The sequence below is a fragment of the Chrysemys picta genome, chromosome 16, assembly GCF_011386835.1.
Source record: "Chrysemys picta bellii isolate R12L10 chromosome 16, ASM1138683v2, whole genome shotgun sequence".
Classification (NCBI taxonomy): domain Eukaryota; kingdom Metazoa; phylum Chordata; order Testudines; family Emydidae; genus Chrysemys; species Chrysemys picta.
Window position 1 is genome coordinate 20,197,668 of NC_088806.1, and position 71,309 is coordinate 20,268,976.

Sequence of the window (71,309 nt, forward strand, 5' to 3'; positions counted from 1 at the left end):
ACTAAGATCTCCTCTCAAAGCAGCCACAAACAAACACAACAATAAAGAAGGACAACAGACCCAAGGAAGGCAGGACTTTAATCAAAAACAACCCCCCTCCCCAAACAAATAAAAAAAAAACCCCAAAGCTGCCAAAACAACCCCAAAGTGGAACAAAGTGCAAACCAGCTGCAGGGGAGCAAAGGCCAAGAATAACACCAGCAACTCTAGCAGTTTGGTAACAAGCGGCTCTGCCTCTTTAAAAACTTGCAGCCCTGTGCAGTGATAATAGTATTTGGAGAGCTACAAGTGGCTGAGGGCAGGTCCAATAAGCGCCCTCAGCACCTCCCTCCCCCCCCCCCAAGAACTCTGGTTACAAATCCTCGCTCTTTTGCCCATGACAGAAATGTATATAAACCCCCAGAAAAGCAGATGCACTTGAAAAGACAGGTACGGGGGGCAGGGGCTGGGTAGCCCCTCCATGGGCGCTGGAGTTGGCGAGGCTGGTGCTGACAAGAGCGCGCTCCTGGGGTCCCTGGCAGCTGGATTACCGGTGCGAGCGGGCTTAGGTGCAGGCTTTGATTGTTTCTTTCCCCCTCGCATGCCTGGATCAAGCGGCTGCTGATCTGAAACTGCCCCCTCGCCTCGCCATCCCCTTGGGCAGCGCCTGGGATCATGCTGCTGCTGCTGGGCATCTCTGGGCTGTGCCTAGCGGTCCTGCCCTCGCTCTGCTCCCCCCTGGAGAGCGAGATCGTGACCCCGCTCCGCTTAGACCCGGACATCAATGGCCGGCAATATTTCAAAAGGGGCCCGGAGGAGCCCAGCCCCCAGGGGGTGATTTTCCAGATCACCGCTTTCCAGGAGGATTTCTACTTGAACCTGACTCCAGACGCGCAGTTCATTGCGCCCGCCTTCGCCGTCCACTACCTGGGCGCATCCCCCAGCGCGGCCAGGGAGCGCCCCGACCTCAGGCGCTGCTTCTACTCCGGAGATGTCAACTCCGACCGGGAATCCTTCGCAGCCCTCAGCCTCTGCGGGGGGCTCCGGGGGGCTTTCGGGTACCGAGGGGCTGAATATCTCATCAGCCCGCTCCGGAATGACACCGGGAACGGGGCGCTGCGGAACAGCCAGGGGGAGCACCTCTTGCAGCGCAGGAGCGCGCCTATCCAAGCCGGAGACCCCACCTCCAGGTGCGGCGTGGGCTCCAGCTTGAACCCGGCCATCCTGCAAGCTCTGGAGAAATACAAAGGCTCCCAGCAGCAGCGGAAGAAGCAGCTGAACGAGACCAGGCTGCCCAGGAAGAGCGGCCGCTCCAAGCGCTTCGTCTCCATCCCCAGGTACGTGGAGACGCTGGTGGTGGCGGACGAGTCCATGGTGAAGTTCCACGGGGCTGACTTGAAGCACTATCTGCTCACCCTCATGGCCACGGCGGCCAGGCTCTACAAGCACCCCAGCATCCTCAACCCCATCAACATCGCGGTGGTCAAGTTCCTGGTCATCGGCCAGGATGACAAGGGGCCCAAGGTCACCGGGAACGCGGCGCTCACCTTGCGGAACTTCTGCGCCTGGCAGAAGAAGTGGAACAAAGTGAGCGACAAGCACCCCGAGTACTGGGACACCGCCATCCTCTTCACCAAGCAGGTGGGTCGGGGGTCCGCGCGCAGGGAGGGGAGGGGTCGCAGGAGTGGGGGGCAGCGGGTCAGGCTTTCCTTCCCTGGCACTGGCTGGGACACGGCCCTTGGCCAAACGCAGCACTGCGCCCTTTCTGCAAAGCTGCCCCTTGTCCCCTCCTGCCAAAGCTCAATTCGCTCCGGCGCGGATGGCGCAAAGCAAGCCCCGTTCCGCTGTCAACCCTGCTGCTGCTCAGGTGAGAGCTACACTGTCCTAGCAAAGGCAGGCCGGGTTGAGGCATGCGCAAAAGCGCAGGCTGGATTTTGCAATGTCACTTAACTTACAGTATGTCTATTCTGGTTGCTGTTGCCAATACGGTCCGGTCTCCCCCCAGCTCCAACCTCCCAGAAAGCGCTGAGTGATAGGAAGCACTAGCGTGGATTTAGCATTGAATCGGCGGGTGCGCCCCAGGGCCAGTAGGAGGCGCTCTAATGATGAAATGTAAGGCAGCTGAAGCTATTCCAGCAGAGCTGTGCGTGTGCATCTGGGTCATGAGCTTGATTCACACTTCCAAAGGCAGGGGGGACGCTGAATAACAACCCTCCTCCCACACAGCCAGTTACAGATTTCTTCAAGGGCCCGAACTCGGGCTGGGAGGGCAAAGATGATGGTGAGGGCGGAGGGTCGAATTAGAACGAGAGGGCAGCCCAGGGCGTCTGCTGGATGCCTGGCATGTGTGGAATGCCTTCTGAACAACAGCCCAGAAAAATCACTGTCACAGGCTGAGTGCCGCCAGCAAACCGTTCATGGTCACTAATTTCTCCGTGGTGCATTTTCACCAGCCACCAGTTTGCAGGTATTTTATATCTGACAGGAAGGAGACCCCCCACGCCCAGCACTAGTATCTATCACAGCTCCTGAGTCTCTCATACAAAACAGCAGAGTTGGGGTCACACTGGGGCTCCCGACAGGGCACAGGAACTTGCTTCTCTTTGCAACCCGCTCGAGTCCATCTGAGGACAGCCTCAGAAGCAGAGCACGCATCCGGCCCTGGTTTCCGAGCCTTCCTCCTCAGCTGGGAGTAGCTGGAAAGCTCAGGCCTGGAGCCGGTGCCGTGCATTGCACCTGCCAAAGAGAGAGCCTCTCCCAGCTTCACACTTCCTCTGACTCATTCGCTTGAAGAGCCCCATGAGAACCTGGAACTCGCTCTCCTCCATTGGTCCTGAGTGAATTTAGTGCTGGTGAAAGGTGTCAGATCCCTGCAGGCTGGAGTCCTCTCTCTGTCCACAGAACAAGTATGGCACAGGCAGCAGTGGAGATGGCTTCCCCACAGCCCCTGCTCCTGTGGTCTGGAGGGAGACCCTCTGAGGCTCTGCTGAGAGATGGAAGCATTAGACTTGATGTGTTTCTTTCTCTTTGCCTCATTCAGTCCTTGGACTCAGCTGATGCCGCCAGCAATGGTGCCAATGTCAATGCTGTTTGGGATGATTATTTTGCCGCATGGTTAACTGTGCAATGGGAACAAGACGGAGAGCGGCAGCTCACTTGGCATGGGCCCCTAAACAGCCAGCAGATGGGAACGAGTGACTTTCAGTCACCGCCCGCTCGGACTGGATGCAAACAGATGACATGCTTGAAACTTCCTTGGAGAAACTCTGCCACACTCAGACAGTCTCTGGGCTCCTGACTGCCTTCAATCCCTGGGAGGAATCCCACTTCTCCCCATGGGAAATGCTTGCACACATCAAGTTTGATATTTGCCCCTTAAAATACTCAGAATACTTCACCCCAACTCGTTAAAGCACTCTGGGCTTTGCACTCCCTTTCCCATGGCTGCTGTTTGCTGAATCACATCACATTGCTGCTCGGATGCTTATGTGTATATTGAAGCTTTCTCCTTTCTGCTACAGTGATGAGTGCTATTGACAGACTTAACTAATCACCTCCAATTACCTACCTGGGCCTTCAGACGGACATAGGCTAGATTGTACTCTCAGCTACCCCTCTGCAGTTCCTACACAGTGTGTAAACCAGGACAGAATCTGGCTCAGTGGACCAAATCCTCATCCTGTTTGTTGAAAGCAATGGGAACTTTGCCACTGGCTTCAGTGGGACCCGGATTTAGGTCAGTGACCGTGATACCGTGTGGCTATAGACATTAAAGGGGTGAGATGTTACTTGCTGAATTTGGAAATCACCGATGGAAGATGTCAGGCAGGAGAAAGAGGCTAGTCAGAAAGAGAGGAAGTGTCTACGAATACACGATATCATGGCAATCAGCTAGGGTGGGTTGGACAATAGGGAAAAAGCGCATAGAATAGTGACAGTGATTCTTCAATTCTCTTTTCTCTACCTCCCTGCCAACCTGCTCTCTTTATTCTGGGGAATTAGATTCCGGAGCGGAAGCTGTGGGGGCATTTCCGTAACTTGCGTCCTAGTAAGGCACTCATGGAAGGAAAGGCTATCGATCACCACAAGACTTAATGATCAACATGATATGAGCACCACAGACCGGTGACAACAACTAGCGACCTCTGATCTACCCTGGAATGGTAGCAACACAACCAGTGACAATTTCAGCGATGGAAATTCATCTCCTCAGCCCACGTCCTTTAGCTGGGCATGAATCTCTTTAAATGGGAACAAAGGCAGACGGCCTGATACAAAGCCTGCTGAAGTCAACCGCTTCAACTGGGCTTTGCTTCAGGCCCTGCCTGGTTTACGATTGTTGCAAGAACAGGCAGCATGTTGACACTGTCCCCTAATGGGCCAGATTCACCCCGGCATAAACCTGTTGAGGTCACTGGAGTTACACCAGGGATGAGTTTGGCCTTAAACATGCACGTGCTGCCACATTGGCTGCATTTTTTACGCATGACAAAACCGTCCATTCCTGAAACCCCAATGCAAGGGCACATGATCAACACAGACATCTGCCTTCCTTGAACTCATCCATCTGTGGTCTCCTGGTACCCAAGAGTTTATCTCCCTGCCAAAAGGCTGTTACATAAACCCGTAACTTTTATTTCGTTTAAAGGCCAATTGATAGGCAGTTTCCAGTTGTAGTCAGCAAGTCGCTGATAGATGGAGTTGTCCTTTCTCAATCTGGCATCAGGCGCTCCCGCTCAGCCTTGTTTTCTATGATGTCAGTTGCTCTGGATTGCGGATATGTCCTTGGTGGACTCATTCTGTGCATCTGGCCAATTCAGGTCTGCCAAGCAAGTGTGAGCAAGAGATCTCGATCTTCCCACTTTAGCTGGTGCTTGAATAAGGGGCCATTGGAGCATACGGCGTTAAGATGCACAGCTGTCCCTTGTGACTGCACCTACGGAATGGAGAATGGATCTGCAAGCGACGTCCAGTAACTTGGCTGCATTTCCAACCATCTGGAAACGGATGCTCTGCACCTTTGTCCGGCTTTACATCTGCCAACGATGACCATGGAAGTTCTTAAAATATCTACTGTCGTTAAATGGCTGGCTTTGCCAAACAGCTGTTCCCTTTACTGCTGTGCACCAGAGGCAGGAGAGGGTATAGAATTCCATTACCCATGGACTCAAGGGTGGGGAGCTCAGAAAACATGCAGCGGAGGAGGGAGGAAGTTCCATCCTCTGAGTGTTTGACACAACTGCTGCAAGGTTCCCTGCAGCCAACCGGCAAAGCATCTGGAAAGACACGGATTATGAATCACTGGGGAGGCAGCCAAGCCTGGAAGGAGAAATCCAATGGGGCAGCAGTGAGTGGTTGCATAATCCTGAGTTGCTTTAGTGGGGATAAGGAGAAAACTGAGTATCATATGGGATTATGGACCCCACGGGAGATGGGACCAGAGTCTCCATGCTTGGCTGGTGAGAGGCAACTGCTCGGGCCCTACGTGGAGATGGTGGCATCTCTGTCGAGCCTGCCAAGTTGCGGCAATGACAGTTTGTGTAGGCTGTTCTCCAACACCTACACAATGGAGGGGGCTAGGAAAGTCTAGGAAGGGACGGAGAAGAAATACCCCTCCTTAGAAAGTGAACGCCCTTATGCACAGAGCTATGTACCTTAGAAAGGAGGAGGAGAGGGGGAATTCTTATTCTATACTCCATTAGCTCAGGAGCTATTGGATTCAGATGGCGGAACACCTCTGCTGCCCAGTTCATCATCTCACGGTGGTGGGCAAATCAAAAAGAAGCATGTAGGCGACCCTCCGTGATGTTTGAGAAAGGAGTGTGGGCAGCACACTGGCTGTGTCTGTTTCATCTCCCATGAGCGCAGCTTGGTGGGGCAGAGAACGGTCTAGCTGGGGAGGATAGGTTCTCTTGCCTTGTTCTGCCATTGACTCTGTGTCACCCTGGACGAGTTACTTCATCTCTCTGTGCGCCAGTTTCCCTATTTGTGAAGCAGCTGGAAATACAGGGTTATGGTGAGGCTCGGGGCCTCGGAATGAGAGGGCTGTTGGAGCAAAGTATTATCACCTTGTAAAGGACCAGTGGGCAGAGCCAGACCAGGAGAGCTGTGTCTGGATCAGGCAGGGCGCTGGCGTGACAGGCAAGGCCTTAGTTTACTGTAAAATCCCATTCTTGGACCGGTACTAGTATCATTTTCAGCATAGCCAAGACAAAGTGAAATAATGACCATGACTTATCTGTGAACATTCTGCAAATCCCATTGGACGTAGCAGCTGTAACTGGGCTGTTTCCACCTTCCACCCTTTCCCATCATAGCCAGAGCTGAGGGGATTTTAAATGGGTGACACTTGCGTATGCGGTTAGCATTTTCCTGGCTTCCAGTGGGATGGGAAAGCTCTCCCTAATCCAGGCTCGGATGCTTTCAGCCCCCTCTCGAGTTCTGGTGGAATCATGTTACATTGCTTGATGCTGGAATCTCTGGGGAAATTCTCTGGCATGTGCTATGCAGAAGATCAGATTAGATGAGCCTAAAGAATCCATTAGCCTCAAGATCTCTGAGGATTCAGGTAGGAAAGGAGACTGTTTTAGGGAAGGAATAGTTTGTTTTGGATTTGTTTGAATCTTCTTGCTTTGGATTCTTCCTGCTACCTCTTTCCAACATGTAGTCTGCCTATCTAGGCGTCTATAAATTGCCATCCCTGTAGTACATAGCTCCTGCCTCTTCCCCGTAGTCCCAATAACAATCTGCCCTTGTGCTGCTACTGCAAAATCTTCCTGCATTTAAGAATATGCTTTGCCCAGCTGCACATTTTGGGCTTGGTCCTCTCCTGTCTTGCACCTGAGCAAGGTGGGTGCAAAACGCTGCGAGACCAGGAGTCTCCACCCACTTGCACCAGTGGTGCAATTTCACACCCACTCATTGCACAAGTGCCAATGCTGACACGAGGCCGTGGAGGGTCAGGCTCTTTGCATTGCAAACTCACACTCTCTTTTCTTTTTTGTTCTTCCCATTTACTCCCCCTATTTCCTTCCCTTCCCCACGACCTGTAACCCCGTCTCCTCCTAATTGCCCCTCTCTCTTTTCTCCCTCTCTCCTCTGTTCTTTGTCCCCATCTGCTCTCTGTAGAGTCTCTCCCCGTACAGAGGAGATGCTATCCCATTGTTACTCTGGGAGCCCCCAGACACATCCCCAATCCCATGTTTTGGAATCTGTTACTCTGCCGACTCCTCTTTGAAACTCCCCTCACTCTGTGACCCTTCGCTGATCTTTCCGAGCCAGGTTTGGGAGCTGGCTGGACCTCCAGCGTGGCTGGAGGAGGGATTCTCGGTGGGGGTGAGGGGCACGGCAGGTGGGTGTGGCGCTGCCATCTGGCATTTCAAAGGGGAATGGCACCGGGAGGCTGAGGTTCAGATTTGAACCCAGGCCCAGAGGTTAAAGGAGGGCCGGGTAAGAGCTGCTTGTTAATCTATCCCTGCAGTCAGCGGACAAGGTTCGCAGCAGTAAGTGGGTCAGTGTGTCAGTGCAGGTGTTCGGCAGGGAGCCAAGAGCGCTCTCAGCCAGCAAGGAAACAGGAACTCTTAAAAGAGCAATGAGACTCCGAAGGCCGGGTTCTTCCCAGTGTGTCCCCACGGCGCCCTCGCCCCTTTTAACCAAGGCCACTTGCCTTCAGTGGCTCTGCCTGTGGCAGATATTCAAGCAGACTTACCTAAACTGCAGACAAGGGCTGCTTTGCTACTCGGTTCCAGGAGGGAGCAGATGAGCCTAGAACCGGGAATAAATGGTTGCTCTGTAAACACGAGGCCATCTTCAGCTCAGCACTGGCTCCTTCACAGAAGGGGCCCAGCATTTGGCTTTGTCTGGCCAGTTTGAGGCATCAGCCCTTACTTGTACTGCTACTACTACAACTCTGCCCTGCCTAGTAGTTTCCTGGCGTACAGCTCCAGGCACTTTACAAAGGGAAGGTCAGTATACGTACCCCTTTGTACAGATGAGGAGGTTAAGCCGCGGAGAGGGGAAGTGAACTGAAAAGGGTCCCATGGTACGTCTGTGTCTCCTGACTCCCCATCTAGTGCCTCATACATTGGATGCTGCTGCTGCAGCCTTCGCAAACATGCATATTTCCCCTATATTTATCTAAGGCATTTATCTGGCCCCTGCTAGCATGGTACCTGAGCGCCTCATACCCTCTAACGAATTTATCCTCGGAACACTCCTATGCGGTAGGGAAGTGCTTTTATTCCCGTTTTTACAGATGGGGAAACCGAGTCACAGAACAGTTAAGTGACTCACAAGACGTCGGAGGCAGAGCAGGGACTTGAACCTAGGTCTCCGGCTAGCATCCTAACCACTGGACCATCCTTCCAGGGGTGCCGTTCAGAAGCAATGCAATAATGAACAGACTCCTACCGGTACCTCCTTCAGGCTGTGAACACCCAGACCTGCAGCCCTCAATGCTCCCTGGAAATGGCGATGGGGCTTTCCCTCCCTCTCCCAACAGAATCCAGGCCCTGACACTTCGGATTTCAGAGGGTCTGGTTCTGGTCTCGCTTACCTTAGTTCTAGACAGGTGTGGCTCTGTTGATTTCAGCGGGGTTACTCCTGGTTTGCACCAGCATGAGTGAAAGCAGTCAGGCTCCATGGTCCTCATGCTGCTGACTGTTTCCCTTGGACAAGATTTAACAAAAAATGCAAAAACAGAAAGAGTGAGATGGAAAGTTAAAGGGCATAAAATAGGAGCGAGATCACAGAGATCCGACTTGCTTGGCAACAGACAATCCTACTTTATCGAAACCAGATTACATGAGACTAAGCTAAGTACCCTCTGTCCCTCGTGGGAAAGCCAGGTCAGCAGCAGTGCTGTCTAGAAGTTAGTAGATCAGACCAGGGCTCCCCCTCTGCTGGAGATGAACCACTCACCTCTCAAGGTGGGGGGCAGGCTAGGACTTGCAGGGGGCAGGCTAGGACTCCTGGCTTCTATTTCTAGCTGTGCCACTGACTAAAGTGGGTCACTTACCCTATCTGGGCTCCAGTGTAAAGTGAGGCTCATAATACCAGGGGGTATGAAGATTAGTTCCCTGGTGGTTTGTTAAAGTGCTTTGAGAGCATCAGCCGTGAACGTCCAAAGCACTGAATGATGGGAAGTGCCCGGGTGTTCCTACGCATTGCCATGACGCCCACTTGGCACATAGGCAAGTCATGCTGCTGATCTTCTGGAGCCATGGACAGGCGCAAGGGCAGTGTAGGGCCAGTCTGTCTGAGGAGTTGAGATCGATGTCCATCCCTAGCGGGCAGGATACAGGGGCCTGGCCATCCTGGCAGAGGCATGGGCACGACTGCCTCTGAAGTCAGTGGTCAGGAGTTCATGCAATGGTGGTGCTGCCCACACATGACGGAGAGACTGTTGGCCTTAGGCCTGTGGAATCCAACAGGGCCCCGTCGCCAAGAACTGACTCACCACAGCACTACAGGCCACTGCAACAGGTGGGGAGGAAACTGGGTAGTTTCCTCGTGTCTCGCTGCACATAGGCCCCCACAACCTAGGGCTGCCCCTTGGAGAACAACAGAGACAGAGCGGTTAAGCCAGCTCTCTTGAATTCCTCAGCAGCCATCAGGGCTATCTCGGTGATGGATTTGCTGAGTGCCCTCTTGTAACCTGCCTGTCAGAGAAAGAGAGATTTCCCTCAAGACATATGAGCTACAGCCCTCAGCAGTCAAGGGAAGAAAGCTATAGGAGCCTCCTGCCTGGGCCAGGCCCTGGAGATAAGCCGCCAGTTTGCTCCCTGCCCAATTGTGGCTTTAAGCTTCAAAGATCAAATAAACCAGATCAGGCTTCCACTCCCCCAGCTCTGTCCATGCACCTCCTTTCTGGGATTCCCACTCAGCTCTGCCAATGCCCCTCAACCCTAATCTGCAGCAACCCCTCTTAATCCTTCCATGGGCTCCCAGGGCAGCTCTGCCAGCTTATCTCTGATATCCGAATTGTAGTCCTCTCCTTGTCACCAGTTGTGTCAAAGTGCGTGATGGCTTTGTGATGCCGATATGTTCTCACGAGGGACCAGGGTGAGCCCATCGCGTTCATTTCACACGCAGACAAGTGCCGGTTTGTCCATCCAGTTCTTCAGTCGTGAGAGGCTTGCTTCTTTACTATGCAAAGGCCAGCCCTTTCCCCACAGGTTATTACCCTGATGTTTTCAAAGTGTTTCATGAATTCTCAGCCATGTGCTTGCTACTAAAGCCAGCGGGGCAGGGCCAGAACTCTCTGAAGTTGCTGACGTTGGTATTTATCGATGGACGAACCTTGAATAAGCCCCCAACGGTTTGGATTCTTATAGGAACTTCAGTTTGGAGACCACCTCAGCCTCTCTTGTGCAATTACACAGCATAAGAATGGCCATGCTGCGTCAGACCAATGGTCCAGCTAGCCCAGTATCCTGTCTTCCGACAGAGGCCAATGCCAGGTGCCCCAGAGGGAATGAACAGAACAGGGCAATTATTAAGTGATCCCTCCCCTGTTGTTCAGTCCCAGCATCTGGCAGTCAGCACTGGGCTGTGTCCCTGACCATCTTGGCTAATAGCCATTGATGGACCTGTCCTCCATGAACTTATTAAATATTTTTTTGCTATGGGCCTGGACAGGAACGCATCATGAATCACTCTCATTTATCCTGTGGTAGCACCCCAAAGGCCCACCTATTGTAGCTTGATCCCATCCACATTTAAGGTGGGAGAGATTCCCTGCCCCTTCCCGCAGCCTGTCCTGCGAGCACATCCTCTCCTGGATTCCTGCCTCTCCCACCTTGATCTCAGAAGATGATAAAGGGGTGAAAAATGATGCTCGGCTCTTCACAAACAAATGAAATGTCAGCGTGTAAATTCCAGGCAGTTACTTCTCTTGCCAGACTCTCCCCTGTGGGGGCACTTCAAAGGAGAGTCCAGGGCTGCCTAGAAGGGAAAAACTTTGTGGAGCTGTCAAGTGGAATCCGATACGAGAGTCCTGGAGTGAGGCCGGCATTGGGGATCGGTCACCTTCAGTAGGTCTCCTTAACTCCCTCTCTCCCTTGAGCTCTGGAGAAAGAGAAGAGTGTGAGGAAAAGGAGGAAGGACATTTTGTGCTTACGCAGCACTAATACTGTGTATTTGAACAGTGACTTATCTGACCATATGATTTGTATTACAGTAGCACTTATTGGCCTCAAGAGAGATCTAGGCTCTGTTGTTGCTGGGCCCTCTTTAGACATAAAGCGAGGTACAATCCCCTGACCTTCCTTCAAAGAGCTCATCATTGAAATAGACAGAACAGACAAAGGCTGGGAGAAAGGAAATGTGGTCATCCCAATTTAACAGATGAGAAACTGAGCTAGAAAGACGCTAAGTGACTTGCCCAAAGTTACCCAGAGAGTCTGCGGCAGAGTCAAGAATTGACCCTAGATCTTTCACTCAAGGAATGTGATGGTCCAAGCACCATACAGGGATTCTGGCCCCAATCCTGCCCCCTTTGCAGACAATAGCAAAACTCCCACAGATTTTAATAATGCAGGAGCTGACCCTAATGAATGCATTCTCATCACTCGCTCCATACCAGGTGTGTAAGGGTCACCACCTGCCTTTTACAGATGGGGAAATTGAGGCACTGAGAGGTTAAAGACCCAAACCGTCAAACTGCCGTACCAAAATCCATATTTTGACATCCAGATAATTGGTCTGGTTTCACCAGAGGCGCTGAGCCCCGGCAGTTCCCATTGACCTCAGCAGGAGTTGTGGGTGCTCAGCACTTCTGAAAGAGGGGTTACACCTCTTGTAATCTGGCTCCTTCCACACCCACCCCTCCTCTGGAATTTAGATTGGATGCTCCTTGGGGCAGGGCCCGTGCTTATCATGTCTCCTGTGAAATGTCGAGCATGCTTGGGGGTGCTCTAAGATAATCAATACTGTGTCTGACTTTAGGCACCTGAGGGTGAAGATTCTGGTTTAAGTGATTCGTCAGTGGCAGAGGTGTGAGAAGAACCCAGGAGTCCTGACTCCAAGTGCCCTGCTTGGATTGCAGTTCTTTCAGAGGGGAAATTTCCCTTCCCCCCGTGGCTGTGCATCCCCAACGTCTCTGTTATCTCTGTTATGTAGTAGACTATTAACATGACTGCATGTGTTCTGGTTTAAGGGAATTCCAGGCCCTGATGTAGTGAGCCAATCTGGTTCTCTTCGCCTGTGAACTACAAAATAAGGAAGCAATTTATATCTGGCAATGGCACTACCCAGCTGAAGTCTATATACCAGCCTCTGTCTCCATAAGCAACATCTGGTAGACATGGTCAGTCCTGGCTCCGAACAACTCCAGCAGAGCGAATGGCATGACCCCTGCTTGGGGCTTCTGCTTTCAGTGGCTGTCACTATTGTCTTCTTCAGCATTGTCTGTGTGGTCACATGGGAACTAGGGGGAAAAGTAGGGTCAGACCTAATCCTCCCAGCCTGGGAAAGAAGGGGAATGGGTTACAAGGAGAGCAACTAGTTGCCTTCAGGGTTTCCAGCTGGGAGATAAAACTTACCTCTCTCTGGTGTTAACTGGGAGGCTGCAGATTTCCCCAGCTGCAAAGACCCTTTCGGCAGCACCTCATCAGAGCGGGAGAAGCTTCCTCTATGAAAGGCTGTTTGGGTTTGACAGAGAAACCCTCTTGTTCCTCTCTTTGGGGCTGGGGGTAATCTCCCCACCTACCTGCTTCCGTAAGTCTATCTGCCTCAGGTGTTTAGAAAGCCCCCATCTCATAGGGGTGTGTCAGAAATAGGAATCAAACCCCACTCTCCTGAGCCCCAGATTAGCATTTTAACCACTGGACCACCCTTCCTAGTAGGTACAGTCTCACAACTGCATCCTTCATCTCCAGCACGGCTCCCCCATCCGTTTCTCTTCCTCCGCCACTTCCATGCTCATTCCTTCTGAAAGGTTCCCCTTTGGTGTGGCACAGAGACAGCACCAGCTGGGGGCGAGAGCATGGGTATAGGTCTTCTATTTCCGGCGCTGTTACTTCCCTACTCTATGCCTCAGTCCCCACATCTGTAAAATGGGGAGAGTGAGACTTACCCTCTTGGAAATGCGCTCTGAGATCTTAGGATGAGTGGTGCAAAGTATGATTATCATTATCAGGGTTCAATCCATTGGTTAAAAAGGCAGCCCATTCCCTGCAAGCTTCACAGAGTGCCATCTCCTCCTCCGGAGAATGAATCATGCCATTCACTGGCTTGTGTGGGCCATCTGTGTCTGGGGCGCACAGATAAACTGCAATGACCTGTGAGGGCTGAGAGCTGCAAATAGCTTGTTTAGGGTAGGGGAGTTTAAGCAAATGTTAGGGGAAACTGGTGCACTGTTTGCATATTTGAAGGAGGAGGGCTGGTCTGGTGGTTAAGGTGCTAGCCAGGGAGACAGAAGGCCTAACTTCAACTCCTGGGCTGTAGGACAGGCTTCCTGTAGGACCTGGGGCAAGTCACTTCATCTGTCCAGTCAAGATTTACTTACGACTTTGGATATCTCAGTTCTTGTGGACCCAATCTGAGACACCTGAAAGGGACCTGATATTCAGAGAGCAGATGCTCAGCGCTTTCTGAAAAAATCACATCTTGTTTAAGGTGTCTTGAGTTGGGCACTCAAAATCGCCAGTCACTTTTGAAAATCTTGGTGTTTGTGTCAATTTCCCCAGCTGTCCCAAGCTCCCCATCCTTCGGCAGTCTGGAGCATTTCGACTCTAAACTCTTTGAGGCAGAAGCTATGTCTGCCTCTATGTTTGTACAGTGCCTAGCACTCTGGGGTCTTGATCTCAGCTGGGGCCTCTAGGCGCTTTAGTAATACACATCATCAATAACCAAAATGAATATGCCTGTGTATGCACTGTGCCTATAACAATAAGCATGTGTGCAGAATATTTTGATGATATTTCCCTATGCTTAAAAAATATCCCCATTGTGCAGAAGCCCATTGTGAGAGCGGACAGACACTCTACGACAGAGGGCATCCTCAGGCTGTCCTCTGGCAGGGACTAGTCCTGCTTTGGTTTCATTCAGACAGACTAGCGCTGGACAAATCTCAGGCAGTTCACAGCTTTGGTTCAGATAATCCCTCTGCAGCCTGGCTCCTCTGAACCTCTGGGATTCGCAGAATCAGGCTGGGAATCTGGCGATCAGGTGCTTCTTTGTGCCATTTCTGCTATGCCCTGGAAATACTCTCCTACGAGTTCACAGTTCTCCAGTGCTTCTGGACCCATCCAGAACTCAGACAGTCTGCAGCCACTATGAAACTGAAAGGGGAGAGGGGAAGGAATGGAATAATCTTCTGGCCCTTAAAAGGTCAATTTCCGTTTGAATTGCGGGCGAAGGTGGGGCCAGTTCTTGTTTAACTCAGACTGCCTGCCTGCTCCCAGTGCAGCGCTGGCATGGGGCCTGAGCCAAAGCCCACGGAAGTCAATGGGAGCCTTTCCAATGAATTCAACAGACTTTGGAACTGACCCATCAACCTCTCACAGCCAAGCAGAGGTGAGAAACTGACCTGTCTCCTTCCTTTGGGTCTGATCCAAAGCCAGGAGCCCTCCCATTGACTTCAGGGGGCTTTGGGTCAGGCCCTTTGTCCTTCTGAAACAAAAAGAAGTCAGGCTGCCTCCCCTGGTGTTTAGGCTGGGCCCCTTCCCTGTCTATAGGGGCCTTAGAAGTCAGGAATCTGTGTCACTGAAGACTCAGGAAGATGTTATATATATGGTATCGCTGATGCCAGGGTTAATTCCAAACGTGTCATTTCATCGCACTGGACAGCCCAAGGTTGTGTGTATTTTAGGTCAGTGAGCCACAAAGGTTTCCTGGCTCCTACTCACTGTAAACAGGGATGTATGGTTCCTATCCTGTTGTCTCCTATCATTCTTGTTTTCTAGGGGTTAGTTAGTGCAATAATAAAGGACACGTGCTGGCATCTCAGAGGGGTCCTCTGGTGCTGGCGTCTCAGGGTCTGTAGCATCCGTGCAATCCTTGCCCGCCGCTAACTGGTCCAATTTGTCCTCTCCCCATGTTCTCTGCAGGATCTGTGTGGTGCCACCACCTGCGACACCCTGGGGATGGCCGACGTTGGCACCATGTGTGACCCCAAGCGCAGCTGCTCGGTCATCGAGGACGACGGGCTGCCATCCGCCTTCACCACGGCTCATGAGCTGGGTAAGGGGCTGAAGTTCAGGGCAGCGCCTGCCCGTCCCCTTTCGGGGCTGCTCCCTCGTTTGTTTGCGGCGAGGCTTTTGTGGGAACAGAATTTGGCTTTCTGGACCCACCCCTGTGCCTCGACTTCACAGGTCTCAAAGCGCGTGGCACCCAGTGGGAATCTGAAGTGCAGGAGAGCGAAGTGACATGCCCCAGGTCACACAGGAAGGCGGTGGCAGAGTCAGGATAGAACTCAGAGTCCTGATTCCAAGCCCACTGGAATATGCTGCCCCGCTGAGAACAGCATGACTGCGTTTTCTTGTACAGTTTGCTGACTCTCTGTTCCCCTTGCTGTTCAATGCTAGCATCACCGGGGGTGTGCTTCCATGGCCCGCACGAGTGTCTGATCTCCCGGGCAAGCCATTCATTCCCTGTGTTCTCATGCCTCTGCCTCGCACGTTGTCCCTCAAACAGTTGCCAGACCATTTCTGGTTTTAATAGCGAACGCCTCCATCCATCATTCTGTGGCTTAGAAAGCTGCCACTTTAACCAAACCCACAGCAGAGACGTGGAGCCCCAGGCTGCGGTTGCCACCTGGGGAGAAAAAAAAACCCAACCCATATCCCAAACCTGCTAATGTTTATGGCTCCATAATTAGGAGGGAAGGGGGAGGGAGGAAAGCCTGAGATGTTTAAAATAACCCTGAATTGCAGCCTCAGGAAGTTTAGACAATAGCCAAGTGTCCGGAACAGCTTTCTGGGGAAACTCCACCTCGGGGTGAGAAAGTGAGACGCACCGGCTTTCTTCCCAGCGCTTCTGGGAGGCGAGAGAGGAACTGTTGGAAAACAGCTGCTAGGAAAGCGAGTGGGGCCAGTGCGGGCGGGTCAGGCGTCCCAGCTATATTTTGTTGTTGTTATTGCCACTTTTGTTCAGTTTCCAGGATTCGGGTGTCCTGAAATAACACACCAAGGCTGGGATGCATTAGGCACGCACCTAAATCCAGAGACACTGGCAGTCCCTGGGGGGGTTGAGCAATGAAATCGCTCTCTCTCTTCAATGTTCTTTCTTTCTTCCTTTCCTTCTTTTCTCGCTGAATAACCCGCATCCATACATGAAGCAGATGGTGTGCGTTTTGGCCAGCAAAGTGCCGGCTCAGAGACCCCACTGGCAGTCTTATAACTTGTCCGTCTTACGGGCGATCTGATTTAAACACAAGGAACAGAGTTTGTGGAGCCCGGGGTCAGGGGAACAGAACACCCAGACCATTAACCACCGGGCTGCAGGTATTTCAGAGCGGTTAGTCCCACAAGCAAAAGGATTTCGTCTGGCTTAGCCAGAGTGGCCAAGATTTGGGGTGATGTGACTCATTAGCATCCGGGAAGATCACACAGGGGCGGAGGGGAGAGACATCAGCTACTGAGACAGTGGTGGTTTGGCTGTTACAGCAGGGCTCATATAGGTGTGGTGGGTCATCAAAGCAAATGAGGGCTCCGCGGCATTAGCTAGAGCAGGGTCCGTGCCAGTGGTCTGTGGCGCAGCTTGCCGGATCCTAGGGGACTAGCCAGATATGTATATAAACGGAGACTAAGCGCACTACCTACGTATAGGACACTTGGTCAGATCAGAGCCTCCTGCTAGAGAAGGAGAAGTTGCCTTGTGACGAAAGGATGGCCTTGTGGCTCAGACATGGGCCTCCTGGCTTCTTCTCCTGGCTCTGCCCTAGGCTTCTCAGACAAGTCACTTGGCTTCTCAGAACCCCAGGTTTCTCAGCTGTAAAATGGGGATAATGGGACTGACGTTGTGAATTGCTCTGAGATCTACGGGTGAAAAGCGCTGCGCGACAGCTCAGGACGACTAACGGCCCCTCTTGCTCTTCCAGGGCACGTGTTCAACATGCCCCACGACAACGTGAAGGTCTGTGAGGAAGTCTTCGGCAGGCTGAAGACCAACCACATGATGTCACCCACCCTCATACAGATCGATCGCGCCAACCCCTGGTCGGCCTGCAGCGCCGCCATAATCACCGACTTCCTGGACAGCGGGCACGGTGAGCTGGGTGTGCTGGGAAGGGGGACTTGGCTGCCGTTGCTGATGGTGGCTCGTCGTTATCGGTGTCTAAGGTGCCGTGAAGGCGTGCAGCACTTAATAAAACAGATGGAGGGGCCAAATCCCTGCCCAGAGGGGCCATCCAGCTGGCAAGGGTTCAGACACAAAGTGTGGAGACACTGCGGGGAGGAGAAGTGGGTAAGCAGCGAGGGCAGGCGTTGGGAGCCTGTAGCTACCTACTCCGGTGACGGGACCCATGCTTGCTCTGTGGTGAGATCCGTTCCATCCCGGTGCTCTGGGTCAGTGCAGCCCGGGCTTTTATCTCGCCTTCTCCCAGCTGTGGGTCACCAGTCCCATTTCGCCCGCTGGGACCTGGTTTAAAACTGGCCCTGCAGTTCAGGAGCTTTAAGTGTGAAGAACAGAGCCTTTCCCTCTCATGGGGATGTGGGGGTGGGGAGGGAAGAAGCATCTGTGCTCCTCACACCAGATGTCTGCAGCCTTGAAGCCCTCACACAGCTGAGCTGGGACGTCCCTCGGCTCCACAGACTCCAGCACAGTTTTCCCTTTTTAAACAGTTTACTTTTGGCAAGCAGTAAATCCTATAAGCTGCGTTCATGCAGGGAGTCAATAGCGGCCGAGGGCAGATCAGCTTGGGCCGTGGCTAACTTGGACTCAGTGGTTTCTTGGTTTCAACCTGGCTAAACCAAAGCCAGGTCAGGCTAGAGAGTCCTCCTGCCTCTGCCCACCGACATCCCCTCCCCCCTGCATGCACTATCTCTATTGTGCTCAATGCTGTGGGGTCTACATGACGTAAGGGCTAGATACACAACTCCTGCAGCCGTCTCCTGGGACGCGCCTCTGAATAACTCACGGCCAACATGCTTATGTCTTGTGACCCGGAGGGGTTGGCTGAGATTTTCAAGGGCATTCAGCTTTAATGGGGGACGTGTGCCTAAATCCCCTAGACCGATCTCAAAAGCTCAATAGTTACTTCTAAGTGTGAGGGGAGGCTGGTCACTGGCCAGTCTGATGGAGCTGCTAGTCAGTGCCAGTTGCATTGGTAGGTTTTGTGTAATGGACCTCTGTACCTGTAGGAACTGGATGGAAACCACGGAAACTACAAATGCTGTTGATTAGAAAAATCACACAGGCCTTGTTAAGAGAGAAGAAAATCTAGCTGTAGCTTTACTTGCTGGCCTCCTGCTGCAGTGAGTTCCACAAGTTATATGGTGCCAAGTAACGGGTCTGCCAGCACCAGCCATGAACGTCTGCTTTGCATGCTCTCCAAGGGTTGGGTGCAGCAACACCATGTATTGAATGCCCGGTCAGTTGAATGGTATCTCCCATTTAATATTTCTCTCACTGCCCCGCAGGGGACTGCCTGCTGGATCAGCCCATCAAGCCCATCTCGCTGCCGGAGGACCTCCCTGGGGCCAGCTACAACCTCAACCAGCAGTGCGAGCTGGCCTTCGGCCTCGGCTCCAAACCCTGCCCCTACATGCAATACTGCACCAAGCTCTGGTGCACGGGGAAAGCCCGGGGTCAGATTGTTTGCCAGACGCGCCACTTCCCCTGGGCCGACGGCACCAGCTGCGGGGAGGGGAGGTTCTGCCTGAAGGGCACGTGTGTCGAGAGGCATAACATCAGTAAGTACAGGGTGAGTACCTAACCGCTCCGTGCTGGGGGATGTGAGTGGGGAGGGCAGGGGGTATATAAGGTGAAGCTCGGCAAGGCAGCTTGGGCTGACGCTGAGAACATGTAGCTCAGAGTTCTTTGTGCACTGAAACCAGGCGACGTAGTGCCAATGCTCTCCCAGGGGCTGGCCACGGGAGGGGCATGGCTGAAAGCCACCGGGCTGTACCCCGCTGCAGGGAGGAAAGCAGCCAGAAGTTGAAGGGGTTTGTCCATTCCCCACTTGCACAGGCGTGCTAGTCATCATCGTCCTTGAACCCAGCCATCGTGACCGATTCCCCAGGGCGCTGGGCCTGGCTGCAGTTATCCAGGGCTCCTCCAGACCGGATAGCCGCAGCGTACTCCTCATGAAGCGGCCTCACCACGGAGCGAGCACTTGGAGGGCTCAGAGTGGAGTTCATCTCCACGGCCGCCATCCAAGACGCTGGCTGTGACGGGGTGTGTTGCTTGAACTTGTTGCAAACAGGCCAGCCAATTCCAAGCACTGTGGAAAGTCGGCAAGCTAGATTGGAAAGGCCCCCACTTCCCATCTGTAACCCGGGAGGCCAAACTGAGTCCCCAGCAGGTGTATAAACAGCAAATGCGCTTGTGGGGATGGAGAAGAGGAGGAAACAAATGATTATCTTTTGCAAAGGACTTGCGGCCCTGGTTGCTCAGGCTGAGGCCCCCCTCGACTTAGCTCTTGCCCCAGGACAGAGCTACGCCCAAAACGTCGCTCTGAAGCAGCTCTGCTCTCCTCTTGGTGCCTGGCAAGTGTTTTCTCATGGCACCAGGTGTGAATGGCTTATGCTGGGTGTGGCAGCTATAGAGGGGCGAAGGGTACCCTTCTGCTTAATACTGGGTACCCCCATCTGAGTCTGATTCCCTCCATAGGGGACCCAAATATTGCACGCCGGGCTGCTTTTGAAGAGACCTGGCTGTAGGGCAAAGGGGTTTTCCTCTTAACACCCTCTCTCCCGCAGGTGGAGGGCAGCTGGGGGAAGTGGACCCCATATGGGCAGTGCTCTCGGACCTGCGGTGGGGGAGTCCAGCTAGCCAAGCGCGAGTGCAACAGCCCAGCGCCTGCCAATGGAGGGAAGTACTGCGAAGGTGTCCGAGTCAAATACCGCTCCTGTAACCTCGACCTTTGTTCTGAGTCAGGTGAGGCTTCCCCAAGGGATGGGGCCAGCCGGGAGGGCAGAGACCTGCCCTGGCACTAGTTTCTAATGGGCACAGTTGGGCCTTGCAAAGAGCTGTACATGTTCAAGCAAACCACCAATCCCAAGCAGCTACCTGCTATCCCGCTCAGTCCCGTTGCTGTTGGTTCTCCGTTGTGCCAATGGTGCTGTTAGGTGTCACTGAAGTTAGTGGTGGATGAGGGTTTTGGAGGTGTGAGCCTCAGGAGGTTTGGGTCAGGTGACCCCAAAAGTTTGGCAGCTTTTCTGCAGGTGATACAGATCTCTCTGGTCTGCAAATCGCGTTAGAGATCTCAGTAGGTACCAGAGGAAGGCAGTTCAGTGGTTAGAGTACCTAGAGACAGACTCGGTGTGTGGCCTCGGGCAAGTAACTTAGCCTCTCTGGGCCTCAGTGCCCCGTCAGTGAAATGGGGACAACAGCACTGCCTACCTCGCAGGGGAGTCATGAGAATAAAAACACGAAAGACTGTGAGACACTCAGACACTGTGATGGGATGGAGAAATGTTCCACAGGTTGAGTGTGTGGTCAGTACGGATACAAAACAACAGAGCGGTGTCTCAACCTCTTGAGACTGCAAAACTGAGCAGGCGAATGAGGGAAAACAGACGGTCAGAAGGGATTTTCATGCCAGAAGCGAAGAAAACAGCTCTAAATATCAGTTTACAATGGGTCTGGGGAGATCTAAAGTAGGTAACAGTTTAATGGGTGCTTGTGTCTTTTAGTAGAACCCACTTTGGCTCATTCCTTCTCTACTCTATTTCCACTCAATCCAGCTGAGCTGGAAATACCATAAAAATCCCAGTTCTCATGGTATTTCTGCCCTGGCCAACATTCAAAGGCCCACGAAACCTGGTTGATGGGGCAGAAAGGGAAAGTTAACCACACCTGAAAATAGCTGGTTTGGGTTTTTAATTTGCCCGCGTTGATTAGGAGGTGGTATTTGCAGCTGGTACCGTCTGACCTAACTCCACCTGTAGTATAAGGCAAACAATACATCATCAGAGACTAAAGCTCGGACAGATGTCTGCAACTGTTGTTTCATCTGTGCACAGCAGAACTAAAGTTAGAGTATGGGAAAAATAGGCAGAATTTTTTTGCGCGCACGCAAAGTAACTGTAATCAAAAATCCAATTTTCTGGAACATTCTGAGCACTTTAAGCTGGCAAAAAATAAGCAAGAACATTTTGGAAAAAATGTCAAACATTTTCGACGAGCTGTAGCTAGCATCGCCATAGCAACCACTGCCCGGTTTGAAAGTTTAGGGACAATTTCACTAGAGACAGGGAGCCCAATTCTCCTTGGCCTTGCTGCTGTGTGCAGTCATTTATAGCAGCCTATTTTATTGAAGCCAACAGAGCATCGCCAGCTTACCCAATCAGAGAACCAGGCCTGGCCATGGTGCTACAGTAGAATATTACGCACTGGATAGGTGGAAGTGACTTCACAGCTTGCAGGGCAGGGGAATATAGTGCTAGTGCATGTGTGTGAGAGAGAGATTATACACTCCGAAGTCACTACGTATGATGGTCCCTAGGCAGGGCCGGTGCAACCATTTAGGTGGCCGGGCACTAGGATTTGGGGGGCGCCATTTTCTTCGGCAGCGACCGCGGCGGCCGGATCTTCGGCTGCCCCGGTCGCCGCTGGCATTTAGGCAGAGGGAGCTGGGGCAGTGGAGCGCGGGGAGGGCCGCCTGCAGCAAGGGGGGGAGGGCGGCACGCAGGGGAACTCCCCGCTCCAGCTCACCCCTGCCCCGCCTCCTCCCCGAGCACGCGCCTCCCAGGCTTGCGGCGCCTAAGCCGATTGGCGCCGCAAGCCTGGGAGGCGGGAGAAGTGAAGCAGCCACAGCGTGTTCGGGGTGGAGGCGGAGCAGGGGTGACCTGCTTCACTTCTCCCGCCTCCCAGGCTTGCGGTGCCAATCAGCTTAGGCACCGCAAGCCTGGGAGGAGGGAGAAGTGAAGCAGCGACGGTGTGCTTGGGGAGGAGGTGGGGCAGGGGTGAGCTAGGGCGGGGGGTGTGCCTCAGGGCGGAGGGGGGGGAGCTGCCGCGGGGGGGGGGGGGCTCAGGGTGGGGGCTCGGGGACGGGGGGGGGGGGGTCGCAAGGTGGAAGTTTCACCTAGGGCGTGAAACATCCTTCCACCAGCCCTGTCCCTATGCACCACCACAACAGCTGTGCTCTTCTGGGGGCTATGCAGATCACTAAGCCCACGACAAAGCCACTGAGAGCTGGGTACAGAGCACTGTCAGCTGAGGGGTTCTGGCTAGGGAACAGTCTTTCAGGGGAGGTCAGGCACGTCCAGTGTCTGAGTATCGTTAGAAAACGCTGCAGAAGTTTGAGAAAGGCAGATCCCATCAGTGACACTGATGATACAAACCCCGCTTTCTATTTCCCACCCCCGAAACACCATCCCCAAGCAGAATTTTGTCCCCAAAAAGAGAGAGTTGCCAAAGATGCCATGAAATCCTCTTGGAGCTTTGCTACTCTTACTGATCATGTGCGGAAGCCGCCCAGATACCATGGCGATGGGCAGCAGTCTAAAACCTTTCAGATCGATATCTAACAACCCCCTAACATCCCTGCACAGTATGAGACCAATACCCCAAGCTCTGGAAGGTCTTCTGAGCGTGGCCTTCTCACAGAATTATTCAGAAGGTCTGGAGAGTAACCAAGATTTGTGCAGCTCAAGCGTGGATCCATTTGGAAAGGCCTGTTCAGTTAACTTTTCCTCCTCCTTCCCACCAGCAGGACCCAACTCCTAATGCCAGCTGCTCCAGCTTTCTCCCCGCACATGCCTCTTGTAATGTGCTGGGGGGAATTACCTAACTCTTCACAGCTGGGCTCAGGCATAGTCATGGACAGGAGCCACAATCTCTGCACTGAGGGGCTGCAGCTATGTGCTGTAGTTTCCTCTGCTCAGGAGAGAGGGTTAACTCTTTCCTTGCCATCTCCTGGATAGGGTCTCTTTGTGTCTCTTCTAATAATATAACTGTCAGATGTCTTCTTCAGGTTTTACTGCACACTGCTCAGAGGCCTTGCAAGGAGTGCCAAATACACCGATAAAATAAACAAACATAGTTTGGAATGTCCATGGTATGCTCACACGTTGAATACTGTGTGCAGTGCTGGTGGCCCCATCTCAAAAAAGAGATATTAGAATTGGAAAAGGTACCAAGAAGGGCAACAAAAATGATCAGAGGCATGGAATAGCTTCCCTGTGAGGACAGATTCCAAAGACTGGGACTCCTTAGCTTAGAAGAGAGACAACTGTGGGGGGAGGGGTAGAGGGGAGATAGGATAGAGGTCTATAAAATCATGAATTGTGTGCAGAAAAAGTATTATTTACCCCTTCACATAACACAAGTACCAGGGGTCACCCAATGAAATTAATAGGCAGCAGGTTTAAAACAAATAAAAGGAAGTATTTATCCACACACCGCACAGTCAACCTGTGGAACTCATTGCCAAGGGATGATGTGAAGGCCAAAAATATAACTGGGCTCAAAAAAGAATTAGATCAATTCAGAGAGGATAGGTCCATCCATATCTATTAGCCAAGATGGTCAGGGATCCAACCCCATGCTCTGGGTGTCCCTAAACCTCTGACTGCCTGAAGCTGGGACTGGATGACAGAGGATGGAGCACTCAAGAATTGCCCTGTTCTGTCCATTCCCTCTGAAGCATCTGGCACTGACGACTGTCAGCAGACCCAGTATGGCCATTCTTATATTCTTACTGTGTTGCTTTGAGCAAGTCACTGCCCAACTCTGTGTCTCACTGCTTCCCTATCTGTAAAATGGGGATAATACTATTTACTCTCCTTTGAGACCCTTGGGTGAAGAGCTGTATTATCTTTTATTACACATCTTGTTCCCATTTCTGAAAGACTGCAATAACATCAAGTGTCCACCCCGCCCCCCCTTTACTAGATATGGCCTGCAATATGAGGCAGTGATTGCCAAGACGTGAGCCATGCACGCAGACTTTACAGTCTTGCCGGTTTCTTTTCTCCCTGGAGTAAAAAGGTGGCAGTTGTTTCGAGCAATGGTTGTGGGATGTTACCCCTGGAACTGACACTGGCTTAGCTGTGAGTGTAGCTTGAAGTGGCTTTCTGTACCCTCCACCATTGGTGATACCGTCCCAGTGTTATCGTACCCCCACAAACCACTCTCCCTTGTATCATCTCTTCATTGGGGGGTGCCCTGACTATACAAAGAGTCAGACAAGTTTCCTCTGAGTCTAGGACATAACATGTCTCACGAATCACAACACCAAAGCTTCATTTGCTTCAGTAAATCCAGAAAGCCAGATAGTCTGGCAGACACCTACAATCCTTAATAGTCCAGTTGGGGACCAACTCAGACCCGCCATACATTTGGAACCAGAGCCTAGGCACACTCGTGTAAATCAGGAGTGACTCCACTTAAGTCAGTGGAGCAGAACTGGAGTAAAACCAGTTGCAGGGAGAGAAGAATCTGACCCTGGGCATCCCCTGATTCCATGGTGTGATACTGTATGGCTGAGGATGTCCTCTCCAGTGAAATGCCCATGCATGCTTTGTATCCTTCCAGGGCTAGGAAAGAGTTTCCGAGAGGAGCAGTGCGAGGCTTTCAACGGCTACAATCACAGCACCAACCGGCTCACCGCCACCGTCTCTTGGGTCCCGAAGTACTCGGGAGTCTCGCCTCGGGACAAATGCAAGCTCATCTGCAGAGCTAATGGCACCGGTTACTTCTACGTGTTAGCTCCTAAGGTGAGCAGGAGAACAAACAGTGTGAACCGGGGACCATGGGGGAAGGGGGGCCTCTGTCAACGAAATCGGGTAAGGGGCTATAGGGAAACACAAGGGCACCTGGAAATGAATGAACAGAAGGATTTTTTTTTGACCCAGCGGGTGACGTTTAGAATTCACTGCCCCGGAGGCTGGGATTCAAGAAAAATTAGCCTGTTCTTTGGCTATCGGTGTTATCATGGGGCAGAAAGGGGATTAGATGAGAGGTCATGTGCCAGATCAGCTGGTGTAAATCAATGGAGCCGTGCTAATTTACACCGGCTGTGGATCTGGTCCCATGCCTGGACCTGTGTTTGTAAAGCATCCCAGCTTGCATGCCTATGGCACTAGAACAGGAATAAAGGATAACAACTAGACACTTCCCCCCGGGGATTCTGGCTCACACGCACAGGGCGGGGCCGGCTGTCAGATTTGGGACTGGGAATGTGGTGTGCACATGACACCGTCAAAGAGTTAATCAGCTCTCCAAAGCGGCTAGTTTGTAGGGTGCTGCCCTCAGGATTCAATGTGAGGAAAAAGAGAGAGAGAGATGTGGTTATAGACGTGGCAGTCAGCAGTCAAAGAGCACCTCTCGAGTGCCTCTCGAAGGCACAGCCCGGAACGGAGGCAAAGGCGGTTTTATGTCCTCCAACATAACACCTCCTCCATACTGGGCTGCTCAGGCAACTTAGCTTAGACCGGCTGCCGGCTCACTGGCACGTAGGGCTATGATAGTCCCGGATGGGCACCCAAAAGTTCTTTCTTGGAATGCCGGCGGAACACGCACAGGTGGGGCAAATATCTTCACCGGAGCACAAAGTGACTTGATGGCTTGTGCTTTCTCTCTGCCTACGGGTAAACTTCAGGTTGTGGATGGCACTCCCTGCGCGCCCGAATCCACCTCGGTCTGCGTCCAGGGCAAATGCATCAAAGCGGGATGCGACGGCAAGCTGGGCTCCAAGAAGAAGTTTGACAAGTGCAGCGTGTGTGGAGGAGACAACAAGAGCTGCAAGAAGGTCTCGGGCTTGTTCACCAAACCCATGTGAGTGCCAGAGGATCCTGCTGCTTTCCCTGTGTGCCCTATAAAATAGACCTCAGAAAACATAGGGCTCATGGAAGGGAGGGACCAATGGTACTGTTTCCAGGGATGGGAGCTCTGCCTTTAGCTTCATCGGTAGGCCCTGATTCTTTGGAGGAGAAGGTTCCAAGTTTTAGGCTACTCTCAGGGGTTTCAATCTGGTCTCTTGCGCTGGGGGTGAACTGTCTACAGTTGAACCTCGAATGGGTATGCTAGATCAGTGGCTCTCCACCAGGGGTACGTGTACCCCTGGGGGTACACAGAGGTCTTCTAGGGGGTACATCAATGCATCTAGATATTTGCCTAGTTTTACAACAAGCTACATAAAAAGCACTAGCAAAGTCAGTCCAAACTAAAATTTCATACAGTGACTGGTTTATACTGCTCTAAATATTAAACACAGAGATAGAGGTATTTATATTCCAATTGATTTTGTATTTTTATATGGCAAAAATGAGAAAGGAAGCAAGTTTTCAGTAGGGTGCTGTGACACTTTTGTATGGTTTTGTAAGCAAGTAGTTTTTAAGTGAGGTGAAACTTGGGGTTACACAAGACAAATCAGACTCTTGAAAGGGGTACAGTCGTCTGGAAAGGTTGAGAGCCACTGGACTAGATGACTCAGGGGCTGATCCTGGACCAGTGACCCTTTCAGCTGTAGGTTTCTGAATCAGACCCAGCCCAGGTTGGGAGTGAGTGGATGGTTTTACGGTGGCTTTCTAGTGGACTGTGTAAAATGAATGATTGCTCTCAGCCTGGTTCTGAGTGTGTCTACATCAGAAAGACTCAGCACCACAATTGCCTGCCTTGGTAGCCATCTCAGCAGAGGGACCAAGGAAACCCATGGAGACTGAACTCCTCTCTCATCACTTCAGGTCAGGGTTGAGGCCCATTGGGGGGACAGGGAAGCCTACCCTGAAGCTGTCTGTCCAGCACCTCTTGTGGGGATTTTTCAGGGCTGGGAAAGTCTCAAGGACAGAGCTATAGAGCTGCTGTAGGGCTGCAGAGCACTGGCACGGCTGGAATGGGGTACGGTGGGTCAGGACTGAGGCACATTGGCAGAGCTGTGGGGTCCCTCTATTGGTCTAGCAGAGGAGGGTTCAGGCAAGGGGAGGGGCCCTGGCAGAGCTAGGAGGGAGAAGTTTGGGAAGCACCAGCCCTAGAGAGGACAAGTCTCACCTCTAAGAGCAACAGCTTATGAATGAAAGGCCCATGTCCAGTGATGTCGGTGGTGCTAACACGACCTCCCGGGTGGCTTGTCTGCTGTTCTCTTACAGGCACGGCTACAACTTTGTGGTGACCATCCCAGCAGGAGCCTCCAGCATTGACATCAGGCAGCGGGGCTACAAGGGCCTCATCAGCGACGATAACTACCTAGCTCTGAAGAACGGCCAAGGCAAGTATCTGCTGAACGGGCACTTCATTGTCTCGGCTGTGGAGAGGGACCTGATGGTGAAGGGCAGCGTGCTGCGGTACAGTGGGACGGGCACGGCGGTGGAAAGCCTCCAGGCCTTCAAGCCTATCCAGGAGCCGCTGACCGTGGAGGTGCTGTCAGTGGGGAAGATGACTCCACCACGTGTGCGCTACTCCTTCTACCTGCCCAAGGAGAGCAAAGACGACAAGTCCTCTTACCGGAAAGACGGGAAAAGCCCGCCTGTGCTCAACAACCACGTCCTGAGCATGTCCAACCGCTTGGATCCGGGCAGGCCGAATTACAAACGTGTGTCCTACAAGTGGGCGGCCAGTGGTTGGGAGGCCTGTTCCGTCTCCTGCGGCAACGGGCTGCAGAAGCGCTCCGTACACTGTCGCGACTCCTACGGCCAACTGGCCTCCGTGTGCGATGCTGCCCAGCGGCCCATCGATGTCAGGATATGCGGCGACCCCTGCCCCACGTGGGAGGTGAGCCCCTGGTCCCCCTGCTCCAAAACCTGTGGCCGGGGCTTCAAGAGGCGCATGTTGAAATGCACGGCGCGGGCCGGCCAACTCTTGCCTCGGGATCGCTGCAACCTCAGGAAGAAGCCTCAGGAGCTGGACTTCTGCACCCTGAGGCCATGCTGACCCCGCGGGCGCTGCTTCCAAAGAAGGCCTGGTGTCTCTCTGGCTGGAGATAAATGGCTGAAGGCTGAACAGCAGCTGGGGGGAGGGTGAGGGGGAGCTGTCTGAGGTGAGGGGTCTGTTACATAGGGCATATCAGCGGACAAAGGACTTGTACGCAGGGCGAGAGCGTGCACATGTGAGAGGGGCCCAGTGTGGTGTTATAGAACAGGTTGCTCAGAGATGGAGTAAAATAAACATCTACCTCGAAGCTGCCAAACTGTCCAGGCTCCCTCCCCATCCAGAGGATGCTATGGGCGTGAGGGGGAAGGACAGGAACGAGGGCAGGATCGGTCTCTGGGGACTGCTCTCCGGGATCCACCAAAACACCAAGGACAACAAGAGTGTGTTTCTATATTGCCATGGCCAGCCTCCCTCTAGGCTTCAAAGGGTCACGCCCCAACCTCCGAAACACTAGTGCTAGATGGGACCAAAAGGAATTACCATTGCAAGGACGACAAACTATACTGCTTAACGACCGGTGCAATAAAGTGCTGGGGTCTATTAAGAACTGATGCCTTCAGGGCTTGCTAGTAATGACTCCGCAGCCGATGTGTTGCTGCTCTCCACACTTGGGCAGCAGCGTTGTCATGCAGGGCTGTATGCGGGTCATTGATCGGCGGCTTTTGCTTTTCATGTGTATGGACCGAACAACGTAGATTCTTATGGTGCTTAATATCTGTATTTTTATTCTCCTTCCTCGTGGTTGACGCAAACCCTGCGTACCTGGGGTCATTTTGTCATTTTTCCATTGGATCCTCTCAGAAGACTATGCCTCTTTATGGTGCTTTGAGAAGGGTGTGTGAAGGGGCAGTGTGTCGCTAATACAAGGTGGGTCTGTGTTTTAAAGAAACCTCTTTAGACCAAATACCATTTACACGTAGGTCCCTTTTTGCTCTGTTAATAATGTAAAGGTGCCTTAAAATGAGCACAACTTGCATTCCCACAACCCCTTTACACGGCTGAAGCTTAAAGGGATCTCGGTGTACGTGAGAATATGGCTTTAATTCTAGGAGGTACTGCACAATGGTGCCCCACCACAGTGCTTCCTGTTGGAAGAATGAGAAACGCTGCCAAGAGTATTGTATGCGTGACTACCACGGGTGGCAAATACCGAGTCTTTTTTTGAAACGGTGCTCCGTGTATGTCACTAACTGTCACGCCGTGCCCAGTACTCGCACTCTCCTAACATCTTTGTTCAGGGTTATTTCTCAAAAAACACATAGAGATCTTTGGTGCTGAAGTATAAAAGAAATGGGGACTAACTCTCCTCCCAGAAGATGATGGCGTGGGCCTTTCTGGCCTTAAGATCTATGCTACGTACCCTGCTTAAGCCCATCTCTAATTTTATGGGTGTGTCTATCCTGCAATTGTGGAGCGTGATTACATCTTGTGCAGACAGACCTGAGCTAGCTTTAATCTAGCAAGCTCGGGTCCCGGAGCAGTGACACTGCAGTAATGAATGCTTCAGCTCAGGCTAGCATCAGCAGGGATCCAAGAAGGCTTGGACAACCCGTGCTGAAGCACAAACCAGCACAGTTTCATTTCTCCAGGACTCAGATTAGCTAGACGGAGGGTAGTTTGGGTAGGTCAACTCAAGCTATAATCACACCCTGCGATTGCAGGATTCCACCGGATCGGCGGGCAGCGATCGATCCAGCAGGGATCGATTTATCGCGTCTAGTCTAGATGCGATAAATCGACCCCTAAGCGCTCTCCCGTCGCCTCCTGTACTCCAGCTCGGCGAGAGGCACAGGCGAAGTCGATGGGAGAGCGTCAGCTGTCGACTTACTGCAGTGAAGACACCGCAGTAAGTAGATCTAAGTATGTCGACATATTCACGTAGCTGAAGTTGCGTAACTTAGATCGCTACCTTCCCCCCGCCCCCAGTGTAGACCAGGGCTAAGTCTGCAAGTGTTCCCACTGGCATCAAGGGGACAACTCACCGGTTTAAAGTGAGGCATATGCCTTGCTGAATTGGGGCCCTTGGCTCATTTTTTGCAAAGCTTTTTGAGATCTTAGCATGGAAGATACCAGAACAGGGGAAAGTATTTTTTATTATTGGCCCTTGGCCGGGTTGTAACTCAGGCGTTGAACCGAAGACCAACCGCCTTCCAGTGCCAGAGAACGGCAGCTAGCTGTAGACCCCCCCGCACTCTGAAGTGCATGAACAACTCATATTCAAATGTTGCTTGGCAATGGGCTAATTGTCAATTCCTGCCCCTCTACTGGGCTCCCCATGGCTTCATCATACCCTTTCTTACCAACATGCCCCCTTCCAGCCAGCCCACTGGATATACTTTGATAGGACACTCTTCTAGAGCGAGCTTGCCCTCACAAGCCCACCTCCCAAGTTTGGGCCCAGAACAGAGCATCCAAATCTCTTGTTTGAGCATACAACTATGTACTGAAGGGCACAAAGTCTGTCTCACAGGCAAAGTGCTGCACTGAGCATCTGCATGCCGATGATGAATGGTCTGTCCAAGCCTTGCCCATGGATCATTTTCCAGCCCCCAAGCCCTATATTATCCAGAGGATTCCCTCTGATGTAGGGATGCGAGCAACAGTAGTTAGGGAATGTCTTGTGAGGCAGCCTCTCCAGTCTATGGGGAAGATGATTCTTCCTTGTCCCACTAAAGCAAGTAGGAATTCGGGCATCGACTTGTGTGGGACGGGACTGGGCCCAAAGATCTCTGGGCTTCAAAATAACCCCACCTGGAAATTCAACAGATTTTTTATTACAAAGGGCGTTAACCACACCTAATGCTGGATTTCAGATCAAGGAACTATAGCACTGGGATTATAGACAGTTCTTCGATGGCAAAACCCCTTTCTGATGGATAGATTTAGGGCTTCTGGGCTGGATCCTCCTCTGGTGTAAATCAGCATAGGTCTGTTGCCTTAATTACGCCTTTGACTTTGATAGAGCTACACCAAATTACACCAACTCTCTCTCCCCACTGTCCTTCACAGATGCTGTGCAGAATGGATGATGGGGCTTGTTGTTACCTAACTCCAGCTGTGATTCAGCACTGCATCTTATCCTATTTAAAGGCCCTGGTTAACATAAGCCAATATCCCCTTAAAAATGCGCCCAGTCTCCAGAACAAATCGGCTCTTGAGTGTTCACTTCACGTTTCTTCCCAGTGTTTAATGATCAATGAGCATTGATAAGATAGTGTCAACTCTCAGCATTCCCATAATCTCGCATGATATAAAATTAGTATCAGCATAGGGGAGAGAGAACTTGGACTGGTTGGTTACTGGTTACAGAAGAGAAATAATATGTTTTAGTGGGATAGGATCAAGAGAAAGGAAACGAAATCCCATTGGGCAAGCGGTTACCAGAGTTGTCAAAGAGTTCTGCACTAGGCCAGACTGGACCAGGCCCTAGACCAATCAGTGTCTGTATGTAACACTTCTACTTTACCTCTTTCCCTGTCTTAGAGTCCACCCCTCATCCTTAGGAATATACATTATGTTTATTGGTGGGTTTGCTGTGTCTAGCACAGCTGACCCCCTACCAGTTCCAGTTGTGTAGCTGGTCCTGAGGGGCTGCCCTTTGTGTCTTTCCATCGAAAAGAATTGGTTCCCAACACCATCAAGAATTGTCACAGTTGTGGGGGGCGGGGGGTGGGGTGTTTTGTTTTTTTGTGGTTCTTTTGCAAGATGTATGGCAGAAGGACAGAAATGCCTATTGTACTGGCTGCTTTGTGTATACCATGTATACTGTACATCAGTCTTTGCTGTTTGTGCATTGATAGCAAACCTGAAATAAAGTGGTATTTAAAGTTCCATCCGATTATTTGGGGGTATGGGTCCGTGCATTCTGTCTGTCTGGGAGCAGAATCTGGCCATGCTCTCAACCTAACCCTACTAGGGTTGGACTTTTATTCCATAAGGGTGTAGTCTTCATACACGTTAACTGGTCAAGGTACACCCTAAAGAGCCTAAAGTTTACGGTGAGAAGAGAGCATGTACCTTGGCTTACCTCCATGGAGGCTGGAAGAATTAGATTTGTTTTTAAATATAATTTCAGATATATTGATGTTTAAAATAAAAAATATGGTTAAAACCAATCAATTTACGTGTCCACAGTTGTGTGAGGGGCGGGTCAGACAATTATTTGACAGTAAAGATTCAGAAAGTTAGCGCTTCATAACTGCTAAAACAGAGTTTACATTGGAGCACCTCTGAGGCCAGGCTGATGCTATAAACATTCGTATCCCCCAGCATCTGCCAAAAAGATGTGGAAATGTTGTCAAGTGGCTGACTGGCTCACCAGTCCCCCTTCTTGATGCCACAAAACAGCGAAAACCTTTGGCCCTGGATAGAAGGACCTTCATCCTTGGCAATGTGGAGTGACTTGTTTCAATGCTCTGTTCAGTGGTTTTGGGTCAAATGCAGCTCTCAGCTGACCTGAAGGTTCTCTTATCCCCTACAGGCCGGTGATCCATTCTGTGCTAGTTTCAACAAAAGTATCAATGTCTTTTCTTGGCAGGCTTGCCAATTCCTTCTTCAGCGACTCCACCAGGGCTAATGGAACTGTGTATTTTGGTAGCCTTATGGGCTGCACATGAGGTTTCCTCCCCTAACTTCAGCTTGCCCTCTAGGTGTGCATCTCCTGGAAGTAGGTCCTTATATTCTGTTACAATGCTGGACAGGGCCCAGGGTGACCGTTCTCCCTCTTCTCTCACATTGAGGATATTCCGGTATTGCTCTGTGATTAAATCTGTGGCTTTCGCTGCCTTGCTGCCCAGCAGCGGGTGGTACTTTTGTGGGCGAACATATTTGCTAAGTGATAATGTCTCTTATCTACAGCTTGCATTTTGCTAATTGGCCTAACAATGGTTTTATTGTACATCACTAGCACTTGGTCACATTTCTCCACTTGAACATTGCTGCTTATCACTGTTGCTAGGATTACATTGCAGCTGGCTCCACAATCTAGCTGGAATAAACTTTGTCATTGTTCCAAATATGGCAGTTGAATGGCTGGCAGCCTCCTCCTGCAGTGAATTGAGTCTTTGGATCTGCTAAAGTCATATTGCAGACATCTTCCTCTTCATTCTCTCTTTCCTCAAGCACCGCATGGACTGTTGCTTTTTTCTTCTCGGGGGCAGCTGTTGCATTGGGATATAAAATGGTTCCTCTTCCCCACGCTCCTTGTAGCTAGAGCCTGCGTTCTTGTTCTGATCCTATCTCTGGACAGTTCAGATGCCTGCAAATAGCAAGGGTATTTCTCTAGGGTTAGAGCAGTTTCTCTCCACAATCCCTCTTGTAAGCTTGAATCACGTCACTCGCATGCCCCCCATCAAGGAATCTTAATGTCTCCAGAATTACATGTGGGTGCCAGAGATCTCAGTTCTGTAAATGTTATTATCCATTCCCTCTTCTGCTTTTGGTTTCCAGTAAAAAAAACAAAAACACTACCCTCTCTACAGTCTCTCTGCCTAGGGTCACAGTACTCAAACACATGTATTAGCTGTTCATGTTTTGGGCATTATTTCTGGCAACAGTGTCTCTCACTTCTTCTCCTTTTCCCCAAGGAGAAAGCCTTTTTAAATTGTATCTTCATTTTCTCATCTTTTGCCCCATGGTCAGCTTCCTATAAAGACTCATTTCTTGCTTCCATGCTTGTGCAAGGTAGATAGGAATCTAGCATTGCCTGTGGTCTCAGTTCCTCCATGCTGCTTGTTTGCTCTGTTTCTGGATGATGCTTTGTTTGTCTCATTCTTGCTCACTGAGTCTCATTAGACTGACCGTTTCCACGCTGTTTCATGCCCTGTGAGCTGGGTAATGGCACGAGATGACTTCAGCTAGACTAGTTCTTCATTAAAATAACTATTTACAGAGATGCTGCAATGGCAGCTAACATTCCAGCCATGTGCACGCAGACTGACTTCCTGGTGCTTCCTCCAAACATATTCCTCCCGCAACCCGTGCTCCTCCTCTGAAGTTCCATGCAGGTTGCTATAAGCTACATCTTCATCAGGCCCACTCTGTGCTTATGTTACTCCAATTACTCCTTCTCAACTTAGGTAACTCTGTGTGAGTCTATTCATTTACACTGGTGTAATTCCCATGGACTGCAATAAGTGAGCTGTGAATCTGGCCCACTGAACATAACTGAATCTAATCTGGAGGAATTCCCATGCTGAGGAGTTAGAAGATGGTTGTTTTTATTGCTGAAAGGAAGGTGTACATTAGAATAGCCGGCGCAATACTTTAACTGACCCTTGTTCACACCTCCTTGAGGCTCCTCTGGACCATCTTATGCACCAATGCTTGAGGGAGTCTAGGTATACCGAGTCTGCAGGAGTCATATTAAAGGGACGCTAAGTTATACCACTTTGCACATCACCTGGGAGTTCTTCATGAACGCAACTCCAGATTTACATGGGTGCCAATGAGAGCAGTTTGGCTCATGAACAATGTTGCTAGGTGCTTAGAAAACATTAGCGATGCCTTCCGTTGCTTGCGGAACGATTCCCAGCACACCCTTGATGAGTCAGTTCCCGCTCCTTAAGTCATATCAGCGCCAACATGAGATAAGCCCCAATTCCTTCCTTGTAGCAGGACATGTCTGTACAGAGAGGACTAAAGTCACATCCAGCTCTCATCAGGGACAGTTTGTCCTTTTCTTTATTTTATCCCAAACAAAGGAGATGACAGCTTGATTGTCATATTGCAGTTGCTTGGCAAATTTTGAGGGCACCCCAAAGACTTCGGGGGTGAACTTCTTTTGCACAAGAAATTGCTACCACTCCTGCATCTAAATTATCTATTGAAAGTGATTGACAGTTTGTTCCTCTTTGCCCCCCCAAAAAGAAAAAAAAATTCTGTTCAAATATATGGTGGGGGAGGGATAGCTCAGTGGTTTGAGCATTGGCCTGCTAAACCCAGGGTTGTAAATTCAATCCTTGAGGGGGGATCTGGGGCAAAATCAGTACTTGGTCCTGCTAGTGAAGGCAGGGGGCTGGACTTGATGACCTTTCAAGGTCCCTTCCAGTTCTAGGAGATGGGATATCTCTATTAATTATTATATGACAATATTGCAAAGGATCTAGTTACAAACAGCTTTATCAAGATCACATGGCCAGATCCTCAGCTGGTGCACCTGGACCGAGATCCAGTGATTGCAATGGAGCTCTGCTCATTGACACCAGCTGAGGAGCTAGCCGGAATGTGTACATGGCATAAATATCTCCTGCTGCTGCAGAAGTGGGGCATAAGGGAGATGGAGATATTGACCCTGTCTGATTACGATTGCTGGATTTCTAAGATACCAGCAAACCAAATGGATGCATATGTAATAATCTAGTCTGGTAGATGCCGGTGTGGTAGTATGGGCATCTCTCACTGTTTTAGAGGGAAATTTAGAGTGAAATTCAGAGGACCCGCACAATTTAAGCCCCACTTTAGTACAAGATCTATGTGCCACTTAAGTCTCACTTAAGCACAATGAGCTTTGTGCTAACCCTCTGCACAAGGGTGAACTTTACTCTTATCCCATACCTCTTCCTCTGAGTGCCCATGTGACGAGAGGCAGGAACTGAGTTCAAGTTAGCCCCTTGTTCACTGGGGACTAGATAGCACCACTGCATCTCATCAAATGCCCCTGGCGGGGAGGAGGGAGGAATCTATGTGGATGCAGAGAAACCATCTCCAGGCGAAAGACTAAAGGAAACAACCACCACTATTTGAAACCCCAGCTCAAAGTAAAGTGATTAGAGTCTGTGTTTGGTCAACTCCAAGTTTGTTTGCTCAGTGCCTTGTCTGGGAATATCGCCTAGGGAAAGCCACACAATTGCTTAATGTATCTGAGAAATATACTATTAAAGGGCATGACATAAGTGATGTACGTGACATGGAACAGCCATATTAATCAAACTGTTCAGGAACAGCATATTGGCGAAGAACAAACATTAGAAAAAACAGAGAGCATAACTAGTGGCAGAGGAAAGAAGTTCTTACTGACAGGCAAAATCGCAACCAATTGCTTTATCTCAATCCCAAAATACGGGGTTGGAGAAAAAGAAGCACGTAACATTCCAACAAAGGGTTAGAAAATCAGTTTTGTGATGGGGTGATCCACCAATGGTTATTAGCCATGATGGTCAGGGAGGCAACCACATGCTCTGGTGTCCCTAAACCTCTGACTGCCAGAAGCTGAGACTGGACAACAGGAGATGAATCACTCAATAATTACCATGTTCTGTTCATTCCCTCTGAAGCACCTGGCACTGGCCACTGTTGGAAGACAGGATACTGGGCTAAATGGACCATTGGTCTGTCCCAGTATGGCCATTCTTATGAGATGTGGTAAGACCAACATGGTCAGGTAGCCTCCTAAATCCATATTATGCCTATGGATTTAGGTGTGTAGCGGAAGGCACCCAAATTAGAACTTTTCCCCAAAGGGATCACTTCTGCAAGGTCCTGAATGCTGAAGGCCAGATCTGCAGCAGTTGTGATTCACAGAGCTCCATTGACTACAGTGGAGTTATGCTGATGGATACCAACTGAGGATCCGTCTCTGACAACCAAAATCATTGAGAGTTCAGAATGCTCAGCACACCTTGCAGGATTGAGCCTTATGGCTCTATGACTTTCTTCAGATCTGTTATCCCAGTGAGAGAAATCCCAGACGACCACACTGAATCTGACACAGATTTACACTCGAGTACATGCACTAATGTAAATCTGTAGGTTTCCCTGGGGTCAGACTGGGTTTAAGGGACATCAGCTTCTGGGTTTCTGACACTGAGCTGTTTTCTTTCCTATTCGTAGGGTCTCCGTAACAATGTGGTTCAGTCTGTTTTTGTCTGCATCTGGAGAAAGGAAACATACACACAAATGTAATGCAGTTCAACTAATCCACTTTAAATTCAGACCTTTAGTTAATTCGGATTAACTTTCCTGAAGGTCCCCATGTACACAAGCCTTTACTGTCACCGGGTCCCCAGGAGACAAGTACTGATACACCTTGGCCACATCTAGGGTGACCAGATGTCCCTATTTTATAGGGATAGTCCCGATATCTGGGGCTTTTTCTTATATAGGCTCCTATTACCGCCCAGCCGCTCTCCTGATTTTTCACACTTGCTGTCTGGTCACCCTAGCCACATCGCTTAGATAAACCCATTTGTAACCACAGCCAGTCCTCTCAATATTCCTACCCCTCCAAAATAGCCCAGGAGCCCCCACCATCTAGGAGAAAGGGAGCGGGAGATCACTTCAGCTCAGCGTCCTTTATCCACCATCGTCTCAGCCTTTGGCAGGGTAAACTATAATCACCCAGGAGCCATCCCCAGGCAAGCCTTGCTCCAGGGAGGCAGCTGATGTATATACCCACACCATTTAGAAAAGAGCAGCTTACAATAGTTGAGAGTACTCTGCACAGCAGTGGAACCCGATGCTGGGTTGCCATTGCACCTCTCTCGAAGGATGGCTTCTCTTTAAGGGGAAGCAAGGTTCAGGAAGAGATATGGAACCTCTCCTGCTTCCCAATGGACATGGGCCAGCATGAGATGTGGCATCTCCATTTCAATGGACTGTCCATCACCCTACAGAGGGAGGAGAGCTAATTGCTCCAACAAAGGAGGACTGTTTATTGCTGTTGGTCTGATGGCAGCCCCTCAAGGGCCCAACTGAAATCATGGTTCTTGGCACTGCACAGACATAGAGTAAGGGACAGACCCTGGGCTGCTGACAAACAACCTAATGGCTTGGAGGGGAAACAGAAGCACAGAGAGGTAAAGTGACTTGCACAAGGTCAGACAACAGGTCTTGGGGCTGAGCTAGGAATAGATCCAGGTCTCCTGAGCTCAGTGCTTGATCCAATCATGCTGACGTCCCCTCACAGAGAGTTATGGCAAATCCAGTGCATTCTGGACAGAGTCCCCAGTCAGCTAATAGCATTAGGCTGTCCAAACGAAGCCAAGTTGCTCCAGCCACTCGCTGTGGGAACCCCTCAGGTGTGTAAGTCGTGGCAATTTGACAGTAACTGCTACAGTATATGACAGTCACGGGGATGCAGCGAAGCTTGGGAAACCCAAGGCGTTCATGGGCAATATTGAATTCGAGGGGAAATGATGGCTCTTAGGAACCGTTTTAAGACCAAGAACCATAAGAAAAAGGAAAAGGTATTTGTTCAGTGTCTGACTCAGCTGCCTGTGGTCTCCCTCAGCCACGCCCAGTGCTCCGGGACCCTGGATACACCCGTGGACTGAGAGAGGCTATTCCAGGAAGGCTTCACATTTTAGGGATGGGTGAGCTTGTAACTGCAAGGCCATTTCCTCTGAGTGGGCAGTTTCCAAACTCTCTGCTGGCCACCCTGGGTGACGGAGTGCCCCAGGCATTAGTCACTGACCTGCCAGCATTGTACCTCCGGATCTCCTCTGCACTCAGGCCCAGAGCACTATTTATAGAGTGTTGCAGAGGAATGTTCGCTCTGAGAGGGGAGGGAGCGAATTCAAGATACAAGGGTGTAGCTTTGCTTCGCCGCGTGGCCTGCAGCCACACCCACCTGGGCCTGTGCACTCCTGCCATCTCACCAGCCAGGCAATGCTCAGAGGGGGAACCTGCAGTGAAACCCCAGCGTACAGCAGCAAGGGGCGTTGGTGGCACTTTCCCTTCTGGGCCACTCCTGAACCAATGCCTCAGGGCAGTGCTGTGCCGCTGGAGGTGTTTCCTTTCACAGGCATCAGAAATCTGGGGTTCAACTACTTTATGAGCATGTAAAAAGCTCCTGAAGAAAGACAGCCTAGTGGTGAAAACACTGGAGTGGGATTCATGAGACCTGGGTTCTGTTCCTGACTCTAACTGAGATTTCCAGGACAGGTTGCTTAATCCATCCATGTGGCAGCTCCTTGTCTGTGACACTCCCCTACCTCACAGGGGCGTCGAGAGCCTGGATTGATTCACATCTGTGACTTGAGGTGCTTAGGTAGTACAGTGAATGGAACCATAAAACTATGGTATTTATTTGGCCCTCAGTTACCGTAGTATCTGAACACCACACAATCTTTAGCATATTTCCCCTCACAACATCTCTGTGATGTACAGAAATGCTATTATCCCCGTTTTACAGATGGGTAAATGAGTCACAGAGAGGCTATGTGATTTGCCCAAGGTCACACAGGAAGCTTGTAGCACAGCCAGGACATAAGTGGAGCAATTGACAAGAACAGAGATGTAAGCATGGCCCAGCTCAGTTAGGGTAATGACTACATTTTACCAGGCCTAAATCTCCCGCCTGTTACAACTGCGTGCAGTATTGTTCTTCGCTACTTGTATGGCTCTGCTAAGCAGCTCTGTGTAGCAGCCTAGAGAACACTGGAATAAGTGACTCTTAACTAACTAGAAATCATGGTTACTAACCTTTCAGGATGAAAGGAGCTGTACAAATATAATCTCCTTATCAAAAAGGAACTGTAGAAACTCTTGTTCCTTACCAAGGTCACCTTGTGGTGTTGTTCACTATTCGAACTGGGAACTGGCTATAAGGCACTTATAAACGTTTCCCTGCGGCCCACATTTAAATTAACGTTTTTGGGTTTTAATTCCCCTTTGTTCTGTTAACACCCCAACACATGCCCGTAGCAGTGCCAAGATGTGCCAACAGCAGGTTGCTTTCAAACACTTGCCATTAATAAAAGCACAATAGCACCTTATAAATCACATCGGGCCATGTTTTGCTTTTAGAGGGAAGTCATTTAATAAAAAGGTCCATTCACCTCGATGGAGCCACCAAACAGAAATTATTGCTGCACTAATATGAGCCCCCCGCCCCCTCTTTCTCTGAACTTTATGAAGGTGTTTGGTGCTGTGCTGAATGCATGGTTTTAGGGACATCCCAGTGGTCTCCTGGAGATGGGCTCGCAGGAGTCTCTTTGAAAACCCCAGCCCAGGAATTTCCTGAAACTCTCATTTATAAAGTTTGTAGTAGGGGCAGACAGGGAGAGGGGCTAGTACGACCAAGGGGTGAGGGAAAGAGTCAGGTAGAAGGAAGTGTAGATATCCCTGTTGTCAGCCAGTTGGAGGTTCAGGTAAGTGGTTTTGGGTAGAAGGGAGAGGACTTAATACGGGATTTAGCAGAAGTAGCCCTAGCATCAAGCAGACAGGGGACTTCCACTGTCTGTTGAACATTATAGGAGAATCATCATGCATGCTTTTCCCAGCTGCATTTATCCCAGAGCATTCTGGAGGAGTGCACCTCCTCTTCTACCCTCAGAATGGCTCTGAATTTGCCCTGAAGTAATATGCTCCCCTTCAGCCCAGGGCGGTGCCTTTGATGCATTCATTCGTGGTGGTCAGCACCTAACACTGGGAATCTAGCAGTGACTAGAGCTGCTCAGAATGTTTCAAACATTTTTCCTCCCACGGCTTTGGTCTTCTCCCAGGGAAATTGCAGGGGGGGTAGTTGTAGGCAATTTCTCCACTTACACTCAGGCACGATGGTAGGGCTCCATCCTCACTCCTTTTGCACACGCACACGAGGCCGTTAGGGGCATGTCTACACAGCCTGCAGCAGCTCTGAAGCCTGCACCCTTCCCCTGGCTTCAGAGCTTGAGCTCCAGCCCAAGCCACACTGTCTACACAGATATTTGTAAGTGCGGTAGCGCAAGTCGCACAAGCCCTAGTCTGTTGACCCAGACTTCCTGCGTAAACATACCTCAGCCCCACCCAGGCCGCCTCACTAACGTTCCCCTAGAGTATCTTCAGTATGTGGAGACACCTAGTTTTAGGTCTGTCTCTTCTGGCACTGCAGCTGAGGGCCTTAGCCACTGTTTGGATGAGACTGGGGACAGGGATGATTTAGAAGCCTTCAACTACCTGAAGCCTTGATAGTAGCCTTCAACTACCTGAAGGCGGGTTCCAAAGAGAATGGATCTAGATTGTTCTCAGTGGTGGCAGATGACAGAACAAAGTTACAGTGGGGGAGGTTTAGGTTGGATATCAGGAAACACTGTTTCACTAGGAGGGTGGTGAAGCACTGAATGAGTTCCCTAGGGAGGTGGTGGAATCTCCATCCTTAAAGGTCTTTAAGGCCTGGCTTGACAAAGCCCTGGCTGGGATGATTTAGCGGGTGTTGGTCCTGCTTTGAGCAGGGGGTTGGACTAGATGACCTCCTGAGGTCTCTTCCAACCCTGATATTCTATGATTCTAGAAAGCCCTAAATAAACTTGGGACCTGCCTGTTTTCCCGAGCGACCCCTCATGCCATTCTACCACAGCCGTGCTCGAAGGAGCTGCAGGTCCCCTTGGTAAAAAAGGGCGGGAACAGCCAGCTCGGCACATCCTTTGAGAAACTAGCTGCTCTACTGAAATAGCGCCACTCTTTAGGGCACACCTACAAGACTCATCACCTCAGAGCACCCCATCACGGCAAGGCCTAGCATGGTGCCGCTCTGCCACCAAAGTGGGTCCCTACAGCCTGCTGTTCTCCACTCCAGCCAGTCCTCAACTGCTGGGCTTCCTCCTTTTAAACCCCAGACCCTGCACAGGTATTGCGCTGCAGCAGGACTAAATGAACAGAGCTGACCGGCTCCAGTCCTCTTGGCCCTTAAAGTAGCAGGCCGCCCTGTTACAGCACGCTACAAAGTTCTGGGGACTGTTCAGAGTCTGGGTGGTTTTTTCTTTGCTGTTTACATGAGTGGCAGGTTCATTTACTCTAGTTGTGTTGTGAAGGGGCCTGTTACCCTGCTGGGTGGTTACTGCTGTATTACATGACTGTTAGGGCCCCTAGAACTGGAGAAGGCTCTCTTTATTGGCCTTTAAATCAAAACAAATCCCCACATTCTTAAAATAAAATGATGGCCCAAAGAGATAAGAACTGAGCTACACAGCCTTCTCAATGAGCCCCAGCCATGACACAGTCACCTTATCTAGCGCCCCATTGCCATAATATCTGAGCTCCCCCAAATCATTAGCATATTTATTCTCATGACACCCCTGTAATGCAAGGCAGGGCTAGTGTCCCCTTTTTACAGATGGGAAACTGAGGCACAGAGAGAGTAAGTGACTTACACAAATCACACAGGAGTCTGTGGCAGAGCAGGGAATTGAACCCAGATTTCCCCTGAATCCTACCCTTGTGCTTTAACCAACAGATCATCCTTTCTCTTTGGCCTTGCAACATATGTGACACAGAAGAGGTGCCATATGGTATGGGTGGGATTTTGACACATGTCCAACCCTCTAGGCATCTTTGAAAAAAAAAATTTAAAAGCCACCACTCTGTGCAGACATCCCGCTTAAACACTGGGTCCAAAAACTGGGGCTCACACCTATCTCCAGTCAAGCCAGTTATTGTAGGGGAACTGGATGGCCTAGGCTATTAGTAATTGGGGTTCTGGTGCCTTTGACCTAATTGGTAGCCAGCCCAGGTCAGCAGTCAAGGAAAGGTCAGCTCTGTGAAGGGAGCTCCCAGGGGAGGGGTGTCTGCATTGCAAAGCTATTGACTCCAAATACCTAACCCCCATGACTGTGGAAACTGAACTTTCCTATCCAGAGTGGGATGAGGCAGTATTGTTGTGTACTTTGTGCATAAACAGATCTTTAGGCCTTTGGATGTAATGTAATGCAAATCAGTGTAACGCAAATCATGAGCAATAACTTTGCTAAGTGATTTAATATGCCGTGCGGTTGGTGCCAGGGAGGAAGTCATACGTTGCTTTCTGTCCAAATCAACTAATTTTTCGCTCCCAATTCATTCCTTATGTATCTCCATTTAAGTCAATGGAAGGAAGATGGCTTGATCTGCGCATACGGAATACTTTTCAAAATTAGATTCTGATCCGGGGTCTGGGACTGAACGGGATTTTGCTTGTTTTCCTTTGTTCTAAACGGAAATAAAAGGAACTGAGGGTGGGGAAGAGAACAGTATTAAATGTATGTTGAGGGAGAGAAACCTTCCCAAGCAATGTTAAAAGGCCTCCTGGTATTTCTTTTTGGTCAGAGGATTTAGTTCTGATTGAGATGTGGCTTCAGATCAACTTGTTGAGCCTGGGTTCCTGTTTTTTTTTTTTTTTTGGCCAAGAGACTAAAACAAACAGACGTAGATTGAATTAATGGGCCTAATTCGTAACATGTGGAGTGAAATGCTGCTCCCGAGTGTAGCCAAGCTGTGCAGGATGACTTGGGGCTCTTAGTAAGTCATGCCTAGCATCAGATACATAAAATATAGGCGGTCACGTGGGGTCGGCAAAGCCAAACAAAAATGGCAGCATGCACCAGAGGATGATACCAAGAACAAGAAACACGTTGGTCTGTGATGTGGTAAACTCATTTCCCACTCAGATGATTGAAGACAGCTGATTCGCTCGATGCCCCTTAGTTTATTCTGCTGTAATCACTGTTTACTGCATGATTCCTGCCAGCTGACCACTGAATTAGCTTGCTGGCTCCATCACTGGATTGTTATACTGTCTATTTTTTTTTAAATTGTAACCACTTTTGCAGACAAAGCAACTGAAATTAAGTCTCCAGCTCTTCAGAAGGTAAAGAGTGAGGAGCAAATCGGTGACAATTCTTTCCGCTTAGTAAGGGTGATGTGCCTTTAAGGGAGGTGGAACTCTCTTGCTCCACCCAGTGGGAGGAGATAAGTCCTGGGCACCCCAGCTGGTGCAGAAGAGGCAGTTGCATGATATCTGTTGAGTGGGCGAGTCATCGGAGGGCACTGGGTACATGCAGCCTCAAACTTTGAGCAGGTTTGAGGAAGCTCATGGCACAGTTGGGGCCTGCCTGCGTGAAGCGAGGCTGAAAATCCTGTACAGGATGGACTGGCGGGGAGGCTGGTGGACAGACCTTTCGGGGGGTCCACAAAGATTCAATGGATCAGCATCAAATTTAGTCCCAATCCACTTACAATGCAGAGTGGATGGGATGCCCAATAAACCTACCGACAACATCTACAACAGAATCCCTGCCTGACACCTGCTTCTGTTGTTTTAGACCAGGGGTCGGCAACCTTTCAGAAATGGTGTGCCGAGTCTTCATTTATTCACTCTAATTTAAGGTTTCGCGTGCCAGTCATACATTTTAACATTTTTAGAAGGTCTCTTTCTATAAGTTTAGTTCTATATTATAGACTATTGTTGTATGTAAAGTAAATAAGGTTTTTAAAACGTTTAAGAAGCTTCATTTAAAATTAAATTAAAATGCAGAGCACCCCTGGACCGGTGGCCAGGACCTGGGCAGTGTGAGTGCCACTGAAAATCAGCTTGCGTGCCGCCTTTGGCACGCCTGCCATACGTTGCCTACCCCTGTTTTAGGCTACTATTAGTCCTTTTGAGCCAAAGAGTGAGTGTTTGTTCAACGCCAGATTGGAATGGCACAGCCAGGGGTGGCTCCAGGCACCAGTGCTCCAAGCATGTGCCTGGGTCGGCAAGCCGCGGGGGGCGGCCTGCCGGTCCCTGTGAGGGAGGCAGTCAGGCAGCCTTTGGTGGCATGCCTGCGGGAGGTTCGCTGGTCCCGCGGATTCAGCGGCAATTCAGCGGTGGGTACGTCGAAGCGGCGGGACCGGCAGACCTCCAGCAGGCATGCCGCCGAATCTATGGGACCGGGAACCTCCTGCAGGCATGCCGCCGAATCCATGGGACCGGGGACCTCCTGCAGGCATGCCGCTGAAGGCAGCCTGCCTGTCGTGCTTGGGGCAGCAAAAAAGCTAGAGCCGTCCCTGGGCACAGCAATTAGCAGACAGGACCTGCCTAGCTCGGACATAACACTTGCATCCATAGCTCTTAAAGTGTTTTACAAAAGCAGTAGGCTTCATAAGCCCCCATTTTAAAAACTGAAGCATGGAAAAGTGATGGGACTGCCCAAGGTCACCCAGCAGGTCAGAGGAAGAACCAAGTACCAATCCAGCATACTACGCACTGAGCCACGCTACCTCCCATAGGCCAAAAGCGTGGAGGATGGACGATGATCAACAGGAAAATGCCTTTTACTCACAGGTGGCGAAATCCTGAAGTCCTTCCTCAGTCAAGACTCCCACTGATGTCCGAGGGAGCTTTGCAATGGCAGAGTTGATTGGATGATTTAGTTGGGAATTGGTCCTGCTTTGAGCAGGGGGTTGGCCTAGATGACCTCCTGAGGTCCCTTCCAACCCTGATATTCTAGGATTCTATGAGTTGTGGCCATGGTGATTAGTTCTCAGCTTGAGCGTGTCAGAGCAGAGAACAGCGAGGCACTGGGAGGAAGAGAGAATTGCCCCCATCCCAAGAGAAGGCACGAATTAAGTGTCTCTTTCCTCTAATGTTGTCACATGGAAATGCCCCAGTGTGTCCCAACAGCGTTCAGATATTGACAAGTTACCTTGCACCCAATTTGTTTTTCAATAGAGCTGACCTCAAACTGCAAAACCAAGATCTGAAACAGAATTTCAAACTCCCAAAGCCCACAGTAGGTCAGATTTGGGAACCTGTCTCAAGTCCCTCTCCAATTTTTGTGTGTGACTGGGACACTTGAACAGTTTCCTTTGGCTGACTGCAGGCTTTGCTAACCTTCATAGCCTTCTTGCCACAATGTGTGCTCTCCAGAGGCATCTCTGCCCAAGATTTGAGTCTAGCCAAGAGAGGTTCTCCATGCAGGAAAGTCTTTTTTTCACCCCAAGCCAGCTTTGACGGACACTGATAATGGCCCCGGACATGCGCCTGCAGGAAGTCTGGACCAGTGCCAGATAAGCATCAGATCTAGATGAAGAAAGGAAGGACTTAATGGCATGTTTTACATTACTAGGAGGCGGGTAGGGAATAGCTTTAAAAGCCTCTACGTGCTGCTGATCTGCAAAAGTGAGAGAGTCGGGGAGATACTGATCAGGTATGGGGTGATGCCCACTGGCCTTCCTAAAGAATCAGACTCCCTAGCCAAGAAGCTGATGTTAGAGCTGCCCAGTTATGCAACATGAAGATGGTCAGATCTGTCCAGCAATTCTAACCTGGAGAGTGGCCCTAAGCAGATTTGTGGCAAATAGGCTTTCAGCTCCTTGCTGATAGTGTCGACTGTACCAGAGCTGTATGCTGGAAAGCGCTGGAGCTCCATGCTGAGGTCTCCATCCCAGACTTTGCCTTTATGAAAAAGGCTTAATCCTCAAAGAAGTGGCATCAGAAGGGGGAAGATTATACTCCTCTTCTGAGATCCATGTCAGCATCTCTAATGAAGGGTGGAAAATGAGTTGAGTAAATCAGGCAGCTGTTAAAGATTATAACCTTTAACTAAGTAAATCCTTTGGAAATTGCAGCCACGGGGTGATCAGGGAGCACTTTCCATCCGAGTACCACAAGAGACACTGCTTTTGGATTTGACGTAATTCACATCAGGTGCAGCCAGGACACCAGCCGAGCCTGATGAAATCGTGGAGGGTAATTTAATTTAGCAGGATTATTTTTACATCTTTTTCTTGTAAATGAATTTAGCGCTGGTGAAAGGTGCCAGCTCAGCTTCCCTGGAAACTGAAGGTCTCTCTGGTGAAGTGTTTTGGAGTCTTCTACATGATAAGAATATCATTATAACAATAACAGCTAGTGATCATATGGGCAACTCTCTCTTGCTGTTGCAGATAACAGGACTAGCTGCCCATCTACCAGGGCACCTGACAAGTTGGCTTTCTATGCCATGCCAAAAAGAGAGGGCACAGGGAGCTCTTGAGCATTTGCCCCTCAAACCCAGTAGCCCCAGGGCAGGGATCTCTCAGGGCAGTGGCTGAAACTTAATCTACAGCACGGAAAAACCCCTGAAATGAGTTTGCTTCGGGACAAATAAATGAGCAACAATAGGAAGCAATTAACCCATACTCAGAAGTCTCCTGTAGGCCGAGGTGTCTGAAATGGGTGCACGCATGCGCTCTCGCTCTCTCTGGCTATGATTAATGCTTCACTATGTCTTGCAGAGCTACCAGTAGTACCAACCCCAGCATTGAAAAAACAAAAACACACCAGGTATAAAATAAATAAGTAAAATACCCCATGCCTTCTAAGGTAACAGGAAAAGCCAAACAAAAACCTAGACTCCCAGGCCTTTTACCAGGTCTTCAGCCTCACCAGTCGCTCTCCCTTTATTCCCAAGGCTTACAGCTCCCCTCCCTGCAAAGGAGGGCACAAGGACCCAGCCCCACCCTCCAGCAATACACAGCTAGGGTCTGGTTCTTACAATCCCTTGCTGATTCCCTGGACTGCTTCCTACCTTTGCAGGGATCTGCCACAGAGCTACAATCTCCAGTCACCTCTCCCTGGAGTTTCCATTCTCCATGCAGCTTTTCCTGGCTCATTGCCGAGGCACCGTCTCAGGATAGTTTCTAGCCACTCTGGCAGCCACCCTCCTCGACCTCAGCTGAAACCTTTTATCGCAGCTGGGTTCATCAGCTGCAGCTGAAGAAGTAACTGACCCATCCATTAACTCCTTCCTGGCTGTCACAGTGTGATGGGGTGTACAGACCCCACACTGTGGCACATGCCAAGACGGTGGGCCTGATTTGCTGCTGCCCTGCAATCTGGGTCATTTACCCCGGCGCAGAGTCAGCTCCAAGTGGGTATAAAACACTCACCGGGTAGCATTGTGCAGCCTGGCTATACAGTGGACAATGAGAGCAAATGCCAGGCCCAATGGGACTATTCACGTGAGTAAGTGGACTTGGCATGGGAAAGAGGAGCAAAATTAGGCTCATCATAGTCTAACATTAGCCCCCCTCCCCACCGGACAATGCTCCTAGCCCTCGCCCAAAGAGGCATTGTCAGCTGCTGGTTTTCGGATGCTTTCCCGGCTTGACTGGCCGATCGTTCTGAGGTTCACCAGCTCATATGATTATCTTCCCTACAGCAAACACATCATGGCTTTTGCAGGGCAGTAAAGTTTGCAGGTGCCCCAGCTTCTGGGCGGGAGCTGCCCAGGGGTTGGGGAAAATGCAAGGCACCTTTTGTAGAGCACAGAACAAGGAGGAGGTGGAAATGGTGAGAAGAAGCCATCTCCAGTTCATGCTGCCTTCCCCCCGTGCAAAGGGGGCTGGGGCAATTTGAAAGACACTCTGTTCATGGCTACAGAATACAGCTGAGGCCTTTAGAGCGGTCATCCAGCTAAATGTGTGTTGCTGTATAGACTCACATGCACAGGGGGGTTTGTGGGAGCAACACAAGTCCGGGCCCTTAAGAAACCACAGCAAGTGTTTGCTCCCAGGAGAGCAGATTTTCCTACCCGGGCCCCATCTCTGAGCCCACTCAGCTCTGATGAGTCACACGTTTTGGATTCCCCAGCAAAGTCCCCCATTGGTGGTTGGCATTACCTGGGCTAAGCCAACAGCTCAGGGTACCAGGGAGCGTTCATTGTGTGATCCAGAGAGGAGGAGGAGGAGGAAACTAGTTAGGTATTATCCCTCTGACCCAATGGCATTTGCCTTTGCAGATGTGATTGCTGCTGACTAGAGAAACAATGACCGTGGATGAGTTGAGGCCAGCAGTCTGCTCTCCATGCTGCCAAACGCTGACAGAATGGAATCTGGAAGGGAGACAGCTCTGATTGGAAGATCAAACTCTCCATGATGGCCACGTCTCCTATTCAGCAACAGCTGACCTACAAAACTGCTTTCCTTCGTCCTCTCTGGCTCAGGGCTTAGATACAGTTCTTAACGGAGATGGGAGCTAGCTCTGCTTCCCTGCACTCTGGGTGTGGACAAACGCTGGGAGAGAGGGCAGAAAGATGTGGTCTAGAGCCAGAGAGGGCTTGCGGAGAGCAGAGGGCTAGGGATCAGGGTCTGTCGCTGGATGTGCCGCTGATGCATTGTGCGAGCCGTGGGATGTTTCTGGGGTCAGCATTTGCGAAGTGGGGTGCCAACAGTTAGGTGCCTAGGACAAGGTTTTCAAAAGTGACTAGCATGGGCGATGGATGATGGAGGCTGGAGGAGGCTAAACCTCCCCAAACATCTGCTAATGCTTCCTGCGCCAGCCCGAGGCCGGGCCTCAGTGGGGCTCATAGCTCCCGGCTGGGGTTCGGAGCTCCTCCGCACTGCTCTGGGTGCAGGCAGGCTGTCCCAGGCTCGGGGTTGCTCTGGGCACTGGCTGGGGTTTGGGGCTGTGACAGCGGGCTGGCTGGTGAGAGCACAAGGTGGGGGGCATAGTGGGGGCGGGGCCTCAAGAGGAAGGGGCGTAGTGTGGTGGGGCCTCGGGCAGAAGAAGCGGGACGGGGTAGGGTGACCAGATGTCCCATTTTTAAAGGGACAGTTCTGTTTTTGGGGACTTTTTCTTATATAGGCGCCTATTACCCCCTACCCCCGTCCTGTTTTTTCACAGTTGCTATCACCCTAGACCGGGGTAGCCTCTCTGAATGGGGGAGTGCACGTGCTGCCCAGGGTGACTAGTGATTTTGGGAGCCCAACTTGGGACACCTTAAAGGGGCCTGGTTCCCAGGGGGCAGGTGGGTGCTCAGCACTTTCTGAAAACCAGGCCTCTGTAAGGTATCTTAAGTTGAGCTCCCAAGAAATGGGAGAAACCAAACTTAGTCACTTCTGAAAATCTCGGCTGCAGTACGTAGTGCACCCTGCTGGGCCGGCTGAGCTCTTAAGAGCGCTGCTCCCCCACCTACACAGCTCAGCCGGGGAAAAGATGTCACGTCGGTTGTGTTTTTCTAAAATTCAAAACACCCTTGAAATAAACGTTTTTAAACTGCTTAAATGACAGGAGAAGACGTTTGTGAATGTGAACTGAATTTGCAAAGCAAACAAAATTGTTCCAGAGGTTTGATCTAGTGTTGGGGGAAGGCTGAGATGCTCTACGCAGAAACTCTAAACACACAGAGGGAAAGACATAGGCTGAGGAGATGCTTATGACTTATCTAAGTTGTTGTTTCCAGTTAATGATGGAATAGCAGCTGGGCTGCGGAATATACCAGGGGATAATGTTGGAGTGGGATTTAATGATTGCAAACGATACAATGAAGATCAACTGTGCTGACCTGAGCTAGAAGAGACAATTGGCAGCCATAGGGTCAGAGCTGAAACCCCTTGTTTTGCCCAAGGACCAACTCCAGAAAAGTATCTGATGGGCATCAATGTGTTAGACCCGCCTGAGCAAAGGTTGCTGTTCACCCTTCTGCCGAGTGACGGCAGAGCTGGGACCGGAAAGTTCCCTCATTGCTGCTGTGGGAAGGCAGGGGATGTGCCACGGACGCCCCTTTACAATGGAGGAGGTGGCTGGGGGAGAAGTCCGTGCTGCTGCAACAGACTTTCATTAGCAGCATTGAGGTCAGATCCTTCTCATGCTGCCAAGGCATTTGCAGGCCTCTGCTATGCAAGCCCGTGGGGTATATTCATAGCTCTTAGCTCCATCAGGGGTCCCAACTCCCATTCTGGAGCCCTATCAGACCACACTGCCCCCCTTCTCCCTCTTGCTCCATAGACATGCCCCCAGCATTTTTAACCGGACAAGTTTCTGATGGCAGATAGCCGTAATATAAAGAAACTTGCTTCTGATTCGCACTCTCTCATTTTCCTTTCCCCTGCTACTGAATATTCAACCTACACCCCACAATCTCCTCTGTTTCAATGGGATGCCGAGAGCTTGATGGTGCAGCAACGGCCCAGGCAGGCAAGGGTTAAGTATTTCATCAGCCTTCCCCCCCCTTGATCGTGTCTCTGAAGAAACAAACAGAGAAGAATCCCCCCTCCCCCCCCCACAGACTCTTTTTCTTGGCTCAGTCCAGAGAACACACAAATAATAATAATTTGTACTTTGCTTTTTTTCGGTGCCATGTTTCAGCAGCCTCGGGGATTTAATAAATTAAATGACAAAATGAACAAGTAAAGCAATAAACCCAAATAAATAAATAACTGATAAATCCAGAGCGGAAAGGAGATAAAACCCGACTGCATTCCCCTTCATGGCGTGAGGCACAAAGGCTGAAAATGACTGTAAACCAAACAGCATGATGGGAGAGACAAACAAAGGGGCTTCAGGGCTTCCTTGATGGATGCCAGAAATGTGCTACAATGGATAGCTAGGGAGGGAGAAATACAAACACTCACGCTGTCTGTGGACCGGGTCTTGAATCCCACCCCCGGGGCCTGATTCTTCTTTCACACTGGTGTAAAGATGGAGTAGCTCCACTACAGTTCCCCTGGTAGGGGACATGTCTTGCTTCAGGAGACACACTCCCTCATCGATGTGCAACTCGTCTGACATCCTTTCACGGCGGAGGTTCATGCGCTCATCCAGTGCTGCCGGGCCAGTGTCAATTTTGGGCCAACAACGGTAAAGCAGGGCTGACAGCTACGTCGTCGCAGAGTGGCAGCAACTCTGGGCTAGAGAGGCGTGCTGACGAATTTCAAAAATGCTAACTTGCATCCACCCTGGGACGCAGACCCTGGAGTAGGCTTAACAGGTTGCTGACTGGGAGTGTGTTGGGGTCACCCTGAAGTAAAACCCAGGCTGGTGAGAGCCAGAATGTAACCCAAGTGTGGCCAGCAGGCTGCAGTGACACACAGACACTCAGGATGTGGCTTGCATGCTGGGAAAATGTTTGTGAGCAGCTGAGGTGGGAGCTACTTCAGCAAGGCGTTGTAGGGCACCCGAGGTTGCAGGGCAGGGGGAACGCAACAGCTCATTAGTCTGGATCGTACCCTGGTATTTCACACCCTCCACACCCTTGTGAGGAAGGGAGACGTTATTAACCACATTCTGCAGAGCGGGAGCCTGAGGCACAGAGAGAGGGACTAGCCCAGAAGCATGGGCAGAACCAGTTCTCCTGAGCCCAGTCTACTGCTCCAGCAACATGACCCTCCTTCCTCCCAGTGGCCTTTACACAAGTGAGTGGGCCCATGGAAGTCAATGAGCCTGAGCATGATATGAAGGAAGACTGCAGGAGTGAGCTATCTGTCCCTGGCTGATTTACCAAGGGTATTATTCATCTTTCCTTTGAGCAAATGAGATACATTCTGATGACCTGGGACATGTAATCACAAATGCATCAATGTTTACCAACGGGGGGACGGATGTCGCCAGGTGGGAACATCTCTTCTCCCCACTGTACATGTTTGCGTGACAGAGATAGTACGACCCAGCCAATGAGCGTGTTTCCCCTTCCTGTAATTTGAAGCAAAATGACATTGGTATCAGCATGTGTGTATGACATGCTGCAAACCCTCATTATGAATTTGGCTTTCGCAGCTGCTGACATTTCTTTGTTATTTTCTGTTGCTCCGTGCCTATTTGCCATGCACCTTCCACCCTTCTCTCGGGCGGGGGGCGAGGGGGGAGAATATTCCTTTTTGCTGCTAATTGATGGTCACTCATCCATGAGTCATCCTTTACTTCTCTTGCATTCTGCATTGTTTAATTCCAGGCATCCGCTGAAGCAACAGCCAGCATACAGTTCTCATCATAAGCTAGCCCGGCTTGAATGCAGGCATTTCCTATCACAGTCAGCATCAGAACTAAGTCGAATCACATTCCAGTAAGGCTGCCCTAGGTGATGCTGTAGGACTGTCCTCTGCTGACCGATAGAGAGACAACAGGATATCAGATTCAAAGCTCAACAGGTAAGTGGGGGTGTTTCAACTGACTTCAAAGGACTTTGGATCAGGGTCTGAGAGAGACAACGGAAGAACAGCTGTAGTGGGTCAGACTAATGTCCCATCTAGCCCAGGATCCTGTCTTCTCATAGTAACCAGTGCTTCAGAGGCAATGAACAGAATAGGGCAACTATTGAGTGATCCATCCTGTGTCATCCACTCCCAGTTACAGGCAGTTGGAGGTTTAGGGACATCTGGACATGAGCTTGTATCTCTAACCATCTTGGCTAATAGATATTGATGGACCTATCCTCCATGAACTTATCTAGTTCTTTTTTGAACTTAGTTATACTTTTGGTCTTCACAACATCCCCTGGCAATGAGTTCCACAGGTTGAGTCTGTGTTGTGTGAAGAAGTATATCTTTATGATTGTTTTAAACCTACTACCTATTAATTTAATAAGGTGACCCCTGGTGGGTCTTTATTTTAGGTGCTTTTCATTGTAGATTCTTTGGGCTCGTACACACTACCACTTATGTCAGTATAACTTATGGCACTCAGGGTTGTGAATAAGCCATTCCCCTCAGAAGTTACACTGACCTAAGCGCCGATGTGGACAGCGCTATGTTGAAAGGAGAGCTCTCTCCCGTCAGCAAAGAGCGTCTTCACTAGACGTGCTACATTGGTGCAGCTGCGCTGCTGTCACGCTTCTAGTGTAGACTAGCCCTAATATACTAAAGTCAGAAGTCAGCAAAGTACTAAAATGAGTGCCTAATTTAATTTGCACGAGGAATCCCACTGTTTTGCTGGATCAGGGCCTACTACACAGTAGACTGGTAGAGAACATGTGTTATATCTCTCCTCGTTATTTTATTCCTTCAGGACTTCCCCTGTTCCTCTATTCTCCTCCTCACTTCAACCCTAAAGGCTGACCCTCAGAATATATATATACTCATAATATAAATGCACAATAGGAAAAATAAACCTTCAACAAAAAAAAGAACCCTCTGGCAACACTCATTGAGATGTGTGTTCTGCTCTCTAAGCAACCACATCATCCTATTATTGTAATGTCTGTGCACTCCCTTATTTTGTTTTTCTCATATCCACTTGATGTGCCATGTCTCATGTAGACTGTAAGTTCCTTGGGGCAAGGACTGGGTCTTTTATATACTCTGTAAAGTGGTCTGGGCTGCTCAAAAATATTCCATTGAAATCAGGCTTTCTGGCCAGACTACATCTTCCATAATGCACCATGGCCAGGTACTATTATGATGAAGAACCCCCATTCACCAAGAAGGGTTAAAACGGTGCATCATGGGAGATATAGGCTAGCGAGAGAGTCTGGCCCACACAGGAGAATGGGAGTATCTGAACTACAACTCCCATGAGGTACCATGCTGCCATTTTGAATAGAAACATTTTCATTTTCAGTGGAAATATTTCTCCCAAAAGTCATAAACTTCCACAGAAAAATCCCTTCTTTTCTGATCAGCGCTATCTAGCACAATTTAGGTGTGAAACCACTACTGATCAAGCACAATTTAGGTGTGAAACCACTACTGATCATTATTCCTAATCTTTACCTGGATAATTCTAAACACCCATTGATCAGGCCCTAAAGTTCAGATTTTTAAAGGTAATTTAGGTGTTGCTGCATTCAGTGTTTCAATGCCTAACTGACTTAGGAGACTAAGTCTAAGGCACTTCTGAAGATAAGCTTTAGGGTCCCTCTCCACGGCAGTGATGGGTTCTGAGTGCCGCTCGAGAAGACATACCTGAGCTAGCTTTAATTGCCCAGACCCCTGGGTGATTAGTTGCAGGGCTAGCCAGCTCTGAAACACATGGCCGCAGCTTCACTGCTCTGTTACCTGAGCTGGCTAGATTAAAGCTAGTTTGGGGATGTCTACTCAAACTGCAGTGTAGACGTACTCTTAGGCTCCTGATCCAGTTAGGTGTTGCAACGCTGAGCGAAGCAATGCCCAAATACCTTTACAAATCTGGGCCTAAGTGCTTTGCTGAATAGGGATGGGCTTAAACGTGCGTTTAAAGTTAAGCAGGCCTTAAGGTTGCTTAGCTGAATTAGCACCAAAGTGCCAAGGGCTCCACAGACCACAGCCTGAGAATCTCTGGTCCACTATGCCATTATGTCAGTATGAGATATGCCTACATGGCCCCATCTTTATGGGCTATGTACTTGGAACTGTTAACACTGTGAATTCAAGAATCCTGCCTAATGATTCTCCTGTGAGAACAGCAATGCCCATGCGTTGCTCCCACACATACACCCAACTCCCCCCCCCCCCCATTGTCGTTTGCTTTTTCAAATTGTACTTTAATCTGTAAGCAGATCTCTGTTCGCAAAATGACAACATCTGCATAGTGCGTATAAACCAATTAGCCCAGAGTGTTTGTATAGGCTTTGCGATCTAGGCTTCCATGTTTACTCACATTGGGCTTATTTAAAGCCGATTTGACAGTAAAATGAATAAGTGCATTTTTGTTATGACTCAGGCAAATTTGACATTTCCCCAGGGCCCTGCCCTGCTGCTTTGCAGGGGCAGGGTGCCTGATCCAAAGGTCAGGGGAGTCTTTCCATTGGGTTTGGATCAGGCCTTTCGTCTGTGTCAGACAATTTTCAGGGGACTAAATAAAGGGGAATAACAAGAAGAGGTCAGGTGGGCAGAGTAGGTTCATTATCACTATAGTTTCACATGCAGAGACGAGTGTCAGAGTCTCAACTGGTGTAAATGGGTGGAGCTCCCCATTCATTTCATTGCCCATTTACACCAGTTGAAGATGGGCCACTGCTGTCAGGAATGAATTAGGCTCCTGGTTGCTCTTCCTCATTCTGCCACTGGCCCACAAAGTGGCCTTGGCCAAGTCACTTTGCCTCAGCTACCGCCATCTGCAAAATGAGGCTAAGAATGGATTCCCTCTTCACCAGGGTGCTGTGTGGCTTCATTCACATTTGTAATGTGCTTTGAGATCCTGGGATGAGTATGAATTATTCCTACTCAGACTGCGGGTTAGGCTTGGTGGGGATTCTAGCTGGTGATAGCAACCCCCTTTTAAGGAATTAGAAAAAGGTTTGTGGAGTGAGTTTTCAGTCACACTATTGTCAACCAGGTTGGGAAACTTGTCTGGAACTTAATGCTCATCCTGGCCAACCAGACTTTTTTTTAGGTACATTGGGCCTGCTTCTCTATTGCCCTGCGCTTTGTGCTGTCATTTACCCCAGCGCAAGCTAGCTGCAAACCGCGACCACCTCAGAACGGCAGTGTTTTACACCTGCCTTACTTGGGAGGACATGACAACGCAGGGAACAAAGTCGGGCGAATCAAGCTTGTTAATCTCTAGGCTCGCCTCTCGCTTAGAATCAAGCCGTTCCTGTAGGTGAGGCTGGTGAGTCGCAGTATTGTAATAGGGAGAAAGGGAACAGCTGCTTGTGACGTTTTGGGGATCCTCCAGAGCAGTAAGCATTCTGTCACCACCTGCCATGTCAATTTGGGTGCCCTAATGCTGTGCGGTTACGGCTCAGAGCTCTGACACCAGTAGCCAGCCTACAAGCATAAAGGCCTTACCCTGGCTCCCACCTGCCTTGTTACTCCTTGCAAGGTGACCCCAATAGCTGTTCTGGTTCTGAGTCTCCCCAAGTCCGTCCCCAAAGCTCTTAACTTCCAGACACTCGGACTTTTCCATTCTGGTTCATCCCCCCACGCAGGAGTGAAACCTGCCCCCAGTCATCAATCCACTTGGGGCTGCACCCTCCACCCCCTTTGCACCCCCGAGACCTGCATAGGGTCTGAATAAACAAAACGTTTATTAAATAGAAAAATCACAGATTCAAAGATGAAACGGTAAGGAAAAGCAAACCCACGGCAGTCATAGAAAATAAACATAGAAACGTAACCACAGGTTTCACACTTCTATATTAGCTAAATTCCCTTTTCTAATGCAAGTTACAGCTTCCCAACATGTGCTCGGTCCTAGAGGTGATCCAGTGTCTGACAGACATCACCCCACTTCGATGCTGGCCCTTCGTTTCTAGACAGCCTTCACTTCAAACCCCTTCCCTTTCAAGAGGGTTTGTAATTTTTTTTCTCTCTCTCCAACTATGCTAATTCATGGTGACACAGAGCGGGGGAAACTCTCTCCTTCCTTAATGTTCCAGGACTGGGCTTTTTCTTTTCAGTTTTCAATGGCTTTCCATTCATTTTAATGATCCGCCATTGTCTTTCCTGGGGGTTGTACTGTACTTGGAATTAGTTCCACTGGCTCCCCCACACTGCGGGGATGTGATGGTGCCATTCGGTGTACAATGTTCTACACACACACACACGACTACACGTGTAACCATAACCTGTATGCAGGTAGAGTGACCAGATGTCCCGATTGTATAGGGACAGTCTCGATATTTGGGGCTTTTTCCTATATAGGCTCCTATTACCCCCTACCCCCTGTCCCGATTTTTCACACTTGCTATCTGGACACCCTATACGCAGCTCTCCTAGGGACCATCAAGTTCAGAACATTACACCCTTTCATAAAAGAGACCTTACTTGACATATATTGATACACAATAACAGTGTATACAACCAGTTGATTCAATTACTTATTCTTTGGGGTTCACCCACTGTTCCCCCCTTGGGGTGTCTGGACTCTGATGGTCACACTGCTTCTCCTGGGCTGAGATTTTGTTTCCATAGATAGTGGCCTGGTAGTTCCTTACACTGAAGCCTCTTCCAGGCAGCAGCGCTCAGCATTTCTCCAAACCAGCAGAAATGCTTTTCTCCTGCTGCTTCTTTTCGTAGGCTCTTTTGCCCTCCTCAACCCTCTTAGACCCTGTACCCTATTACTCTGGGTCACTTTGTGGTTGGGAGACCTCCAGAAGGCATCTCCTCCAAGGTCAGTGTAATGATGTGGGTCATTCAGGTTTCCTCCTGCACTTTCTCTTGCATCTTTCCTGCCTGAGTTGGAAAGCCCTCAAGACTCTCAAAGTGAACTGTGGGAGCTGGAAGGCAGGGACTGGGTTTCTACTGTGCAGTGCTGGACGGTACCTGGGTTTTCTTCTACCAGAACCAGACAGGAAGTTTTGGGAAGGGTGCATGGTGAGAAGATGTTCCCATTCAAGCAGATTAGTAGGGCTTGCCTTTGCCTTGTATAGGGTTGTTTCAGAAGCATTGTGGCCATTTGGAGGCATCTCCATAAGGGATGGGTGAACCTGATGGGGTAACATTGGAACCCAAAGCCAAGCTCAATCCCCCTTCTTTTCTGCTTCTTCAGTTGCAGATTTCCTCCAGGAATAGAAATTCCAAAAATAGTATGAGAAAGAAGCTGTTTGGGAGCTAGAAGGGCTGGGAATTCTACAAGAGAACCAGAGAGCTCTCATGAGGTTTCCAGACAAATTCACAGATCCAGGAGAGCCAGGTTACTTGGAAAATTCAAACCAAGGTTGTGCATTGATCTGAAAATCTGGATACTCACCCGGCTTTGATCTTGTTAGAGCTTTGCAACTAAGCCCCTTCCCCAGATCTGTGTCCTTAAATCTTCCCCTTGTAATTCTAGCAAGGGACAGGAGGAAGTTTTGCAATAACAGACCAAGTCTCCTGATAATGCTGCTGTCAACCAACACAGGTGGGCCAAATAAGCAGCACCAGGCAGAGAGAGCTGCTTTCACTCAAGACGCCAGCTGTTTCCAAAGCAGAGAAGCTGCTGAGCTGTTTAGTTCTTAAACAGACCCTGCTGCATTTATATGAGTTTTCCAAGATGTCATAGGTTACCCTATCAAGGTTTCCTTCCCCTTCAATGGCAACTTTCTCCAACCACTACTTCTGGATGCCCTACTTCCTTAGGAGACATTGCAGTCCTCTGCTGGTCAACAGGGAAGCGACTGATGGGAGAATCACTGGGCTGCAGCCTCCTTGAGTGAGGCAGATAGGAGGAGGCGGTAATAATTCAGACTTGCAGGAAGAGGAAGACGGTGGCAATTAAGGTCTTGTTGGTTCTAGCCGATGATGGTGGTGGGATGGGGTGTGGGAGAGGTGGGAGGTATTGTAACAAAAGTGACGTTAATTTGGGGATTGATGGAAGGAGTTTGGCTAAATGGTTAGAGAAAGGGTCTAGAGCCCCCGTGTTTGATGAAGTCAATGCAAATCCCCAGACTGACTTTGGATCAGATCCTAGGAGTCGGGACTCCTGAGTTCCATTCCTAGCTCTTCCAGGCATTTGCTGCGTGAGCTTATCTTCTCCGTGGTTCACTTCACCCCCTGTGTAACTGGTATAATCACATCACTCTAGCTGCCTACACAGAAGAGAGAAACATGACAGCTGGTCAATATTTTCTGACCATCAGTGTTTTGATTAAAAACAGATGGGGGATGAATTTTTTCATGACAATTTTTGTGAAAAACTCATTCCGTTTTCCGACCAGCTCTAAGAAACGTCTATTTTTCTCTTTCAGTTCTACTAATCCTAGTTGTTACTTGGGTGGCCGTCATCATGATTCCCATTGTGCTTGTGTAGGAACAGAGACACAAAGAAGTGGAGTGATCATTCTGAGGCCACACCCTGAATCGACGGCAGAGCCTGCTAGGATGGAACCCAGGAGTTGCTTGAACCGGGGAATCACATTGCATCCTTCAGTTAAATGGAGCCCGTGTTTTGCCAAAATCGGGCCTATGTTCATTGCAATTTATTTGTATTTCTTAAAGTTAAATCCCTCACCCAAGCTGTTCTCTGATATGCCTCTGCTGGAGGGACGGGGCTGGCTCAACAGTAGTGTCTCCCCACATTCCCTGGATGCTAATGCAGTTCAAAAATGCCAAATCTCAAAGCTCCAGTGATTCCCAAGGGCAGCTGGGGAGCCAGGCGCAAGATCAAGTGTGGCCACATAAATGCAAAAGGGAAAACCACTCAAAGGGCACCTTTCAAGTGGAACTGAGCTGTCAGTTGCCTGCGACTGGCATAGTAACACCTCCAGGCCTGTAAGGCACCACACAAGCCATTCCAACCACTCATTTCCAAGAGCCATGACCTGAATGAGTGAGACAAAATCAAAGGGCTTCTCAGCCTGTAGAACAGGGCCCTGTGCTCGGATGCAATCCCAATGCCCAACTCACGGCCTGCTACTGATTTCAGCAGCGCTTCCATGCCAGGTAAACATATCCCTGCCATGTGGGCATTGCTTCTTGATACTGACACAGGTTTGCCTCTCCCTCTCTCTGTCGATCTTTGTTCCCAACCATTGGTGCCTGAGCTGTGAGATAACAGAGGCTTTGTACATCTCTTCAATGTAACAGTTTTAACAGGTTAGTGGATCTATCTATCCATGCATCAATCCCCATACACACTTATCTATCTATGCCCACACACCCTCATTTACCTACCAACCTAGGATTTTACAAGGCTGCCATAGTATCTAAGCACTCATGAGAGAGATACAAGTACAGAGCAGAGAAAGTTTGATATGACATTAGAAATGTTTGCTTTGCTGCCATCCAAACTCAAACACAGCGTTTCAACCAAATGCAATGTATTTCCTGCTGAGCCCAAGAGACAGTGAAGTAACAGCATCTTCCAAACAACACTTCATCAAATGCTTTAGAGAATTAACAATACTGGTGGTAATTTCCAAAGGCACACGAGGCATTTAAGGCAACCAGTTCCCCGTGAATTTCACTGAGATCTGGACACCTCGTTTCCATAAGCTCTTTTAAAAACCCAAGGCAAGGTTGATTTTCAGACGTGCTGGGCAAGCGCAGCTCCTGACGTAGTAGAGATCTGAGGGTAACCAGTACCTCTGATAACCAGGGCCACGTGTTAGTTAGGGCACAAGTTCTCAGCCAAGGGCACGACCCCCTGGAGAGTCACAAACTTGCTTCAGAGAGTCACAGCCGCCTTTCCTTGCTTTATGGCTAAATGAGAAGAGGGTCCCAAAACGTTTTCCGGAAAAGATTGAGAACCGCGGTGCTAGGGAATCAGTGTAGGGAATCTGGTAATTATAACCCAGTCATCCGGCAGAACCTCTCACAAGAGATTTTAAAATCCCAACCGAGCTGCAAAGTTTGGATCTGGTTCCAGCCAAAGTTCAGAGGAGTCAGACCTGGGGCTTTGGTTCCACCCTTTGCCTAGATGGGACCAAGCTGCCACTGGGATCAAGATCCTGATTTCCCCAAAACTCTGAATCTGGGGTTTTGTTTCTGGTCCTGCTCTGTTTATTCCACAATTCTGTGACCATACGTTTCTGCTGCATCCCCTCAGTGTTTGGAAAGGGGGCACCAACCCTACTCCCTCCCGACCCTCTTCTAACAAAGTATCTGAGTGTGGTGTCGATGATCCCCCCTTCTCTCTCACACCAGTGTAAATCAGAAGCAATTCCACAGCAATCAGGGGAGTTACACTGCGGTAAAGCCCCTTTGCTCTGTGGAGGGAAGGAAAAGGAACACGTGCCTCACACACAGACCCCTTCTGCTCTGGTTGCTGCGGACAGTCGTTGGAGGGGTCTCTGGGGAATAGGATGGCCCAATGGGTAAAGGCGACCCTAGCACTGAGAGATGAGATGAGTTTTCTTTCCTGTCTCCTTCCCAGAGGGAAGGCCTTATTTGTCATTCCCCGGCAGTTCCTTTGTGCCTGCTAAGGATGTAAGCTGCCCTGGAGAACACCCTCTGCTCCAGGTGCAGAGAGCCCCTGCTCCTGGCAGGCTGCTGGTGGAGCGAGGGGAGGGCAGGAAGTAGGAAGGCATGGATCAGATGTGGATCAGGTGCAGAAGGATGCACATTAGGGGTGACCTGCACTCCGGTGATTCATCACCCCTGCAGTGGTCAATAGGGGTCTCATTTAGGGTGACCCTCAGACTGCTCTAACCTGCATCAAGGGTTGCACTAGCCCGTGGCAGCCCCTAAATCAGTGAGTTGCAAGCTGCCTCCCATCTGTCCCTGCACTGGTGCCTCCCCGCAACCGTGAGAGCCGAGTTTGCTCTTGAACACTTAATGACTTGTGTTTACAAGAGCTAAAAATATTAACTTGGGGGGAAAAAAGTTAGTTTGCTTCATTATCGCTCGGGGGCTTCATTGGCCTGTTTTGGAAAGAAGCTCGGATAAAAATAAAATGGTATAAAAAATCCCAGTGTGATCACAGCTTCTTCCAGAGAGTGGGGAGCTGGAAATAAAGCTGGCTGGGACCCTGGGACCAGGCTGCAGAGGGCCAATCCCAGCAGGGGGCTGCCTGGCGCTTCACAGAGCATGTTAAAGGCACAGTCCTCACCCCAAGGAGTGTAAAGATATGTTCCTTCAAGGCCTCCGTACTGGAATTTGAGAACTCCAGCAAAACTGGAGCACTGCACGAGCTCTCAGGCCTTTTCTAGAGTAGAGGACTCAGTCACTTGCAACTGAGCCAGTTGTCTTGCACCCTGTGAAGCACAAGCAGGTCAACGCATCAACACAAGCCATGCTCGCAGCTTTGCCTCTGCTATGCCGATCCACCTGCAATGCACTCGGGGTCCCAGCACGCCTCCCCGAAGCCGTGCATTGTGGGAGATTTATGAACGACATTGCGAGATTCCAAGTGGCTGAGGGATTGCAGGAGAAGGGGTCAAACTCCCACAGTTCCCTGTGCCACGCCTGTAGTCCCTGGGGACTGCGTCGCAACGCGTCTGGTGCTGGTACCATTTCCAAGCTGTTTAGCAACATGGAAGCTGGGAGCAATGCTCCGCCTGCGTTCCCTGGTTTATGCTTAAACTTTTGAGGAGACTCTGGAGTTCTGCTAGCAAATAAGCACCAAACCCGGCACCTGCCTATGTGCCTGGGTACTGCACAGATAGAACTTGCAGACTTATTCAGATCGACACGGGCGATGCAGGTGGTAATGAGTCAAACAGAAGGTGGAGTTGGGAAAGGAGACTGGTGTAAGAGGCCTCCTGAAAGAAGAAGGCTTTAAGGAGGGTTTTGAAGTTAGGGAGAGAGGGATGTGATGGAGAAGAGGCGAGAAAGGAATTCAAGCAGAGCGGGTGGTGGAAAGGGGAGGCGTGAGGACTGGGTGGGCACCGAATGGGCACGATGGAGGAGACGACACTGCCCGAGTCCTTCTTAGCCTTTTGGAGGAAAGGTTTGGAGAAAGCTAAATAATAAGTAAAAATATCACAGGTAGGGGAAATGCTGCTGGGGTGAGGGAGGGGTTTCTTGGCTGTTCTAGCCTGGGGTTGGATTCAGAGTCCTTCAGGCCATGGGCATGGTTCCGCTGAACTCACTGGGCTTTTCTCTGTGGCGGACTATGAGTCTATTGATCTTCACTGCTGGTCAACAGGAATTGCCTCAGCCACTGCTGGGGTGGAACATGGCTGCAGACTCACAACAGCTCTATGCAACGTTGCACGCAGAAGAGTAACTTCCCCAGCTGAAGCTCCAGGGGCAGTTTTAGGGTCCAGAGAGCTGAGTGCACCCTCCTGACCCCGTAACCTACATTCATTTCCATGCCACTTCCATTCCAGTGCAGCCTCTCCTTTTCCTGCTGCCTGGATTCTAGGAACTAAGGGGAGGAGATGCCTATGACACCCAGAAGGAGACACTCTCGTTGACAAAGAAGATAACATTTCATTGTTCCAAGCACATGATCGGGGAGCTCCCATGTAGCATGAACGTGTTGGGTACGGCGGTGCACAACTCCCAGCGAAAGGGAGATCATTTTGCTGTGTCATTTATTTAGCAGCGGTAACTGAATGATTAAATGTGGAGGCCACGTCGAGTAATGGAGACCCTATCCCCATGTACTGGTGTGTTGCCCTGATTTAGCACCATTCCTTCAGGGATCTCAAAGCACTTTCATTTGCTGTCCTCGTGGAGAAGTGCCCCCATGGCCTAAGGACACGCCTGCACACAGCCAGGACAAAGACTGAACGGGCATTGGAATGGGCGCCTGTCTCAGCGTGTCAATTTACACCATCTAAAGATCTGACCCTGAGTTTCTTTCGTGATCTGAAAATCCCCTTTGGGGCCCACTTCTGCTCTTGCTCCCTGTCTTGCAACAGAGCGACCACCAATGAGGCCAGGCGAGTGTCAGCGAGGAGAGGATCATGCCCAGTGCGTTTGCTCTGGGCAGCGATGTTACGAGGCGGCTGCCAGAGCTAGATGAACACCCTGGATCTTGGCTGGCTGGGTCCCGCTCCAAGCTTTCATGGTAGAAAGATGAAGTGCTACTTCCCGTCCCCTCGGGGGCCTGAGCCAATGCCTGGCTGAGGTTATCTCCCCAGTCAGGGGAATGTTTGTTTAGTAAATCAAAGCGCTTCCTTTTCATTGCCACTCTCTTCAAAGGGGGCTGTGTGCTGACGGGGCAGGACGTGTTGGACCGACACTTCCCACCCTCTTGATCCTGCAACTTCCTCCTCGCGGGTCAGCAGGATGTCCTGTGCTGGGCTCGATCCTGCACCAGCTGAGGCCAGTCAGAGTTTGGGCCCATCCCTTTGAAGCTGTATGAGGAAGGCAAAGCCACCCAGGCTCAGGCCAGTCACGCTGAAGGCTTCAGGACCACTTGTGTGCCCCTCAGGTACTGAAGGCGGGCACCAGGAACAAAGAGGGGCCATGGGGAGCAGGGGCAAAAGACTGCTAGTTTACAACTAGTTTATTCGGGGCATGAGGAATAACATAGGCACCCTGCCTGTCCCTGTCTTGGAACGTGCAGCCGCTAGGGGAGACTGTGAGGTATTGTGAAGAGAGGTCTCTCAGGCAGCAAAGGATGGCAGGACTCTCTTGTAGTCAAGACCTGTGGCCGGTCTGTCTCATGAGCCATGTTGCCCTCAGAAACCTCTCTCCCCCAGCCCTGCTGTAACGCCCTCTCATCCCCACTGAGACGCCGGTTTGTTCCTGTGAATTTGTTCCTAGCAAAATGCACCATTGTCTAGTCATAGAGAGGGGTTTTCCTTGAGGGCATCATATGCGCTTCTGCCATAGAGTTCTGCCTACGTTTGTCATTCCTCCTGGCTGGTTATTCCAAACCTGACTCCCCCAGCCCCCTCCGCAGCACACACAGCTCTGCCTGTGCCGTTCCCTCCTGATCGACAGCAGCCCTCTCTTCTAGACCGGAGCACCACGCACCACAGCACTGCCAATGCACCTCCACCCTGACCTGTAGTGTCCTCCATGGGTTCAGCCCATGGCCCCTCCACTAATGAACCTCTCCTCTGTCCCATAGCAGCCCTGCTATTCTAGCTCTTGGCCATGTCTGCGGATATATGCCAGTCCATCCAGTCCAAGGCCTTGCCTCACCACGTTGCTGCTGATGTACCTCAATTCTGCTGCTCAGAAAACAGCTTTTCCGTGGCAGACATTTTCCAGGCATGCCCAACTGTGCATTGCTTTTGTAACGGGAGGAAAACATTTATGAGGACTCAGACTCAAGCCATTGCCAACTGAGTTCTTTTGATTTATTTTAAAGGGCATTTTGTTTAAAACAAGACAAAGAGATAAATCAATGACATTCATAGCTCTTCCACTGAGAAGAGAGCCACTGTACCTCCCCTCCTAGGCCCTAAGGCCCTTATTGTGTTGCCAATCCCCTCCAGTGACCTTATATTGGTGATCTGATGTGCCAATGTATACAATTTGTACATTGTGCAAGACATTTCCAATGGCATATCGGGCCACTCAGACCTTGTACAGTGTCAATGAAGCCTTTTACGATTGGCATTGGCTCAGGAAATCAATGGGGGTATTGTCTGGAAAGAATGCTATGCAGTCTATAGTGGCATGGGGTGATAGCACAGAGGTCAAATTTCAAGGATGACTCCAGTAACTTTCAAATGTGCTTATTAATACTATGCATTATGTACAAATTCTAATGCACCTTCCACTCGAGCACCTCAAAAACACTAGTCCTAACTAACGAAGCACCACAATAATCCAGGCATATAACAGCAGATGGATCACTTCACCCAGCATAGAAATGCAGTCATCTTTGGATTGGAACATGGCAAGTGTTCAAGACTTCATGAGATGCAGTTGACTTTGATCACAGCAGTAAGAGAAGATCAATAGTCACATTAGATAGGATTGTGAAAAAAACAAGAAGTGAAGAGCTTTGAAGAGCTGTAAGTCCTCTTCCTTCAGGCTCCCTCTAACACGTGGTGGTCAGGAAGAAACACCACCCCTGAACAACTGTGTGTGAATGAAGAAGGTCAGAACCCAAACCTGAATCTGGACCAGAATTTTGCAGATGGTCCCTATCTCTATATGATGGGCCTGACCCAAAGCCTGAATCCAAACAGTCCCGAAGTTATGAGAGCTCTGACACTTGGATATGCATCTGGATCTGACTTTTACAGATCACGCCTGACTCTTGCGGAATCTTTGTGGCTGGTGATGAAAGAGGCAGAAAGAATCCAGTGGTAGTGCCAGCTCCATGGCTGAATTTGCAGTGCTAGGAGGTTAGAAAAATAACCCTTTAACTTGTAAACCGAGCAAATTTCATCTGGAATCACAGCAAGGGGATCAGTGCTTAATTTATGCCAGGACTTGCCAGGCTGAGCTCCGGCACCTCTAGGCTTGGCAATTCAAAACTCTGGCACCTCTGGGCTTGCTGCATCAGTTATGATTGTAAAAAAATTGCTTGAACATAAACATAAGAACGGCCATACTGGGTCAGACCAAAGGTCAATCTAGCCCAGCATCCTGTCTTCCAACAGTGGCCAATGCCAGGTGCCTCAGAGGGAATGAACAGAACAGGTTATCATCAAGCGATCCATCCCGTCACCCATTCCCAGCTTCTGGCAAACAGAGGTTAGGGACACCATCCCTGCTCATCCTGGCTAATAGTCATTGATGGACCTACCCTCCATGAACTTATCTAGCTCTTTTTTGAACCCTGTTATAGTCTTGGCCTTCACAACATCCTCTGGCAAAGAGTTCCACAGGTTGACTGTGTGTTGTGTGAGCCCCGGCACCTAAGTGCTTGAGACCCAGCACCTCTTTCATTACAAATTAAGCACTGGAAGGGATAAATGATGGATGCCAGTTTTACAGCCCCTTTTCAGAGCAGAACCACAGTCTGAACTAGCAGGAGAAATCACGTGCAAAGTCTTCTCCCTAAGCCAAGTCTCAGCCCGATGATATTGAATCTAACGGAGCTACCCCCTCCGCCTTCTCAAAAAGGCAGGTTTGATCATGGAAACACCAACATGGGCCCTAGCTAGCTGGCTTGGCTCTGCTAGAGTCGGCCCTGAGAGCTGGCAGCCAATCAATGTCCCTATTCATTCAAACAAACGCTGGGATTTGATGTTTTGCTTTCACTTGCGATTCAGATGTGCACAGACAAGTGGGATCAGTGTGTGGGGCAGAGGCGAGAGCAGAGACCTGGTCAATTCCAGCAGCTAGAACTGAAACCTGACTTCTTCAGTCCAGAATGCCTACTTGTGAGCTCCATTTTCATGACAACTGATAGCCCAGGAGCGACCTGGGCAAGGTGAGGCCTGTCACTCCCTTGGGGTTTCTGTGTGTGTGAGTTTAGCTTGAGCAGCCTTGAAATTGGAGAGGACCAGATGCTCAACTGGCGTAAATCCATGTCACACCATTGATTTACACCAACAGAGGATCGGGCTCCCAGCAAGAAGACCTGAGATGTGCAGAGCTGAGTGGGGACCAAGCCGGATGGGTTACAGGCAGCCAACCTAACTTGCCAGCAGTGCTGGCTTCTGTCTGCAAAGCTTTTGTCAGCTCCAGCTTTACGGAAGGTCCAGCTTGCTAGCTGGTCTGAATCACAGCCCGGAAATGGCACACAGTTCGGAATAACTCAGCATGACTCACCACCTCTGATCAGGATGGTCTAGGAATAGAATAACAAAGGGAAATGCAGGGCAGTGCTAAGGTGTATTGGCTGAGTTCTGTGCGAGACAGGGGCTGGGATTGGCACAGCCTCACTGTGGGGCGTCGGGGCTGGAAACTGGGATGGAAAGGGATGCTGCAGGTCAGGATTGAGGTGCACCTGTGTGGGGAGGCTAGAACTGGCAGAGCAGGAGGTGTTGTTCGGGTGAGATGAATAACAGGGCGCTGCGGGTGAAGAGTGAGAAGCGTCAGCCAAATATTCTGGGCGTGGCTCCGGATTGCATACACCTGCAGGGGAAGCCAGCCCAACGCTGCCCACCTGACGTGTGAATCTATTCAATATTCTTATTCCCTCCCTTTCACAACCATGAAGTCCATTGCCCCTCCCCGCGCACAACAGCCCATTGAACGGGAACAATATCTTGGCTGTAAACATGCTGCGGCTTCGGCTGTATTTAATTATGATCCTCGCTCCTTTTGGAGCCGTTGAACTCACTGAATTCATTCTGGCATTTTGCAAAAGTCCTCTGATCCAGGGGATGGCCAGGAGCAAGGGGCTGGGTCCTACAGCTCTGCACTGGTTGTCTGGTGGCAGCAGGTTTGCTGCAGTCTGAAATCACATTTGGTTTTGTGGGAGCCTCTTGGCTTGTGCATGGATAGAGTTATTTAGCAGTGATGAGTCTTGTCGAAAACCTTGGATCCAAAGAAATCCAGAGCCATATTCTCCACTGAGTTAGAATTTAGCTCTTCTCTCTTATTTCAGCCTGACCCAGAGTGCAATGAAGTCAATGGAAAGACTCCATTGACTTCAGTGGGCCTGCAAGCAGGACCTAATGGGATAAACCTCTTCGATGCTAATACCGAGGAACTTTAAAGAGTTTGAATCCAGACCTCATCCCATCTCTAGTGCCTGGCAATCATTCTGGGCTCCTCAGATTACAAGCTCTCTGACTGGTAGAATATCAATCGTCCAGAAATGTTCTTGTGCCAAGACTCATCACTGCTAACCTTTGGGAACCTTTGTCTACCTCTGGCAATCACACTGCTGTAGAATAACAACCAGTGCCCCATCTGGCTGTGACGAAGAGTAGGAAGAAGTTGATGGCATCAAGAATTGTCAGTTGGTGAAAAAAATCCCCTTTCCTCAGGGCTCACGAGAAATAATCAAACACATTTCCTTCCCGGGCCTCAAATTTACCATGCAAACAAAAGGCTACCACCAATATCCAACTGTGTTGTGAAAAGGGAGATCTCTCTTTTCCTCACCTGCCTGGTGCACATTTATCAAAATTCACAGAATCTTAGAAATTTAGGCCTGGAAGGGGCCTCAAGAGATCATCTTATCCATCTCCCTGGGCCAAGGGTGGGGATTAATGGTTTTACCCAGCATTATGTCATCTCTGTTGGAAGAAATTATATTTCCTGGGAGAAATGGCATAGTTCTCTACTAGATCAAAGTCCTGGTCCTCCACCACGGGAACCAAAGGGAGTTTTGATTCAGTGTCCACTGTAATGATGATGTGAAAATTGGTTTTTGTAGCTCAGTTGCCAGAGTCATGCTTGGTATAGGTGGCTGCAAAGGCATTGGCTTCCCAGAGATTGATCTTTCTAGCTAGGCTCATCATCTTGCTGGTGTATGAGTCCCCTCTGTCCAGGCCTGACAGCAGTCCCCAGTATCTCCACACTAACAATTAGAGAAAGCGAAGTTTGTGGGGATGGAGGTGAAATTGCAACAGCGCCTCCTACAGGTTCTGTCTTGGGAGCGTCAGCAGCATGAACGAGATCCTGTATGCACATAATCCAGGAAAGTAGGGTGCCTCTCCTGCACCCCAATGGGCACCGATAACCTTGTTACCTGGCAGCCCTCACCCATCTTGCAACACCAATGTTTGTGCACATGAAATTTCTCCGAGAGCCCTGCCTCGCTGAGGATAAACAATGAGTCAGCTAATCCAAACCAAACCCTTAATAAAACACAGGAGGTCAACTCGGTACAAGACTGAAATCTTGAAAAGCAAAATACCTCTTAAAGAAAAAATTCATCGTGCAAAAAATATCTCCCTCGGCAGATGTGGAGAGAGAGGGGCAGGGAAGGGGAATTAAGGACACATGCTCGCTCTCATTCAGGTGCTCCGAGAGCACAGTTATGGATATGCTATAAATAGATAAATCTGTGCTACCTTCTTGCATTGTAATCTAAGAACTAGGAGACCAATTTAAAGCTGTTGGATTGCAGTGAGCAGTGACAGGCTCATGCCTAAGAGAAGACCCCGTGGCCCAGTAGTGTAAACACACTAACCTGTGTATAATTGTGTGGAGTCAAGAGGAAGGATGGGCTTGTGGCTGAGGAACTGGACTGGGCCTCAGATGCAAGTTCTTTCTCAGACTGCGAGGAAGGATGGTGCAGTGGTTAGGGTGTGCTACTACAGACACCTTGGGTGAGTCACTTAATCTCCCTATGCCTGCAACCAGAGCTGAATGACAGGTCCAGCTCTACTTCTCATGACACCAGGGAAGTACTGGTAAATTTGTTTCTCTTGTCTGTCAGGATGGGGTGTGTGTGTAATATTTTCACATCCCTTTAGTTGGCCTCCCCTCTTGCCTCTCTACCGAACACCCCCACTCCTCCAAATTCCTGGTTTGCAGACCCTGGCATAGAGCAAAAAGGTACCTGCAGCCAGCTGACAGCTCTGCCTTTGGACTGCGTGGGTTTAGTGTTTGACTCTAATCCCACAGTTTACACAGCGGAGTCCTGGGCCAAACCTAACGACTCCAAGAACCTGCCAGAAACCTCAGCTTTTCCTAAGCCCTATAAACAGTTTCCTGCCTCCGACCCTGCACCTGCTCCCCCGTGCCTGACAGCGCTCCTCATACCGGGGCCGAGAAGAGGAAGGGATGACGGTGGCCCCGGGGGGATAAGGGAAGCCTGGAGGGGCGCGCTGAGCCGTGCTCTTCCAACCATCCTCCCTCCCTGCTTTCCCCTCCGCTTTCATATCCTTCAGCCACTTGGCAGGGACCACTCTGAACACTTCGCCTGCATCGCCTGCTGATGTGAGCTAATTACATGAAGTGCAGCTTCTCCCCAGGGACAATGTCGTTTTTCCTGGCAAGCCAGGCACCAGCCGCTTCCAAAAATACATTCCTGCCTCGAGCGGTTTGCTGAGTTTTTTTATCTCACAGTTCCTCTCAGGCTGGAGTGTCCCGATGGCCAAGGAGTCAGATGTCTGATGCCCACTCGAAATGACTCCCCCCTCACCATGCGCCACGGAGACAGGGACGGTGTCCAGCCTGAGTCCTTCAAACAAACGTTGTCTTAGTTGTTGAGTTATTTGCTCTCCAAGCCATCAGACTGATTTCAGCTTGGAAGATAAATGGGACTTCCGGGCAGAGTCACCTCAACATCTGTCCATGCCCAACAACTTGGGGGACTTCCCTTTTTTGATAGGTGTTCTAATCAAATCAGAGTGTTTTCCCTCTCGGGTCAGATTTTCTTCCCTCCACGTTGCCTGCTCCTGCAGTAAAATGGCTCTCGTGCGTTTGGGACATTACATCCCCCTGCTGGGCAGGGATATAGCCAGCCACCACCATGACTCCGGCTCAGCATCAGACAAGACAGGCGAAGCGGATGATGGAAGCCCGTGACTTAAATGCAAATGCTTGGGGGTGGCTAAGAAAAACATGAAGGCGAGAAACACCCCTAAAGCAAGATGATAAATACATGCAATCTGCTCTCCCTTACTGCCTAGTACAAAAGTCCCTCTGCGGCTAATGAGCAACAGTGCTGCTCTAGGAACTGTCCCTCTGTATACCTGAGCAGGCCCGTGGAAGGACTGAAGGAGAGATTGCTCCCCAGAGAATCCATCTCAGGTTTCACACTAAGCCCAGTGCAGGCCTTTGGGACTTCAGTCAGTGCTGAGCCGATATTCCTGCAGTGTGGTACAACTGACCCCCACCCCCGTTCACTGGGAATGTATCTATTTCACAGCTTAAAAAAAACATGGGAAATTTTGAAA

At 50.1% G+C, this 71,309-nt stretch overlaps 1 protein-coding gene across 1 annotated transcript; it reads left to right on the plus strand.

The window, feature by feature from the left end:
- Nucleotides 1–363: 363 nt before the first annotated feature.
- On the plus strand, nucleotides 364–31,785 carry ADAMTS15 (ADAM metallopeptidase with thrombospondin type 1 motif 15). The gene is made up of 8 exons (XM_005303911.4): nucleotides 364–1,620; nucleotides 15,030–15,162; nucleotides 17,021–17,188; nucleotides 18,561–18,844; nucleotides 19,842–20,019; nucleotides 24,622–24,803; nucleotides 25,688–25,863; nucleotides 27,174–31,785. Exons 1-8 carry the CDS (start codon nucleotides 655–657, stop codon nucleotides 27,952–27,954), a joined length of 2,868 nt encoding a protein of 955 aa, XP_005303968.2. The 5' UTR covers nucleotides 364–654; the 3' UTR covers nucleotides 27,955–31,785.
- Nucleotides 31,786–71,309: the final 39,524 nt, after the last annotated feature.

Excerpts from the sequence above, each read along its gene's own strand:
- ADAMTS15 (XM_005303911.4), top strand. The coding sequence starts at position 655 with ATGCTGCTGCTGCTGGGCATCTCTGGGCTGTGCCTAGCGGTCCTGCCC. Across the intron at positions 15,163-17,020 it reads CACCACGGCTCATGAGCTGG|GGCACGTGTTCAACATGCCC; the intron begins GTAAGGGGCTGA and ends TTGCTCTTCCAG. Across the intron at positions 18,845-19,841 it reads ATAACATCAGTAAGTACAGG|GTGGAGGGCAGCTGGGGGAA; the intron begins GTGAGTACCTAA and ends TCTCTCCCGCAG.